The 69,580-nt window shown below is 54.4% G+C and overlaps 4 protein-coding genes across 4 annotated transcripts; all 4 read left to right on the top strand.

The window, feature by feature from the left end:
• Window positions 1-20,608: 20,608 nt before the first annotated feature.
• LOC139829065 (maestro heat-like repeat-containing protein family member 7) lies at window positions 20,609-25,092 on the top strand. Its single transcript, XM_071814412.1, has 9 exons — window positions 20,609-21,837; window positions 22,330-22,409; window positions 22,607-22,732; window positions 22,874-22,953; window positions 23,068-23,188; window positions 23,500-23,589; window positions 23,981-24,085; window positions 24,339-24,507; window positions 24,878-25,092. Exons 1-9 carry the CDS (start codon window positions 21,681-21,683, stop codon window positions 25,090-25,092), a joined length of 1,143 nt encoding a protein of 380 aa, XP_071670513.1. The 5' UTR covers window positions 20,609-21,680.
• Window positions 24,618-28,951, top strand: LOC139829056 (uncharacterized). Its single transcript, XM_071814408.1, has 11 exons — window positions 24,618-25,047; window positions 25,469-25,618; window positions 25,802-25,956; window positions 26,271-26,415; window positions 26,513-26,650; window positions 26,842-27,018; window positions 27,447-27,602; window positions 27,769-27,870; window positions 28,236-28,338; window positions 28,594-28,653; window positions 28,741-28,951. The coding sequence occupies exons 2-11, from the start codon at window positions 25,508-25,510 to the stop codon at window positions 28,872-28,874; spliced, it is 1,281 nt and encodes a 426-aa protein (XP_071670509.1). The 5' UTR covers window positions 24,618-25,047; window positions 25,469-25,507; the 3' UTR covers window positions 28,875-28,951.
• A 10,550-nt stretch (window positions 28,952-39,501) lies between these two features.
• On the top strand, window positions 39,502-40,464 carry LOC139829066 (olfactory receptor 14A16-like). Its single transcript, XM_071814413.1, has one exon. The coding sequence runs from the start codon at window positions 39,502-39,504 to the stop codon at window positions 40,462-40,464; it is 963 nt and encodes a 320-aa protein (XP_071670514.1).
• A 15,061-nt stretch (window positions 40,465-55,525) lies between these two features.
• On the top strand, window positions 55,526-56,669 carry LOC136115627 (olfactory receptor 14J1-like). The gene has a single exon (XM_065861837.2). It carries the CDS (start codon window positions 55,526-55,528, stop codon window positions 56,456-56,458), a length of 933 nt encoding a protein of 310 aa, XP_065717909.2. The 3' UTR covers window positions 56,459-56,669.
• Window positions 56,670-69,580: the final 12,911 nt, after the last annotated feature.

A 69,580-nucleotide genomic window follows, 5' to 3' on the forward strand; every position in this document is an offset into this window, starting at 1 on the left:
GGTGCAGGGTTTGGGGTGTAGGATTTAGTGGAGCAGGGACTGGGGGTGCAGGTCTTGGGGAGGCAGAATTGGGGGTGCAGATTTTGGCTGTTCAGGACCTGGGGGTGCAGGATTTGGGGATGTAGGTTTCGGGGGGTAGATTTTGGGGTGCTGGGTTCGGCACATGGGTCTGGAGGATTTGGGGGTGCAGGGTTAAGGGGTTTAGGATTTTGGGGTGCACAGATTAGGGTGCACGTTCTGGGCATGTATGATTTGAGAGTGCAGGGCTTTGGGGTACAGGATTTGGGGTGCAGGGTTTTGGGGTCAGGATCTGGGGGTGCAGGGTGTTGGGGAGAAGGATTTGGGGGTGCAGCATTTTGAAGTGCAGGGTTTGGAGGAGGGAGGTTTTGGGGGTGAAAGATTTGGTGGTTCAGGTTTTGGGGGTGCAGTGTTAAGAGGGTGGAGGATTAGGGGTGCAGGATTTGGGGGTGCACTGTTTGGGGGTGCAGGGTTTAGAAGTCAGGTCTCAGAGTGCAGCGTTTGGGGTGCAGGGGCTTGGGGGGAAATTTAAGGTTGCAGAGTGTGGGGTGCACAGGACTGGGGCACAGGATTTGGGGGTGCGGGGTTTCAGGGTTCAGGATTTGGAGGTGTGGAGTTTTGGGGTGCAGGGGATGGGGGTGAAGGATTTGAGGCTGCAGGGTGGTGGGGGGAGGATTTGGGGGTGAGAGATTTGGGGTGCAGGATGTTGGGGTGCAGAGTTTTGGGAGGCAAGGATCTGGGGCTGCAGGATTTGGGGGTTCAGTGTTTAGGGCAGCACAACCTCGGGGTGCAGGGGTTTGCAGTGAAAGGTTTGGTAGGCAGGATTTGGGGTGCAGGATTCTGGGGTGCTGGGTTTGGGGTACAGGATTTGGTGTTGCAGGGATGGGGTTGAAGGGCTTGGGTTTCCAGGCCTTTGAGGTGCAGGATTTGGAGGTGCAAGGTTTGGGAGGGAATTCTTTGGGGTGCAGGGTTTAGGGTTCCAGGAGGTGGGGGAAGGACCTTGGGGTGTAGGGTTTGGGGGGGCAGGGTTTTGGGGGAAGGATTTAGGGGTGCAGGGTTTTGAAGTGCAGCGTTTCAGGGGGGCATGATTTTGGGGGTTTGGGGCACTCACCGCCGGGTCCTGGCGCAGCAGCTCCTGAGCCCCGCCCACAGCCCCTCCCAGCGCAGCCATTGGCTGCGGGCCAGCGCCAGCCCCGCCCATGCCTGGGGGTCACCAGAGGTCAGCGGGGTCACCCTGAGCCCCCAATGTCCCATTGACCCCATTGATCCCAATGTCCCCATTGACTCCCATTGATCCCCAATGTCCCCAATACCCTCAATGTTCCATTGACCCCCAATTTCCCCCCAATTTCGCATTGACCCCAATGTCCCATTCACCCCATTGACCCCAATGTCCCATTGACCCCCATTGCCCCCCAATGTCCCATTCACCCCATTGGCCCCAATGTTCCCCCATTGACCCCCATGTCCCCATTGATCCCAATGTCCCCCCATTGACCCCAATGTCCCCCCATTGACCCCCATTGCCCCCAATGTCCCATTCACCCCATTGGCCCCAATGTCCCCATTGACCCCAATGTCCCATTCATCCCATTGACCCCAATGTCCCCATTGCCCCCAATGTCCCCCATTCACCCCAATGTCCCCCCCATTGACCCCAATGTCCCATTGACCCCAATATCCCCATTGACCCCAATGTCCCATTGACCCCAATGTCCCCCCATTGACCCCATTACCCCAATATCCCCATTCACCCCAATGTCCCATTGACCCCAATGTCCCCCCATTGTCCCCATTGACCCCAATGTCCCCCCATTGTCCCCAATGTCCCATTGACCCCAATGTCCTATTCACCCCATTGACCCCAATGTCCCCCCATTGTCCCCATTGACCCCAATGTCCCATTCACCCCATTGACCCCAATGTCCCCCCATTGTCCCCAATGTCCCATTGACCCCAATATCCCATTCACCCCATTGACCCCAATGTCCCCCCATTGTCCCCATTGACCCCAATGCCCCCACTGACCCCAATTTTCCCCCAACATCCCCAATGTCCCCATTGTCCCAAATGTCCCCATTACCCCCATTGACCCCAATGTCCCATTGACCCCATTACCCCAATATCCCCATTCACCCCAATGTCACATTGACCCCAATGTCCCCCCATTGTCCCCATTGACCCCAATGTCCCATTCACCCCAATGTCCCATTCACCCCATTGACCCCAATGTCCCCACCACCCCCATTGTCCCCAATGTCCCATTGACCCCAATGTCCCATTCACCCCATTGCCCCCATTGGTCCCCATTGCCCCCCATTGGCCCCAATGTCCCATTCACCCCATTGTCCCCATTGACCCCAATGCCCCCATTGACCCCAATTTTCCCCAACATCCCCAATGTCCCCATTGTCCCAAATGTCCCCATTACCCCCATTGACCCCAATGTCCCATTGACCCCCATTGGCCCCATTGATCCCCATTGCCCCTCATTGACCCCATTGACCCCAATGTCCCCATCACCCCAATATCCCCATTCACCCCAATGTCCTCCCATTGTCCTCATTGACCTCAATGTCCCATTCACCCCATTGGCCCCAATGTCCCATTGACCCCATTGGCCCCCATTGTCCCATTCACCCCATTGGCCCCAATGTCCCCCCATTGACCCCAATATCCCCAATACCCCAATATCGCCATTTACCCCAATGTCCCCCCATTGCCCCCAATGTCCCCCCATTGTCCCCAATGTCCCATTGACCCCCATTGATCTCCATTCACCCCCAATGTCCCATTGACCTCAATGTCCTATTGAGCCCATTGACCCCAATGTCCCCATCACCCCCATTGACCCCAATGTCCCCCCATTGACCCCAATGTCCCATTCACCCCATTGGCCCCAATGTCCCCACTGACCCCAATGTCCCATTCACCCCATTGACCCCAATGTCCCCACCACCCCCATTGACCCCAATGTCCCATTCACCCCACTGACCCCATTGATCCCCATTACCCCCAATGTCCCATTCACCCCATTGACCCCAATATCTCCCCATTGTCCCCACTGACCCCAATGTCCCATTCACCCCATTGCCCCCAATGTCCCATTGACCCCAATGTCCCATTCACCCCATTGACCCCAGTGTCCCCCCATTGTCCCCATTCACCCCCATGTCCCATTCCCCCCAATGTCCCATTCACCCCCATGTCCCATTCACCCCATTGACCCCAATGTCCCATTGACCCCAATGTCCCATTGACCCCAATGTCCCATTCACCCCATTGACCCCAATGTCCCATTGACCCCATTGATCCCCATTACCCCCAATGTCCCATTCACCCCACTGACCCCAATGTCCCCACCACCCCCATTGTCCCCATTGTCCCCAATGCCCCCTTACCTGTCTCACCTCCCTCTCCAGCTCCGCTCCCACCCCCCCAATCCCCCTCAGCGGGGCCAGCCCGGGGTGCAGCTGCTGCAACGGCTCCTCCTCTGCATTCATTAACAATTAACACCCTCAGCAGCGCTAATTAACACCCCCCCCACCCCCCCATATCCCCGCTGCCCCCTAATTACCCCCTAATTCGCGCTAATCACCCCTAATTCCCCCTCATTACTCACCCAGCAGCCCCTCGATGTCCGCAACCGCCATCTTGCCCCGCCGGGAGGGCCACAAACCACCTCAAAATTGACCCAAAATAGCGCTTTTTCAACCCAAAACCCTCCCGCTGAGGCTCCCCGAGCTGTGTCCCCAAAGCCCCCGCTGTTGTCACCTCGGGAAAAGCGCGAAAAAAGCGGCCCCGGGGGTCCCCGCGCTTCGCTTCGCGCTCTGAGGGAAAGCGCGGGAAAACGAGCGGAGACGGAAAGAGCCGAGCGGAGCCGAATGGGCCCGAGCGGAGCCGAATGGGCCCGAGCGGAGCCGAACGGCGCACGAGCGGAGCCGAACGGCGCCCGAGCGGAGCCGAACGGCGCCCGAGCGGAGCCGAACGGCGCCCGAGCGGAGCCGAGCGGCGCCCGAGCGGAGCCGAGCGGCGCCCGAGTCCCGGCCGGGGCCGAACGCACCCGAAGGGACCCGAAGTCTTCCCGAAGGGGTCCGAGTGGAGCCGAACGCACCCGAACGCACCCGAAGGGGCCGAACGCACCCGAAGGGACCCGAAGTCTTCCCGAAGGGGTCCGAGTGGAGCTGAACGCACCCGAAGGGACCCGAACCCACCCGAAGGGGCCCGAGTGGAGTCGAACAAACCCGAAGGGACCCGAACCCACCCGAAGGGACCCGAACGCACCCGAAGGGACCCAAACGCACCCGAAGGGGTCCGAGTGGAGCCGAACGCACCCGAAGGGACCCGAACGCACCCGAAGGGACCCGAAGTCTCCCCGAAGGGGCCCGAACCCACCCGAAGGGGCCCGAAGTCTCCCCGAAGGGACCCGAAGTCTCCCCGAAGGGACCCGAACCCACCCGAAAGTGCCCCAAAAGGCACCAAACTCCCAAATCCCCCCCTTTTTACCCCAAAACCCGTGTTCCGCTCCCCCCCCGGCCCCTCCTCTTCCTCCCCCCGCCCCCTTTCTTCCCCTTTTCCCGCCTCACGATCGTTTCCCGCCGCGGCGGTGGCTGCGAGCGAGGCCACGCCCCCTTCCTCAGGCGGCGGCCAATGGGAAGCGGGGGGGGGGGTGCGTGGCCACGCCCACTGTGCGTGGCGTGCGCGGAGGCGGCTCCGAGAGGAGCCGAAGATACACGAAGGGAGCCGAAGGGACCCGAGGGGACCCGAAGGGACCCGAACGCACCCGAAGGGACCCGAACGCACCCGAAGGGACCCGAGTGGGGCCCGAACGCACCCGAGGGGACCCGAAGGCACCCGAAGGCACCCGAAGGGACCCGAACGCACCCGAAGGGACCCGAACGCACCCGAAGGGACCCGAGTGGGACCCGAACACACCCGAAGGGACCCGAAGGGACCCGAGTGGGGCCCGCACTCACCCGAAGGGACCCGAAGGGACCCGAACACACTTAGGGGGCTCCATGAGTCACTTATGGGTCACTATGGGGCACTCCTGGGTCCCTAAGGGGGAAATTATGGGGGTCTATGGGGAGTTCAGGAGGGACCCAGGAGTACCCCAAGGGACCCAGGAGTGCCCCAAAGGACCCAGGAGTTCAGGAGGGACCCAGGAGTGCCCCAAAGGACCCAGGAGTACCCAAATGTGTTGTGTTTTGTTTTTTCTCTCTTGTTTATGTCCTCTTTTACCTGAAATGGGACAATGGGGGCAATGGGGGGCAATGGGGTCAATGGGGGGCAATGGGGTCAGTGGGGGGCAATGGGGTCAGTGGGGGGCAATGGGGGACAATGGGGGACAATGGGGGCAGTGGGTACAATGGGGGCAATGGGGGGCAATGGGGGCAATGGGGGGCAATGGGGGGCAATGGGGGCAGTGGGGGGCAATGGGGGGCAATGGGGTCAATGGGAGTCAATGCGGTCAATGGGTCAATGGGGTCAATGGGGGCAATGGGAGTCAATGGGGGGCAATGGGGATCAATGGGTCAACGGGGTCAATGGGGGTCAATGGGTCAATGGGGGCAATGGGGGCAATGGGGATCAATGGGGGGCAATGGGGGGCAATGGGGATCAATGGTGATCAATGGGGGGCAATGGGGGTCAATGGGGGGTCAATGAACTCAATGACTCAATGACTCAATGGGGGTCAATGGGGATCAATGGGTCAATGGGGTCAGTGGGGTCAATGGGTCAATGGGAATCAATGGGGTCAATGGGGGTCAATGGGGTCAATGGGGTCAATGGGGATCAATGGGGTCAATGGGTCAATGGGGTCAATGGGGATCAATGGGTCAATGGGGGTCAATCGGTCAATGGGGATCAATGGGGGTCAATGGGGTCAGTCAATGGGGTCAATGGGGTCAATGGGAGTCAATGGGGTCAATGGGTCCCAGGGTCGCATTCCCGCTGTCCCTGTCCCCGCTGTCCCAGGGCTCAGTGCTCACTCCTCATTGGTTCCTGGCCTTTTGCATTCATTAATATTCGGTTAATTATTCGTTAAGGTTTTCTTGCCATAGTTGAGCCCAGCAGGAACCCCCGGGGTCCTAAAACCCTCCCTCTCTATGGGTCCCTATGGGGCTCTATGGGTCCCTATGGAGCTCTATGGGTCCCTATGGGTCCCTATGGAGCTCTCTAGGTCCCTATGGGGTTCCATGGGGCTCTGTGGTTTCCTATGGGCCTCTATGGGGCTCTATGGGTCCCTATGGGTCCCTATGGGTCCTTATGGGTCTTAATGGGTCTCTATGGGGCTCCTTGGGTCTCTATGGGTCCCTATGGGTCTCTATGGGTCTCTATGGGTCTCTACGGGTCCCTATGGGTCTCTATGGGTCTCTACAGGCTCTATGGGTCCCTATGGGGCTCCTTGATGCTCTATGGGTCTCTATGGAACCCCCAGGGTCCTAAAACCCTCCCTCTCTATGGGTCCCTTTGGGTCTCTATGGGTCCCTATGGGTCTCTATGGGGTTCCATGGGGCTCTGTGGCTCCCTATGGGCCTCTATGGTCTCTATGGGTCCCTATGGGGTCCTACGGAGCTCTATGGGTCCCTATGGGTCTCTACAGGCTCTACGGTCCCTATGGGTCTCTATGGTGTTTTGTGACACCATGGGGACCCCGCCTTGTCCCCAGAGCCCATTGTGACATCCTGGGGACCCCCTTTGTCCCCAGGGCCCATTGGACGTCCCATGACTCCCCCTTGTCCCCAGGGCCCATTGTGACATCCAGAGGACCCCGCTTTCTCCCCTGGGCGCATTGTGACTTCCTAGGACCCCCCATTGTCCCCAGGGATCATTGGGACACCGTGGGGACCCCCTTTGTCCCCAGGGCCCATTGTGATATTCGGGGGACCCCCTTGTCCCCAGGGCCCATTGTGACATCCCAGGACCCCCCATTGTCCCCAGAGCCCATTGTGACATCCTAGGGACCCCCTTTGTCCCCAGGGCCCATTTTCCCACCATGGGGACCCCCTTTGTTACTGGGTCCCATTGTGACATTCCAGGACCTTACTTTGTCCCCAGGGCCCATTGTGACACCATCGGGACCCCCATTTGTCCCCAGGGCCCATTGTGACATTCAGAGGACCCCTCTTTGTCCCCAGGGCCCATTGTGAATTCCCAGGGCACCATGTTGTCCCCAGGGCCCATTGTGACATCCTGGGGACCCCCTTTGTCCCTGTCGAGGGTTAAGATTCCTAACCCCAACTCCTAACCCAGACCATAACGCTAATCCTAATCCTAAACCTAAGCCTAATTCCTAACCCTAAACCCAATCCTAACCCAATCCCTTAACCCTAACCCAATCTCTTAACCCTTATCCCAATCCCTTAACCCTAACCCAAACTCCTAACTCTAAGCCTAAGCCCAACCCAGACGCCTAAGCCCAACCCAGACGCCTAAGCCCAACCCAGACGCCTAAGCCCAACCCAGACGCCTAAGCCAAACTCCTAACACTAAGCCTAACCCTAACGGAAACTCCTAACCCTAACCCAAACTCCTAGCCTTAAGACTAACCCTAAATCCTAACTCAAACTCCTAACCCTAAGTCTAAGCCTAAACCAAACTCCTAAGCTTAAGACTAAGCCTAACCCAAACTCCTAAGCCTAACCCTAACCCAAACTCCAAAACCTAAGCCTAACCCTAACCCAAACCCAAACTCAGTGGCCACTAAGCAGGCCTGGAGCTGTCAGGAGAAAGGACTCCCTGGAGCTCACCCAGCTCTAAACTCAGCCCCAACCTGCTGCTGCCTCGGCAGCCGGCACTGCGAGCGGCGCAGAGATGGAGCAGTTGGCAAAGAGCTTTGCAAGGCAGAGCCCTCTGGGGCACAGCACTGAGCTGGACCCACTTCCCCTCTGCGTGACCGAGCGTCAGCCAAGAAAGCAGCAAGCTAAATTTCACAGGAACGGAAAATTAACATGGAAACGCTCATTTGTTCCCAGGTCGTACCTGTGGGATTGCCCCGAGGCTCACGGACACACTCAGGTGAAGCAGTCAAGGAGCCGCTGCCTACAGGGACGGCTGGAATCGAGCAGAAAGGAAAAGCGTTTCCATTTCACGTTGTGAAATGACCTGCAGCGCCTGGACGGGGGTCAGGCAACAACACGGGACCCAGACGCATGCTGAAATTGCCAAAGCTGCAGAGGGGCTGCAGACCCCTTGTCTGGGACCTGGCAGCTTCCAAACTACTGTGTCCAGGCCACATGCAACACCCCTCAAGGACCAGATGGACCAACACGGGGCCTCTCAGGGCCTTCTGACCAGGAGACCTCTCACACACACAAAAGGAAACCCACACTAACGTGGGAGCATGGAGCACCAGGGCAAAAAATGATCATCCATGTTTCTCCTAAATCAGAGCCTGCTGGCTACTGCAAGGCTCAACTATTGCAAGAAAACGTTCACAAATAATAAACCAAATACTAACAAACGCAAAAGGCCAGTAACCAATGAACACTGAACACTGGGCACTGGAGACAGTGGGGGGTCCTGGGATGTCACAATGGGCCCTGGGGACAAAGTAAGGTCCTCGGCTGTCACAATGAGCCCTGAGGACAAGGGGGGTCCCCAGAATTTCACAATGAGCACTGGGGACAAAGTGGGGTCCTGGGATGTCAAAATGGGCCCTGGGGACAAAGGGGGTCCCTTAATTGTCACAATGGGCCCTGGGGACAAGGGGGGTCCCCACGGTGTCACAATGGGCCCTGGGGACAAAGTGGGGTCCTGGAATGTCACAATGGGCCCAGAGGACAAAGGGGGTCCCCATGGTGCCACAATGGGCCCTGGGGACAAAGGGGGTCCTGAGACGTCACAATGGGCCCTGGGGAAAAGGCGGGGTCCCCACGGTGTCACAATGGGCCCTGGGGACAATGGGGGGTCCTGGGATGTCACAATGGGCCCCAGTGACAAAGGGGGTCCCCATGGTGCAACAACGAGCTCTGGGGATAAAGGGGGTCTCCAGGATGTCACAATGGGCCCTGGGGACAAAGGAAGTCCCCAGAATGCCACAATGGGTCCTGGAAAGAAGTGGGGTCCCCACGGTGTCACAATGGGCCTTGGGGACAAAGGGGGGTCCCCAGGATGTCACAATGGGCCCCGGGGACAAAGGGGTCCCCAGGATGTCACAATGGGTACTGGGGACAAAGGCGGGGTCCCCATGGTGTCACAATGGACCCAAGTGACAGGACGAGTCCCCACGGTACCACTATGGGCCCTGGAGACCAGGGGGTTCCCCGGATTTCACAATGGGCCCTGGGGAAAAGGGGGGGTCCCCAGGATGTCACAATGGGCACTGGGGACAAAGGGGGGTCCCCACGGTGCCATGATGGGCCCTGGCGACAAGGGGGTCCCCAGGATGTCACAATGGGCCCATGGGACAAAGGGGGTACCCATGGTGTCACAATGGGCCCTGGGGACAACTTGGGGTCCTGGGATGTCACAATGGGCCCCGGTGACAAAGGGGGTCCCCGTGGTGCCACAATGTGCCCCTGGGACAAAGGGGGTCCCCAGAATGTCATAATGGGCACTGGGGACAACGGGGGTCCCCAGGATGTCACAAGTGGCCCTGGGGATAAAGGGGGTCCCCATGGTGCCACAATGGGTCGTGTGGACAAGGGGGTCCCCAGGATGTTCACAACGGGCCCTGAGGACAAAGGGGGTCCCCACGGTGTCACAATGGTCCCTGGGGACAACTTGGGGTCCTGGGATGTCACAATGGGCCCTGGGGACAAAGGCGGTCCCCAGGATGTCACAATAAGCCCTGGGGACAAGGGGGGTCCCCAGGATGTCACAATGGGCACTGGGGACAAAGGGGGTACCCACGGTGTCACTATAGGCCCTGGGGACAACGGGGGGTCCCCACGGTGCCACGATGGGCCCTGGGGACAAGGGGGTCCCCAGGATGTTCACAATGGGCCCTGGAGACAATGGGGTGTCCCCAGGATGTCACAATGGGCCCTGGGGACAAAGAGGGTCCCCAGGATGTCACAATCGGCCCTGGGCACAAAGGGGGGTGCACATGGTGTCAAAATGGGCCCTGGGGACAAAGGGCGTCCCCAGGATGTCACAGTGGGCCCTGGGGACAAAGTGGTCCCCATGGTATCAGAATGGGCCCTGGGGACAAAGAGGGGTGCCCTGAATGTCACAATGGGCCCTGAGGACAAAGGGGGGTCCCCAGGATGTCGCAATGGGCCTTGGGGACAATGGGGGGTCCTAGGATGTCACAATGGGCCCGAGTGACAAATGGGGTCTCCATGGTGTCACAATGGGCCCTGAAGACAAAGGGGGTCCCCTGAATGTCACAATGGGCCCTGGAGACAATTGGGGGTTTTGGGATGTCACGATGGGCTCTGACAACAAGGGGAGGTGCCCATGGTGTCACAATGGGTCCTCAGTGACAAGGGGGGTCCCTATAGTGTCACAATGGGCTCTGCAGACAATGGGGGGTCCTGGGATGTCACAATGGGCACCAGTGACAAAGGGGGTCCTCATGGTGCCACAATGGGCCCTGGGGAGTAAGTGGGGTCCTGGGATGTCACAATGGGTCCTGGGGACAAAGGGTGATCCTTTGATGTCACAAGGGGCCCTGGAGGCAAGGGGGTCCCCAGGATGTTACAATGGGCCCTGGGCACAAAGGGGGGTCCCCATAGTGTCACAATGGGTCCCCAGTGACAAGGGGGTCCCCACGGTGCCACGATGGGCCCTGGGGACAAGAGGGGGTCCCCATGGTGTCACAATGGACCCTGGGGTCAAAGGGGGTTCCCAGGACATCACAATGGGCTCTGGGGACAATGGGGATCCTGGGACATCACAATGAGCCCTGGGGACAAGGGGGGGGTCCTGGGACGTCACAATGGGTCCTGGGGACAAAGCGGTTCCCCAGGATGTCACAATGGGCCCCAGGGACAAAGCAGGGTCCTGGGACGTCACAATGGGCCCTGGAGACAAAGGGATTCCCCAGGATGTCACAATGGGCCCTGGGGACAAAGGGGGTCCCCACAGTGTCACAATGGTCCCTGGGGACAAAGGAGATCCCCACAGTGTCACAATGGGCCCAGGGGACAATGGGGGGTCCTGGGACGTTATAATGGGCCCTCGGGAAAAAGGGGGTCCACATGGTGCCACAATGGGCCCTGGGGACAACGGGGGTCCCAGGATGCCACAATGGACACTGGGGACAAGGGGGTCCCCAGGATGTCACAATGGGCCCTGGGGACAACGGTGGCTCCTGGGATGTCACAATGGGCCCTGGGGACAAAGTGGGGTCCTAAGATGTCACAATGGGCACTGGGGACAAAGGGGGTCCCCATGGTGCCACAATGGGCCTTGGGGACAATGGGGTCTCCCCAGGATGTCACAATGGGCCTTGGGGACAAAGGGGTGTCCCCTGAATGTGCATAATGGGCCTGGGGACAAAGGGTGGTCGCCGGGATGTCTCAGTGGGCCCTGGGGACAATGGGGGGTCCTGGGATGTCACAATGGGCCCCAGTGACAAATGGGGTCTCCACGGTGTCACAATGGGCCCTGGGGATAAAGGGGGGTCTCCAGGATGTCACAATGGGCCCAAGTGATGAGTCCCCACAGTGCCACTATGGGCCCTGGAGACAAGGGGGGTCCCCAGGATGTCACGATGGGGCCTGGGGACAACGAGGGGTCCTGGGACGTCACAATGAGCCCTGGGGAAAAAGGGTGGTCCCCATGATGTCACAATGGGCACTGGAGACAGTGGGGGGTCCTGGGATGTCACAATGGGCCCTGGGGACAAAGTAAGGTCCTCGGCTGTCACAATGAGCCCTGAGGACAAGGGGGGTCCCCAGAATTTCACAATGAGCACTGGGGACAAAGTGGGGTCCTGGGATGTCAAAATGGGCCCTGGGGACAAAGGGGGTCCCTTAATTGTCACAATGGGCCCTGGGGACAAGGGGGGTCCCCACGGTGTCACAATGGGCCCTGGGGACAAAGTGGGGTCCTGGAATGTCACAATGGGCCCAGAGGACAAAGGGGGTCCCCATGGTGCCACAGTGGGCCCTGGGGACAAAGGGGGTCCTGAGACGTCACAATGGGCCCTGGGGAAAAGGCGGGGTCCCCACGGTGTCACAATGGGCCCTGGGGACAATGGGGGGTCCTGGGATGTCACAATGGGCCCCAGTGACAAAGGGGGTCCCCATGGTGCGACAACGAGCTCTGGGGATAAAGGGGGTCTCCAGGATGTCACAATGGGCCCTGGGGACAAAGGAAGTCCCCAGAATGCCACAATGGGTCCTGGAAAGAAGTGGGGTCCCCACGGTGTCACAATGGGCCTTGGGGACAAAGGGGGGTCCCCAGGATGTCACAATGGGCCCCGGGGACAAAGGGGTCCCCAGGATGTCACAATGGGTACTGGGGACAAAGGCGGGGTCCCCATGGTGTCACAATGGACCCAAGTGACAGGACGAGTCCCCACGGTACCACTATGGGCCCTGGAGACCAGGGGGTTCCCCGGATTTCACAATGGGCCCTGGGGACAAGGGGGGTCCCCAGGATGTCACAATGGGCACTGGGGACAACGAGGGGTCCTGGGACGTCACAATGAGCCCTGGGGAGAAAGGGGGGTCCCCACCCTGTCAGAAGGGACCCTGGGGACAAGGTGGGGTCCTGGGATGTCACAATGGGCCCTGGGGACAAAGGGGGTGTCCATGGTGCCACAATGGGCCCTGGGGACTAGGGGGGGGGGGGGGGTCCCCTCGGTGCCACGATGGGCCCTGGGGACAAGGGGGTCCCCAGGATGTCACAATGGGCCCTGAGGACAAATTGGGGTTCTGGGATGTCACAATGGGCCCTGGGGACAAAGGGGGTCCCCAGAATGTCACAATGGGCCCTGGGGACATTTGGGGTCCCCAGAATGTCACAATGGGCCCTGGGGACAATGGGGGATCCTGAGACGTCACAATGGGCCCTGGGGACAAAGTGGGTCCCCATGGTGTCACAACACCCTGGGGACAATGCAGGGTCCCCAGGATGTCACAATGGCCCCTGGGGACATTAGGGGTCCCCACAGTTTCACGATCTTAACCCTTGACACCCCCCAACTACTGGGTCCTTAGGGTTACTCCCGGGTCCCTCCTGAACTGAATCCCCGCCCGAACTCCTGGGTCTGATAGAGGGCACGAACATTTTAAGGGTTAACAAAACATAATTGGGTGCCCACTAACGAGCCAACACTTTAGGGCTGAGCCACACGAGCCCTTAGTTCAGAGCTTTAGGTGAACTCATGGTAAGGAAACCAGAACCCAGCAGTGCCAGGATCAGGAGTTTTACGGCACCAGCTGTGAACTCGAGGGGACGAGAGAACCGAGATTTACAGCAAAAAGGGGGTGCCAGGCTGGGTTCAACCGACCTGGAGCTTGGGTCCCAGTCCATTCAACACAAGGAGCCAAACCTGAGGAAGCTGAAGGAGCCTTCATCCAAAGACCCCTCCTCCAGAGCACCAGGTGGCGCCGCGCAGGCGAACAGGGGGCGTCCAGGCGGAGACTACGGCAGTGATGAGCGGGAAAGGTTCTGGATGTGTGCGGGCGCTCCGGGGTCGTTGGGACACGAGCTCCTCGCTGTATTTAAACGCAGCTCCTGCCGCTCGGAGCGGCGCACGAGGGGTGGAACCATCGCTCCCCTTGCGCCCGACGGCGAAACGAACGCAGCTGCTCTGGAGCCCTGCGGGGTGTGGAGGTTCATGGCTCCGGAGGCTGTAAAGTTGTTTCTGCGCCTCCGTTCCCCTCATGGCCCCCCCATTCCCTTCACACCGACCCTCAATCCACCCCCCACCCGACCCCCAGCTCCCCCCAAACCCCGACCCCCAGCTCCCCCCCACCGACCCCCAAATGCCCCCCCGACCCCCAATTCCTCCCCAGACTGACCCCCAATGCCCCCTCACACCGACCCCCAAGGCCGCCCCCGCACACCAACCCCCCAGTTCCCCCCTCAAACACCGACCCCCAATCCCCCCCCGGACCCTAATTCCCCCTCGCACTGACCCCCAACGCCCCCCACACCAACCCCTAATGCCCCTCACATCGACCCCCAAATCCTCCCCAGACTGACCCCTCAAATCCTCCCCAGACCAACCCCCAACTTCCCCCCCACACCGACCCCCAATTCCCCCTCACACCGACCCCCAATGTCCCCCCCCCCACACCAGACCCCAATTCCCCCCCACACCGACCCCCAATTCCCCCCACACTGATCCCCAATGCCCCCCCCCACACCGACCCCCAATTCCTCCCCAGACTGACCCCCAATGCCCCCTCACACCGACCCCCAAGGCCCCCCCTGCACTGACCCCCCCACACCGACCCCCCAATTCCCCCCTCAAACACCGACCCCCAGTGCCCCCCCACTGGACCCTAATTCCCCCTCGCACCGACCCCCAATGCCCCCCCACACACTGACCCCCAGTTCCTGCCCCCCACACCAACCCCTAATGCCCCTCACATCGACCCCCAAATCCTCCCCACACTGACCCCTCAAATCCTCCCCAGACCAACCCCCAACTTCCCCCACACCGACCCCCAATTCCCCCTCACACCGACCCCCCAAGCCCCCCCCACCGATCCTCAATTCCTCCCCACACCGACCCCCAATGTCCTGCTCACACCGACCCTCAGTTCCTCCCCCACACCGCCCCCCAATTCCCCCCTCACACCGACCCCAAATCCCCACCCCCACACTGCCCCCCAAATCCCCCCCTCACACCGACCCCCAATGCCCCTGACGCCGACCCCAATTCCTCCCCCCACACCGACCCCCAATGCCCCTCACGCCGACCCCCAGTTCCCCTCACAACCTCCACCAAAACGGCGGCGCCTCCCTCTCCTCCCTCCCGCCTTTTCCCGCCACACACTCCCGGACGTGACGCCGGCGAGGGGGCGTGGCCGGCGGCGAGGGGGCGTGGCCGCGGCGCCGGCGGGCGGGAAGCGCCGGGGCGGGAAACGCCGGGTGAGGAGATCGCGTCCCCTCGGGTCCCTCGTGTCTCTTCATGTCCCATCGCGTCCCTCGGGTCCCTCGTGTCCCTTCATGTCCCATCGTGTCCCCTCATGTCCCATCGTGTCCCCTCGCGTCCCTCGGGTCCCTTCATCGTCCCCTCGTGTCCCTCGGGTCCCCTCGTGTCCCCTCATCTCCTCAGCACCCCCGCTGGAGCCCGCCCGTCCCTCCCCTCCAGGAGAGACCCCGGGGCTGGGGCAGATCCGCCATCAATCCCCCCACAGACTTTTTCCCTCTTTCCTCCCCCTCTTCCCTCTTTTGCCCCCTTTTCCCCCTTTATCCCTCTTTCCCCCCTTTTTCCCTTTCCCCCCCTTTTTCCCTCTTTTTCCTCTTTCCCCCCCTTTCTCCTCTTTCCCCTCTTGCCCCCCTTTTCTCTCTTCCCCCTTTATCCCTCTTCCCCTCTTTTTCCCTCTTTCCCCTCTTTTCCCCCCTTTTTCCTCTTTCCCCTCTTTCCCTTTTTCCCTCTTTCCCCTCTTTTCCCCCCTTTATCCCTCTTTCCCCTCTTTTTCCCTTCCCCCCTTTCACCCCCTTTTCCGTCTTTTCCCCCTTTTCCCTCTTTCCCCCCTTTTTCCATATTTTTCCTCTTTCCCCCTTTATCCCTGTTTCCCCCTTTTTCCCTCTTTCCCCCTTTTTTCCTTCTTCCCCTCTTTCCCCCCTTTTCCCTCTTTTTCCTCTTTCCCCCCTTTTCCCCCCTCTTCCCCTCTTCCCCCCTTTTCCCTCTTTCCTCCCCTTTTCCCTCTTCCCCTCTTCCCCCCCTTTTCCCTCTTTTTCCTCTTCTCCCCCTTTCCCCCCCTTTTCCCTCTTTTTCCTCTTCCCCCCTTTCCCCCCCTTTTTCCCTCTTCCCCCTTTTCCCCCTTTTTTCCTTCTTTCCCTCCTTTTCCCTCTTCCCCTCTTTCCCCCCTTTCCCCCTCTTTTTCCTCTTTCCCCCTTTCCCCCCTCTTCCCCTTTTCCCCCCTTTTTCCCTCTTTCCCCCCTTTCCCCCTCTTCCCCTCTTTCCTCCCTTTTCCCCCCTTTTCCCTCTTTCTCCCTTTTCCCTTTTCCCCCCTTTTCCCTCTTCCCCCGTTTCCCTCTCCCGTTTTCCCGTCCCTCCTCCCATTCCCGTGCAGCCCAACCCCTTCCCCCCTTTTCCCCAGAGCAGTTTTCATACAGATCCCCCCTTTCCCCCCAGCCCCGAACCCCCGGGGGTTTCTCAGCATCAGCAGCCACTTCACTCCCCCCCAATTTAACTCTTTGTGTCCCTTTTCCAGGCTCTTTGGGAGCCCGGGTGTCCTGGGGCCGCTCTGGTTTTTGCTCCGGGGTGTTTGGAGCCCGGTGACCATGGACCTGTTTCCCTTGGGCGACGAGCTGCGTGGCTTTGCCCAGAGCCCCGGGCTGCTCTGCGGGGAAGCGCTGGACCTGAGCCTGGAGCCCAGTCTGAGCCTGGAGCCCAGTCAGAGCCTGGAGCCCAACCTGAGCCTGGAGCCCGACCTGAGCCTGGAGCCCGACCTGGAGCCCAACCTGACCCTGGAGCCCGACCTGGAGCCCAACGTGAGCCTGGAGCCTGACCTGGAGCCCAACCTGAGCCTGGAGCCTGACCTGGAGCCCAACCTGAGCCTGGAGCCTGACCTGGAGCCCAACCTGAGCCTGGAGCCTGACCTGGAGCCCGACCTGAGCCTGGAGCCTGACCTGGAGCCCAACCTGAGCCTGGAGCCCGACCTGAGCCTGGAGCCCGACCTGGAGCCCAACCTGACCCTGGAGCCCGACCTGGAGCCCAACGTGAGCCTGGAGCCTGACCTGGAGCCCAACCTGAGCCTGGAGCCTGACCTGGAGCCCAACCTGAGCCTGGAGCCTGACCTGGAGCCCGACCTGAGCCTGGAGCCTGACCTGGAGCCCAACCTGAGCCTTGAGCTCAGTATTTACTAATGATCAGTATTTACTAATGATGGTCAGTATTATTAATGATGATCAGTATTTATTAATGGTGATCAGTAATTATTAATAACGGTCAGTATTTATTAATGACGATCAGTATTTATTAATGATGGTCAGTATTTATTAAGGACAATCAGCATTTATTAATGATGGTCAGTATTTATTAATGACGATCAGTATTTATTAATGATGGTCAGTATTTATTAAGGACAATCAGCATTTATTAATGATGGTCAGTATTTATTAATGATGATCAGCATTATTAATAAGGATCAATATTTATTAATGGTGATCAGTAATTATTAATAACGGTCACTATTTGTTAATGACGATCAGTATTTATTAATGATGGTCAGTATTTATTAAGGACAATCAGCATTTATTAATGATGGTCAGTATTTATTCATGACAATCAGCATTATTAATAAGGATTGATATTTATTAATGGTGATCAGCATTTATTAATAACGATCAGTATTTATTAGTGATGGTCAGTATTTATTAATGGCGATCAGTATGTATTAATGGTGGTCAGTATTTATTAGTAACGATCAGTATTTATTAATGACAATCAGTATTTATTAATGACGGTCAGTATTTATTAATAACGATTGGTATTTATTAATGATGATCAGTATTTATTAATGATGGCAAGTATTTATTAATGATGATCAGCATTATGAATAAGGATCAATATTTATTAATGGTGATCAGCATTTATTAATAACGATCAGTATTTATTAATGATGGCCAGTATTTATTAATGGCTGGAAGGACCATTCAGCCAGCCAGCCACAGTCCAGGAGGTTCCTCCAGCGCATTGATGATAACTTCCTCATGCAGATGGTGGAGGAGCCGACCAGGAGAGGTGCACTGCTGGATCTCATCCTCACTAACAAAGAGGGTCTGGTCGAAGCAGTAAAGGTCGAGGGCTGCCTGGGTTGCAGTGACCACGAGATGGTGGAGTTCAGCATCTCGTGTGGCAGGAACAGAATAGCAAGTAGAATTGCAACCCTGGACTTTGGCAGGGCTAATTTCGGCCTTTCCAAGCAATTGCTGGGGGAAATCCCATGGGCAAGACTGCTTGAAGGAAAAGGGGCCCAAGAGAGCTGGATTGCATTCAGAGATTGCTTCTTCCATGCTCAGGATCAGAGCATCCCCACACGCAGGAAGTCGAGGAAGGGAGCCAGGAGGCCTGCGTGGTTGAATAGGGGTCTGTTGGGTATGCTCAAGCAGAAGAGGCGAGTTTACAGGTCATGGAAGCAGGGGCTGGCCACTTGGGAGGAATATAAGGCTGCTGTTAGAGGATGCAGGAGGGCAGCTAGGGTAGCCAAGGCCTCCTTAGAATTACAGCTGGCGAGAGGGGTCAAGGACAGCAAGAAGAACTTTTTCAAATACATAGCAGATAAAACTAATACCAGAGGCAATGTAGGCCCACTGATGAATGAGGTGGGTGCCCTGGTGGCAGAAGACACAGAGAAGGCAGAATTGCTGAATGCCGCCTTTGTCTCTGTCTACTCCGCTGGAGGCTGTCCTGGGGAACCCTGTACCCCTGAGACCCCGGATGAAGCCAGGTTAATGGAGGAGTTTGCTTTAGTCGATGAGGACTGGGTTAGGGAACAATTAAATAGTCTGGACGTCCATAAATCCATGGGCCCAGATGGGATGCATCCGCGGGTGCTGAGGGAGCTGGCTGAAGTCATTGCTGGACCGCTCTCCATCATTTTTGCCAAGTCTTGGGAAACGGGAGAGGTGCCCGAGGATTGGAGGAAAGCAAATGTCACTGCAGGCTTCAAAAAGGGCAAGAAGGAGGACCCGGGTAATTATAGACCGGTCAGCCTCACCTCCATCCCTGGGAAAGTAATGGAACAGCTTATCCTTGGTGTCATCTCAAGGCACATCAGGGATAAGAGGGTCATTAGGGGCAGTCAGCACGGCTTTACCAAGGGGAAGTCATGCTTGACCAACCTCATAGCCTTTAATGAGAATGTACCAAGGTGGATGGATGATGGCAGAGCGGTGGATGTGGTCTACCTTGACTTCAGTAAAGCCTTTGACACAGTCTCCCACAGCATCCTCACAGCTAAATTGAGGAGGTGTGGTCTGGACAATAGAGTAGTGAGGTGGGTTGCAAACTGGCTTAAAGAGAGAAGCCAGAGAGTGGCGGTCAATGGTGCGGAGTCCAGTTGGAGGCCAGTATCTAGCGGAGTGCCTCAGGGGTCAGTACTGGGGCCAATATTATTCAATATATTCATTAACGATTTAGATGAGGGAATTGAGTGTACTATCAGCAAGTTTGCTGATGACACCAAGCTGGGAGGAGTGGCTGACACTGGAAGCTGTGCTGCCATCCAGAGACCTGGACAGGCTGGAGAGTTGGGCGGGGGATAACCTGATGGAATTTAACAAGGGAAAGTGTAGAGTCCTGCACCTGGGCAGGAACAACCCCAGGTTCCAGTATAGGTTGGGGAATGACCTATTAGAGAGCAGTGTAGGGGAAAGGGACCTGGGGGTCCTGGTGGACAACAGGATGACCATGAGCCAGCACTGGGCCCTTGTGGCCAGGAAGGCCAATGGTACCTGGGGTGTATTAGAGGAGGGGTGGTCAGTAGGTCAGAGAGGTCCTCCATCCTCTCTACTCCACCCTGGTTAGACCACACCTGGAATATTGTGTCCAGTTGTGGTCCCTCAGTTCCAGAAGGACAGGGAACTGCTGGAGAGAGTCCAGCGTAGGGCAACAAAGATGCTGAAGGGAGTGGAGCACCTCCCTTATGAAGAAAGGCTGAGGGAGCTGGGGCTCTTTAGTTTGGAGAAGAGGAGACTGAGGGGTGACCTTATTAATGTTTATAAATATATAAAGGGTGAGTGCCACGAGGATGGAGCCGGGCTCTTCTCAGTGGCAAACAATGATAGGACAAGGGGCAATGGGATCAAGCTGGAACACAAGAGGTTCCACTTAAATTTGAGAAAGAACTTCTTCCCAGTGAGGGTGACAGAGCACTGGAACAGGCTGCCCAGGGAGGTTGTGGAGTCTCCTTCCCTGCAGACATTCAAACCCGCCTGGACATGTTCCTGTGCGACCTCTCCTAGGCGTTCCTGCTCCAGCAGGGGGATTGGACTGGATGATCTTTTGAGGTCCCTTCCAATCCCAAACATACTGTGATACTGTGATACTGTGAATTCCGTGGCAGGTTCACTCTATCGTTCACTGAATGGGGGAAATACGCCAAGCCCAGTGCTGCTGACCTTCTCTGCAGGTGCCTGTACCCGTTCACGGAGCACACGGTCAGGATTCTTCTCTCCCTGATAACCGTTCGCCCTGCAGTCCCTGTTTAAAGCTCCAGTGGCAAACTTCTCTGATTCCACGTGGGCTTTGCTGTGTTGAGCTGTAGACGTTGTTTATTGTCCATAGCCTTGCAGGTGCTGTTTTGCCTGGACGCAAATTCCTTTCTTCTCGGCGAAGTGCAATACGGGCCTTGTCTTGTAAGTGATCAGTGTAGTTTGGAGTTGCTTTTGGTAGATATGAGCAGAACTTCGCAGCCTAAAATTTTAGCAAATCCAGCTTACCAAGTAACAAAAGCAAAGAGTATATTAAAAATCATACCAGCTTATGTCCTAAAAGAATTGATTATATTTAGTGTGCATCTACTTAAGGTAAATGATTAATATTAAACTTATCTCTGAGTAGCAAAACCATTGCCACACAGCTCACTTATTTAGCAGGGAGAGCTCACAGTGGGCTCATCCAGGCTGTCGTATTTATGGAGTGAAGTGATAGGCTCGCAGTCACGTTGCGCACAGTAAGAAAAGTGTGTCTGAGACTCATGCGCTCACAAATTACCAGCGTTCATCTGCTCTTCTGCTTCCCCGTGGGTCTCCTGGCAGGAGTTCTTGGCCTGGTTACGGCTCAGCCCCTTCCCTCCTCTGGAGCCTGGACCAAACTGCTCTGGTTTGGCTGGGGGTGACTGGGGGATCGAGTGCATCTGCCACCCCTGGCAGCCCAGAGAGAACAGAGCCAGATAGCGGGATCCTTTCCGCAACATCCCCATAGGCGCCTGGAGCAAGGAGCGTGGCATTGAGTGTGTCTGTGACACCCCCATCATGCACCAGTCGCTGGGAACATGGAGCGGTGCAGCAGACTGTTCAAGACTTTGCTCAGAGCAATGGGTGCTGGAGCTTTTAGAAACTGGGATGGAAACTCAGCAGCCAGGTGCCCAGGGCTGAGCTGGCCTGTGCCTCCCAAGGGACATCCTGACCCTCCCTGCCCAGGCACAGGGTCACAGTGGGGCCCTTTGTGACGTCACTTGGTGACACCCACTGCCCCGCATGTGCTCAGCGCCGCTGCGGGCCCAGCCCACACTGTCCGACAGGACAGTGACGGGACAGGGTGCGAGCACGGAGCTGGCGAGAGCCCCGAGCGTAGCCCACGTCTCTCAGAGAATCAGAGAATCTTCTTGGTTGGAAGCGACCCTTAAGATCATCGAGCCCAACCACAACCCAGCTCTAGCTGCCCCGGCAGACTCTGCTGCCCCTGGCAGACTTGGAGCAGGGAGCTCCTGAGCTCAGCTCCCGTCTTTCCCCGACGAGGAGCACACGGGCGCATCCCACACCTTTCACCGCTGCCTCTGGCAGAGCTGCAGCACCGAGGCGTTTGCCGAAGCGTCCGCCTTCTTCATCCGTAGTCCTTCCCCATTGACTGAAAAATGGCGGAGAGACCCCCCATCCGACCTAGGCTGGCCTGGCAGGAGAGACCCCCCAGCCGCCCCCGGGTGGCCTGGCAGGAGGAGGTTGGGGGTCCCCAGGAGGTCAGATCTCCACCGCAGCCCAACCAGGTGGATGCGGTCCAGCCACTGCAGATCGGTGAGTGAGGGGCCCTGATTGTCTGGGCAGGGTGGGGCCCCGCGATCGCTCCCCGCTCCACACCAAAATCACGTTTCCCCACACGCTGGCAGGGGTTCCCATGGGTGGTGATGATGCTGCCTGAAGCCCAGGGCTGCTCCGAGCTTGGCGCCGGCCCCAGCACAGCCTCTGCGGGCAGAGGGGACCCAGCTCCTGCTGCAGGGCACGGGCAGCGAGAGGCAGCTGGGCGGGCAGGAGGCACCGTGCTGCGGGACGGGGACCTTTCCTGCCTGTCTGAAGCGAGTTCCTCACCCGCTGCACTGGGGGCTTTCCCCATCCTGCCTGGCTCCAGCATCGCAGCCCCTCTGCTGGGCACCCTCCAGCCCCCACACGCACAGGGAGGCTGTGCCGGGGCAGCGGGCACTGGGATGGACATGGGGCAGAGCTCCTTCCTCTGCTCTCTCTTGCCTGCAAACCCTCTGTGCAGCCCTCCCTGCTCTCCTCCTTTATTAGATGCCGATTCGTTACCCGCATATGAGGTGGAACCAGAACATGTGGACTCCATCGTGTCCCTTTTCAGCAGCCCAGACAAGGTAACCGCGGCCCTTTGGAAGGCGGCTGTGCCGGCGTCTGCTGGCAGGGGCTCTGCTGCGGGGTGCTGGAGGGCGCTGGCTGGGCAGAGCTGCTGCTCCCAGGTCTCTAATGGGCACTGCACCCCATGCTGCGGTGCCGCTGGCCGCGAGTCCTCATCTCATGCTTCCTGTTTGTCTCTCTGTCCCCTGGCTGCCAGGACGAGGAACAGAAGATGGAGTTCCTTAAATGCATTGCCATGATCTTCAGAGATGCAACATACAACGACTTGTCCCAGGGCCTAGACCTCTTCTGCCAGAGATACGAGCTGGTAGAGAATATCGAGGTGAGGGGATACCCGGCAGCGCTGGGGAAGTGAGCAATGCCCCCGGCACCGGCACCTGTGAGGACAGTGCTGGGCAGGGCCGGGGGCTGGTGGCACTGGGTGCTGGCAGCTGCCAGGTCCCATCCCGGCTGTGCTCTGCAGGTGCTGCTGGAAGAGGAGCCCAGGGACCAACTGCCCACAGTGGTGCAGCGGATTGCCGCATTTGCCATGGCCGACATGAGGTACCTGTCCATCCTTCCTGGGGACTCCTGCCCCAGAGCCCCGTGTCCACCTGTACGAGACCTCCAGGCACTGCTCCCAGCACCCATGTCCTACTGGCCCCTCTCTCTTTGTAGCTTCGTGGAGGAGGTACTGGAAGGCAAAGATAGGAGCCACATCCAGGCCTGCTTCTCCAGCGTCTTCATGCTTCCTCCAAAAGAGGAAATGAGGGACCTGAAACCTTACCTCTACTTCATGGTAAGTGCTGGGGGAGCTACAGGAGCCCCAGTCCCTCTGGGCTGCTCTCTGGTCACCCCGTGCTGCGCTATGACCAGAGATCCCAGACAGGCTTTGCTTTCCCACTGTTGTCCCTTCCCCCGTTCCCGTGGGCCTGGCCTCATCCAGTGCCATGGGCTGCTCTGACAGCAGCAGATTATTTGCCCCTGGGTCTCTCCCAGGCACCGTGAAGCAGCGCACGAGTCCTCCCTTGGTGCTGGGACTTCAGATCAGTCTCTTGGGGTGAGGGGGATGGCAGGAAACGTGGCCATAACTCGTTGTCTTCCTTGCAGACCATGAAGGCTGTGGACAGCATGCTTGTGGCGTTGGTGCTCAACTCTCCTGCCTCTCAAGTCAGTGAGAAGATGCAGGATATCTTCCAGGTCTGGCGTGTGCAAAGAGTGGGCTTCACCAGGGCTGTTCCTCACCCTGGGGGATGGGGTGTCCACTCTGGAGGTGACAGTCCCACCCGTGCCGTGCAGAGAGCGCTGCCGGGAGGGTGCCCACCTCCTTGGGGAGCCAGGGGCTGCCCACCAGGCTCTTCCGCAGCACAGTGGCCGCAGAGGGTGGCATCCGCCTTCCTGCCTGGCCGCAGGGCTGGCCCGGGGCGTTTGTCCCAAGCCTGCCAGAGGACAGGAAGCCCATTACAGGCTTTGTTCCAGATCATAGGAAGCCTTAATAGACTAGGCCAGTCCAAGCCTGGACTTGAGCAGTGCTGCTTCTGCTGGAGCGGTGGCTGCTCCCAGGGCTCACCAGCAGCTTCTCTCTTCCCAGATGCTCTTGACTTTCAGCACCTCTGAGAGGGCATCTGTGCGGGAGAGGGCTGTGGGCAGGATGAGGCTGCTGAGCTTCTTGCTGACCAACTACTCCTCACTGAAGGTAAGGACCAGGCACTCCCTGCTCTGCCAGGACCCAGCTCTGCCCCAGTCCTGTGTTGGCCGGGACTGCCCAAGGAGCACCGAGGGAACCCAGGTCTGGCAGCTCTGCCTGCATGGGGCTGTTCTGGGATTGGGGTCTGCAGGGCCCTGCAAAGCTCTGACCACCCTCGATCCAGCCCTGGGCACATTCCTGGATTCAGGGCTTTGGCCCCACATACCCTCAGCCCTTCTGCACTTCCTTTGCCCTTGTCCAGGCTGATCCGAATGAGGACAGAGATGATTCCGGTGCTGAGATCCAGATGCCAATCCTCGGACAGCTGCTAGGACATCTCCTCCTATTCCTGTCATTCAAGGAAGAAGAGACCAGCTGCTTGGCTTTGGACACTCTCTGTTTCCTCTTCCAATTCAAGCGTCAGCAACACTGTAAGAGAAGCTGTGGTGGGATACATCCCTCTGCACAGCCACATCAGCCAGCACCTCTGCTTGTCTTCCTGGGTGTTGTGATGGACTCTTCTGCTGCTTCCTGGAGACAACACCATGTTACCAGCACTGTCCCTCCTCTGCTCCTGACCCGCAGCACTGCAGCCATGCGAGACGTCCCCCACATCACTGCTATTCCAGCCATGGGGGACTGAACTGTGGCACTGCATGCAGAGCTCTAGGGCCTTGGAGTTTCCAGGGCCAGGAGCATTCGCACATGTGCACTGGAGGAGGGTCAGCCTTTCCGTGGCACTGCTCTCCACCACCTCCTCCCCTGACTGTTGGTCATAACCTCCCTGCTTGGGCATTCCAGGTTCAAAGCTCTGTCCGGTACTGGCGAAGCTGCTGTGTCTTACCAGCTCTTCTGTATTTCCCTGCTTTTTAGGTGTGACGGTGCCAGAGGAGAATGCACAGCTCCAGGAGGACTGGGAAGCCGAGGTCGCCTCCTTGACCTCTTCGTCCAGCGCTCCTCACATTACCAAGGTAATGAGCTCCCCCCTTGCTGTGGCACCAGCAGGGGTCTTGTGAGAGCAAAGGCCTCCAAACTCAGGGGGCTGCTGTGGCCTCCCTATCCCTGCTGAGAGGGTTCCTGCTGTCCCCGAGCAGGGACCATGCGAGGGCTGCTCTCCAGTGTCCCAGCAGCAGCCCCAGTCCTGCTGGCCACCAGCAAGCCCTGGTTCACGGCAGGACCAGCACCCTCTGCCCATGACTCCAACTCTCCCCCCTCACCCCGGGCCTCTCTCCTCCTCCTCCCCAGCAGTCCCTGCCGCCCCTGCTGCCAGCTTTGCCGCAGCACCCACAGCACCACCGGGCGTCTCTGCAGGGCTGCTGGCACCGCCCGGCGAAGCAGCAGCACCAGGGCACTCGGTGTGACTTGGCTTCGCTGCCTCCCTTCCTCCCTTAGCTCTTTGCAGAACATCTCCAGCCTTCCGAGAGAACAGACATGGTCCTGGTGTTCATCGAGGCACTGACCGACTCCAGCACCTTTGACAAGAAGGCGGCCAGAAACATGCTGGACATGGTCAAGAGAGACTGCGATTTCTGGCTGGTGGATGTAAGTGGTCTTTGGCTGGATTGCCCTTCGGCCCTGTCCGACCTTGTTCTCCCTCCATCCATCTCTTCCTCTCAAATCCCAGTAAAGTGAAGCCACATGAAGGCGACAGAGAGGGATGGGAAGGGCAGTGAGGAAATGGCTGCACTCCAGTGGCAGCACCATCCTCACCTGTGTCTCCTCCAGGTGCCAAAGATCACGAGCTGCATCCACAAAACCCTGGGGTGCATCAACACGGCCCCAGCCTGGCAGAGAGTGGTGTCCCTAATTGTCTGGATGGCTGACAAGTGCCCTGGGGAGGTGGTGTCCACGCTGCTGACAATCGCACCACCAGCAGACAGGTACTGGCCCCAAAAGCCATGAGGGCTTGTTCCCTGTGGGGAGAGGGACACAGAGCCAACAAATCCTGCAGGACACCCCCAAGGAGCAGGACCCTCCATCCCACCACGCTTCCCAGTGCTGGGGGTCAGCCAGGCCTGCAGCAGCCACAGCTGAGCAAGGCAGCCCAGAGCCCCCCACTGTGCTCCTGCCAGCCCCACGGGAGCACCAGCTCAGCCTCTGCTGCTGCCCAGGGCATCCCCACCGTCCTGCAGCGCTGAGCCCGGCCACGCTGCTGTGGCCCAGGCTGCCCTGCTGACAGAGCGCTCTCCCGCAGCACTGCCCTGGCACTGTGGGAGGTGATGTTCTCCGTGCCTCAGACCCTGCAGAACGTGTTGAAGGAGCTGCACATCCAACTCCAGGACCGGCACCGTAGGGTCTTACATACATGCTGGGAGGACACATCCATCCTTCGCTTGGCTGTGAGTTACTGGATAAAGCTCCTGGTGCCCCAGGAGCTGCACGGTGCAAGGAACCCCACCAGCTCTGCCGGTCGCTCACTGCTGGCTTTGCTTTCAGATCCTGGCCAGCAATGACCTGCAAGATGAGGAGTTTGCTCCAATGTACCTCATCATGAGGTTTCTGAGGCAGCGAAGACCAAAGGTGCTCTCCCTGGTGCTCAGGGGCTTGATGACGCTGTCAGAGAGAGAAGAGATGGTGAGTAGGGTCATGCCAAGGGAGCCGTGGTGGCAGCCAAGGGTGCAGTGGGTTCGGGCTTGGCCTGGGCTGGCAGTGGCTGGGGTGCCTGCTCCAAGGGCCCTCCCTGCCATGGTGGGACCTGCTGGCTGCCTGGGGAGCTCTCCAGACATGGACCTGGTCCCAAGAGGGAAACTCTCTTCTTCATACAGGCCAGAAAAATGAAGGTCATGCTGCCAGACCTGTCGTGGGTCCTGCAGTACGGCAATAACGTCATCAAGACCAAGGCTCTGGTGGTCTTCAGAAACGTGATGGCTCAGCTGGAGAGGGAGGAGGCCAGCCCCATCGCCGTGGTGCTGGCAAAGCTTCTCCTGCCCTTCTTTGATGACGTAAGGCTGGTGTATAACCCTGAGCCTAGTGGATGAGAACTGGGCAATGACATCTGCCCTTCAGCCCGGCCACGCGGAGCAGGGGCTTCTCCTCCGCTTTCTCCCCGGGGCTCTTGTGGGATGGTTTCTGGTTCTGCAGCCCAGCCCAGCTGCTCCCTGCCAGCTGCTCCAACAGCTCCTCCCCACCATGGCTGCTGAAGCTGGTGGGGGATGCTGGGTGGTTGGGAGAGCACTTTGACGCACAGGCACTGCTTAACAAGTCTCTTGAGTGGCCTTTCGTGGACCCAGGGCCACAGATCTGGCCACAACTGCAGTGTGCACAACGCCGCCCTGGAGCATCTCCCCTCACATCAGCCGTGCAGGAGCTTCTGCTCCCCGTGGGCAGAGAGCTGCTGGTGCTCAGGTCCTACTGTGCTTCTCCCTCCCAGGAGCTGAGCCAGCTGAGAAAGATCTCCATCAGCCTCTTCAGGGACCTGATGAAGATGGTGGTGGAGAACGACAAGAGAAAGATGAAGAACACGGTGCGACTTGGCCTGCTCCCTCTCTTCTTCCACATGAGTGACCAAGTGCAGAGCGTGGCCAAGGTGCGGATTTCAAAGCTGAGCGGTGATGCAGGGAAGAGACCCCTGGACGTTTGGGACCCCTGCTCCCTAAGGGCAGAATCACCCCGGGAACAAAGCCCAGAGGAGGGGGACACCAGGTCTCCTTCCCCAACCGTGGTGCCATCTCCCAGCTTCTGCTGTTCTGTAGGTGGCCAGGGAAGCCCTCCTGGATGCAGCAGAGCTCCTCAAGTGGAAACAGCTCAGACATCTCGTGCAGACTCAGCAGACATGGAGGACTGGAGAGAGCTTGGTGAGGACAACCCCAGGGCCCAGGGCCCAGGCTGGACGGGGCTGCCCCACATGTCTGTGCTGTGGGCTCTGCAGATGTGCCTCGCCTGTCCTGCTGCAGCCCTGAGCTGCATCCTTGTTCCCTGAACTCAAGAACAGAGCCCCCAAGGGCTCTTCCCTCTGCCCCGCAGCCAGCGGGAGGGAGGGCACTCAGCACCCCTGGGACCCCTCGGCCTGTGTCTGTCTTCAGCCTCAGCCCCACAGGGCTCCTGGCTGGGACACGGGAATGGTCGGAGGGGAAGGGGAATGTGGGTTCCTGGGAGGAGGGACTGGTCCGGCCAGCTGGGGAGGGACAGTGAGGTGCTCACACCCGTGTGCTCTCTCCAGCTGGAGCGGGACAGGAGCAGGGCTCAGGAGCTCTTGAGGCAGAGCCTGCCGTACCTGAGGGACCCTCAGACCAGCTTGCAAGAGGCCGCCTTGAGGTTCATTGGTGAGTCACAGCCCCCAGGTCCCCCTTTTGGCAGCCCGGCCCCAGTCCCCGCCACTGCCCTGGCACAAGGAGCAGCCCTGTGGCTGCCAGAGCCCCGGCTGCCCCGTGCAGGCCCTTGGCCTCCCCTCCCAGCCCTGCCCACGCAGGTGGCCCTGGTGGCCGCCTCGCTCGGTCCCACCAGCTCGGCTCCTGCTCTCCCCTGGGGTGGGCGCTGCGGAGGGGAGGGAGCAGGGGCTGATGGAGCTCTGTGCCCAGGGCTGGCTGTGCGGCACCTGAGGGACCCAAGCAAGGAGAGTCTGGCTGAGATCTGCAGAGGTGAGCAGGGAGCGTGGTCGGGAGGAGACGCCTGGGGGTCTCTGCAGACATGGGAGCTCATTTGGGCTCTGCTTCTTTCCCTTGCAGCCATTCAGCCCTTGGAGGAGGAGACTGACCCCTCCATCAGCTCCCTGGCAACCCAGACCATTGTCACCGTGTGCTCTTCATGGAAGCGGCCAAGATCTCGATGGAGCCTGAGAGCCCTGTGCTGCTGGCGCTAAACCAGCTGGAGGAGCAGCTCTTCTTGAGGAAAACGGCTGGATTTTAATAAAGAGCCCTTCTTGAAGTTGGGTTGGATGTGTGCCTTTTCCAAGGACGCCAGAACCTCTCTGAGTGCTCTGGTACTTTTGAGAGCACAACCCTGGATCAGGAGCAAGGGTGATGGAGCAGACAGGAGCACTTGCAATGAGCCATTCCAGCAACTGAGATGAATCTCACTGAGCCACTGAGGTTTGTTCCTGGAGTCACACACAGAAATGTCAGGGTCTGTCAGGCGTCCATGTCTGAGCTGGCCTCGTGAACTCCTTCTGCACCCAGGAGTGTTCAGAGACAGAGTCCGTCCCTTTTAAACACAGAGGCAGGAGTCACATTTTCCCTCTGGCCTCCCGTTGCCACTCCCAATGGACGGGAGGCACCTCAGCCCTGCGCTGCGTCACCTGCTCTGCACCCATCTGAGATGTCCCATGGCAGAAAGAATGGACACAAGGACCTTGGGTGAAGGAATCACATCCCAGTGCTGCATGCAGGCAGTGAACAATGGGATGCTTCTTCCAACATGAAGTGACCTCAAGACCTGGTCTGTGCCACAGGCCTTCATGGAACCCCAAGGAATAGTTGATGGTGTTTGTGCTCACTTGGGTTCATGTCACCTCACGTACACGGTGTGCATGCTCTCATCTCAGCTGTACAAAGCAAACACAGACTGCTGAATACTCATTCAGTGTCCATGCATGGAGGGAAGAACAGCTTCTCTGGGTGAGAGGCCAGGGCTGGAAATGGTGGATTTGAGGGGACAGTGCACGGTGATTGACCTGAGGCTCCTTCCGTGGGGTGTCCAGTGCACAGGGGCACAGCCCAGCCCCTGCTCTGCTGGTCCTGCAGGTCTCTGGCAGGAGGCCTGGCTGTGAGAGGACACTGCTGTACCAGCCCTGCACACACACACTGTTCAGCTGTACAATGATGTTGCACCTGTGGCCACTTGTGTGGCCGTGTTCTTGGGAGAATCTCTGTACGAAGACCGAAATCTTCCCATCCTGCCCATAGGAGATCACCTTTCTCTCCGGAAAGGCTGTTGTGAGGCCAGCTCTGTCACAGCAGTGCCCATTGCCTGTCCCTGCCTGCGCTCACAGCACTGACACACAGCAGGACGGGGACCAAGCTGCCAGAGCACTCAGGCCTTGCACCAACACAAGGGGTGAGAAGGAGAGTGGGGGAGTGGAACCAGAACAGCTCTGGAAGAACAAGCAGCAGCAGAGGGTGTGAGGTCACTGTCAGTGTAACCAATGAGCACACAGCAGTGGCAGTAGAGGGTGTGAGGTCACTGTCAGTGTAACCAATGAGCACACAGCGGTGGCAGCAGAGGGTGTGAGGTCACTGTCAGTGTAACCAATGAGCACACAGCGGTGGCAGTAGAGGGTGTGAGGTCACTGTCAGTGTAACCAATGAGCACACAGCAGTGGCAGTAGAGGGTGTGAGGTCACTGTCAGTGTAACCAATGAGCACACAGCGGTGGCAGTAGAGGGTGTGAGGTCACTGTCAGTGTAACCAATGAGCACACAGCGGTGGCAGTAGAGGGTGCGAGGTCACTGTCAGTGTAACCAATGAGCACACAGCAGTGGCAGTAGAGGGTGTGAGGTCACTGTCAGTGTAACCAATGAGCACACAGCGGTGGCAGTAGAGGGTGTGAGGTCACTGTCAGTGTAACCAATGAGCACACAGCAGTGGCAGCAGAGGGTGTGAGGTCACTGTCAGTGTAACCAATGAGCACACAGCAGTGGCAGTAGAGGGTGTGAGGTCACTGCCAGTGTAACCAATGAGCACACAGCGGTGGCAGTAGAGGGTGTGAGGTCACTGTCAGTGTAACCAATGAGCACACAGCGGTGGCAGTAGAGGGTGTGAGGTCACTGTCAGTGTAACCAATGAGCACACAGCGGTGGCAGTAGAGGGTGTGAGGTCACTGTCAGTGTAACCAATGAGCACACAGCAGTGGCAGTAGAGGGTGTGAGGTCACTGTCAGTGTAACCAACGAGCACACAGCAGTGGCAGTAGGAGGAGCAGTGCTCTCGTCACCAGTGACACCCCATGGCCATGGAGCTCTTGGGGGTCACTAACAGGCACTTAGGGGGCACTTGTGGGTCGCTAAGAGTCACTTATGGGGCTCATGAGTCATTTGTGGGGCACTTATGGGGCTCTATGGGGCAGTAATGGGGCTCCATGGGTCACTTGTGGGGCACTATGGGGCAGTGCGGAGACACTACGGGGCACTTATGGGTCTCTGTGGGGCACTGATGGGGCACTATGGGTCACCTATGGGTGAGGCACTGATGGGGCACTGATGGGGCTCTCTGGGGCACTTATGGGATTCTATGGGGCACTGAGGGGGCTCTATGGGTCACTTATGGGGCACTATGGGTCACTTATGGGGCTCTATGGGGCACTCTATGTCTCCCCCAGCCCACTGGAGAACCCCAACACCCTTCTGTTCATCCACACGCATGACTCCTTGGTCCCTCCCGAACTCCTGGGTTCCTCCCCGAACTCCTGGGTCCCTTGGGGCACTCCTGGGTCCCTCGGGGCACTCCTGGGTCCCTCCCAAACTCCTGGGTCCCTCCCCGAACTCCTGGGTCCCTCCTGAACTCCTGAGTCCCATGGGGCACTCCTGGGTCCATTCCGAAATCCTGGGTCTCTTGGGGGCACTCCTGGGTCCCTTCCAAACTCCTGGGTCCCTCCTGAACTCCTGAGTCCCTTGGGGCACTCCTGGGTCCCTCCCGTACTCCTGGGTCCCTCCTGAACTCCTGGGTCCCTTGGTGCACTCCTGGGTGCCTCCCGAACTCCTGGGTCCCTCCCGAACTCCGGGACAACTCCCGAAACAATCAATTATTGGGGTCACTGTCGCTTTAAGAGCCGGGAGGGGGCGGGGCCTCGCGGAGGGGGCGGAGTCACGCTCTTTATCGCTCAGCCAATCAGCGGCCGGTGGGCGGGGCGCCCTCAGGCCTAGCCCCGAACGCCTGGGTGCCCTCTGGGGGTCAATGGGTTAATTACCCCCACCCCACCAATTAGCGGCTCCCGCTCTTTAGGAATTGCGCTTATTGGTTCCTACGTTAATTAAGCGTTGGCCCTTAACGAGCCACGGGGTTCATTAATGAACAGATTCCCCCACTCATTAATTCAGCCCTTAACGAGCGGCTTTTCTCTAGGTGTTCATTAATTGGGTTCCGTAATGAGCTGCTTCTCCAGATGTTCATTAATTGCTTTCCGACCTCATTAACCTCAATCCAGCTCCTCAATCAGCCCCATCCCCTCATTAGCGCTAATTAGCTCATTAACGACCTCCAGCTCCGTGACGGCCAAGATGGCGCCGTTGTCCCCGCCTCCTCTTCGGCGCCGTTCGGAAGCGCTCGGGTGTCCCCGCCTCCTCTTAGGTGCCGTTCGGAAGCGCTCGGGTGTCCCCGCCTCCTCTTAGGTGCCGTTCGGAAGCGCTCGGGTGTCCCCGCCTCCTCTTAGGTGCCGTTCGAAGCGCTCGGGTGTCCTCGCACGCTCCTCGGCGCCGTTCGGAAGCGCTCGGGTGTCCCCGCCTCCTTTTAGGTGCCGTTCGGAAGTGCTCGGGTGTCCTCACACGCTCTTTGGGGCCGTTCGGAAACGCTCGGGTGTCCCCGCCCGTCTTCGGCGCCGTTCGGAAGCGCTCGGGTGTCCCCGCCCGTCTTCGATGCCGTTCGGAAGCGCTCGGCTCTCCCCGCCTCCTCTTCGGCTCGCCCCGGCAACGCTCGGGTGGTGCCGCCCCTGCTCGTTACCCTTCGGCTCTTTCCGCCACCTTCGGCTCTTTCCGTACGCGCTTCGTCTCTCTTCGCCCTGCGCCTTCGGCTCTTTCCGTCCTTGCTTCGGCTCTTTCCGTCCCCTCTTCATCTCTCTCCGCCTTGCTCCTTCGGCTCTTTCCGTCCCCTCTTCGGCTCTTTCCGCCTCCTCTTCGTCTCTCTCCGCCCTGCGCCTTCGGCTCTTTCCGTACCCGCTTCGGCTCTTTCCGGCCTCGCCGCCTTCGTCTCTTTCCGTCCCCGCTTCATCTCTCTCTGCCCTGCGCCTTCGGCTTCGGCTCTTTCCGTCCCCGCTTCGTCTCTCTCCGCGCTGCGCCTTCGGCTCTTTCCGTCCTTACTTCGGCTCTTTCCGTCCCCGCTTCGCTGTCCCCAAGCCCATGCCCAGATCCCTGGAGGGATCTCTAGGGTGTCTATGGGGCAGCCTGGGGGTTTTGGGGCGCTAACGTGCTGCAGCCGCGCTCTCGGTGTTTCCTGCAGGGGTGGGGATGGGTTTTGTCCGAGCGCCGGATCCCAAAAGCCGCGGTGTGGGAACCCCAGTGATAGTAATCGACCTTACAAGATGTTTTTTCCATGGAACAGGACAGGATGGGTCTTCCCTGAATATCGCTGGATCTGTTACAGTTGAATTAATATTAGGATGGCAACCAGCCCTGTAGCCATAGAACTCTTGTAATCAGTAACCAAACTCTGTTCTTAAAGCTGACATAGATTTATGGTATATTCTTATAAGGCAAGTAACTGTAACCGAGCCTTATTCTTAAGGTGGACATAGATTTACGATATATTCTTTTAAAATTGGTACCGTAGAAAATAACTGATAATTATAGCATCTTTTAGATAGAAAGTTTGTGCTAGAATAGGTGTGGGATATGCTAATGGTTGTCAGGGGTGTAATGAATATGTATGTGACCAACTTGTATAATAAGGTATGGTCTGAATCAGCTGTTTGAAACCAGCTTTGGGTGCGAACCCCTGGTTTCCCAGCGCTGAAATAAAGCACCGCATAGAACTACGTCCGTGGTTATGTGTCCTGATTGCTGACATTTTGGCGACCCAGATGGGACCTCGTGAGCATTGCTGAGATGGATCGCGTCTCGATCCTGCTCCGGCCGGCACCGAGGTATTCTTGGGGAGTGCATCGGACGCGACCGGCTCTCCGCTGCTCACGACGGACCTCTGATTGGTAAGAAGGTGCTTTATCTGTTGTTTTACCTGGATTATTGGGTACCCATCTGGTCTGGTTCTGTTCTGGTCCTGTAGCCTGCTGGTCAGGCATTTGGTAGCCTGCCGGTCAGACGCGGCGAAAGCCACGCTCGGTTGGGCAGGGAGCTCCCGGGGTATTGCCCAGGCCGCCGTCCGTTAGACAGAGGGAAACCTCTGCAGGTTCGGCATCTGGTTCTGGTTCTGGTTATTTACGCCGCAGGCTCGGCACCTGGTTTGGTCTGGTTATTTGCGCTCACCTGATCTGGTTATCTGTGCTGTTCAGGACCTGGTCTACAGTTTTAGCAATTTGATCTGTATTTGCTGTTGAAACTGGTGGTTTGATCCGTCTTTACTGCTGTTCTGGTAAAGTTATCTGTGTGTTACCTTTCTGTGTTAATCGTCTGTGTGTTACCCTTTTGTGTTGATATGAGCGATACAAAGATGTCACCATTGGACTGTTTGTTGAAACATTGGAAGGAGGGTGGATTTGGACAATCAATGAGTAAAAAGAAATTAATTGAATATTGTACTCACTGCTGGCCTGAGTATGACTTGCCTAATGAAGTGCGGTGGCCACCGGAGGGTACTTTAGAACCTGGAACTATTAGTGAATTCATGAGGTTTTGTCAAAGGGAAGGTAAATGGGATGAGGTACAGTACGTGGATCTCTTTTTCTATCTTGTACGAAAACAGGACTGGAGGAAGGAATGTGGGTTAATGTTAGTGCGGAGGAGCGGTACTAATGATAAATGTATGGGCTGTACGGCAGAACAGAAATGCATGACGTGTTTGGCTGTAGAGAACAGTAGCGGTAACGCTTTAAAATTAGATCTGCCGGGTCTCGATGTTGCGCCTTCAGAAACTGAACCTTCTGCACCTAAACCCCTTAAACCCTCGGCACCTGTGCGTCTTACTGAAAGTGATATCGATTCCAGTGGGGATGTGGGGGCAGCAACTGGTGCAAAAGGAGTAACAACCACACCAATATCCCACGGAACTAGGAACAGAGGAAAGGAAGCCCAAAAGGGGGGTGGACTGCCAAATGTAATAGCACCCCTGCGACAAGCAGTAGGAGTGGGGGGAAAGCCGTTTTATGTAAAAGTCCCATTTTCACCAGGAGATTTAATGATCTGGAAACAATCAGCTGGTCCTTACCAGGAAAACCCAGACAAGGTTGCAAGGGTAATTAAAATGATAATTAAAACGCAGAATCCTGATTGGGATGATTTGCAAGTGATTCTTGACACTTCGATGTATTCTACAGAAAAGGATATGGTTATACGGGTAGCAAGAGATAGAGTAAGGGAGGATATTCGGAATGGAACAGTGGGCGGTAATGTTGATGAAAATTTCCCAAAAGAGGATCCCCGATGGGATTATAATACTGGGGGTGGTCAGCTTCTCCTCCGGAGATATCAGGACTGGTTATTGATCGGTGTTCAGACTGCTATGCCGAAACAAATGAATTGGTCAAAATTGTATAATGTGAGGCAGGAAAAGAATGAATCCCCTTCAACCTTTTTAGAAAGGTTAAAAGAAACTGCAAAGAAGTATACGGATTTAGATATTGAAACGGAACAAGCAAGGGTTCAGTTGGCTTTAGTCTTTTTGGGACAGTCTCAGGATGACATTCGGAAGAAATTACAGAAACTGGAGGGGGCACAACTACGAGATCTGGATGTTATGTTAGAAACAGCCTGGAAAGTTTATAATAATAGAGAAAAGGAACAGTCGAGGCGTTCTCAGCAAGACTTGTTGGCCCTGGTCCAAGGGCAAGGTAGGGGAATAGGAATGGAAGCCCGCAGCAGGGGAACCAGAGGCGGCCGAGGGCGCGGTTTTCGGAATGTTCAGGGAACTCCTTTAAGACCTGTTGTAAAGCTTGGTATAAATCAATGTGCTTATTGTAAGGAGGAAGGACACTGGAAAAATGAATGCCCGAACCGTCCGGGCTCCACGAGTCAGGTACCAAGTGCAGCAGGGAATGCAATACAAACTATGGTGTTGGGGGAGTATAATAATAATAACAGCTGCTCTGCCCACATCCAAACCCTGTCCTTTCCTCACAGAAAACAAAGAGGATGGACAGGCACAACCTGCCCTGGGTAAACCCCGTCACCTTCTCTTCCAGACACGCAGAAATGGGGTCCCAGTGGACATGCTCTGGGGCACAGCCCTTAGTTCCCCTGCTCACCCATTGGCCATTCTGAAAAGTGCACACACTGTGTGAGAGCTGCCAGTGGTCAGGGAGTCCCCCCAGTGTCCATGAGCTTTCCAAGATGGTGGAGAGTGGCCTCCCTGTGACACCGTCCTGCTGTCTCAGCTCCTGGGATGCTGCCCCTGCTGTCCCATAGGCTGGAAAGGGTTGTGTTAGATCCAGTGGCCCGTGACTTGATCCCATCCACTGCTGGTTGTTCTGCCTCCAGTCACAGAGGCCTGGTAGACCTTGCTGGTGAAGCGGAAGAACAAGAGGACACAGGGATTCTTCCCTCCTACTCTTCTTATATTCATCAGTGGCCACACAGTGTCTTTGTTTCTCCTTTAACTGTTCCTGCAGTAGTAACAGCTCATTATGGGCCCTTGAATTGCCTTAGAGGTCCAGACTGAGTTCTGATCTGGGCTGTCCTGTGCTTGGAGGCTGCTGTCCTTGCAGACCAGATGAACTCACTTCTGCCACCCTGCCTGGCAGTTCATTCCACCCGTGTCACAGCTCTGTCTGCAGCACTGACAGCTCCAGCTCCCCAGTCAGGTCCCTGGCTGAGGCCATTGCCTCACATCTGGGCTGGACCACCCCAGCTGTGGCACCAGCCCAGCTCTGACCTGCCACAGGAAACCTGGTACCAAGTGTCCAAGAGCCCATGTGTGCAAAGGCTTTGCTTCAGAGCTCAGACATGGCATGGCCAAAGATTGATGAATGTCTCTCTAGACCTAGGAGTATAAAACCAGAATATAATGCTTAAACTCATTCAAATGAAGAAATTCCCATCCACAGTTTACAGAAATTTGATAATTTGCTGTAACATTCCTTGTGTCCTGCCTAATGATGGGACAAAAAAACATGATTCTCATACTGATTTATTTTTTAATACAGAGAACACAATGTTGGCAAGAAGTGTCTGTTCAGAGGAGAGAGAATCACTGATCACTTGAGGCTGTTTGAAAGGATGTGCCTCTTGAGCCCCAGGGGTACGTGGAGGGAGCCCAGAGGGGACAGAGAAAGGGACATCATGGGCTGCTCCTGTGCTGCTGAGCTGGGCTGGGCTCCTGGGACAGAGGGAGCTCCTGGCAAGCGGCAGCGCTGCAGAGAGACAGCTCTGCCCAGGAGCAGCTCCTCTGCACAGCGCAGCAGGGCTGAGGGCTCTGCCTGCAGCACCGAGGGCACAGGAGCCAGGCAGAGAGAGGGGAAAGGCAATGTAGGTGGTTCGTTGCTGAGGGCTCACTGAGAGACAAATCTTCACAGTCCTAACACGGTAAGTCTCTGTGCATCATGCATTTCCTGGAGGGATCTCCTAAAGCTGGTACATGACTCAGTTTGCAGGATCTGTCAGGTCTCTCTCACAGTATCTCTGTTGTAGAGAAGAACACACTCTAGAGCAGGGCTTCCCTGCGGCACTGTCAGTGGGGAAGGGCATCATGGCACCTTCTGCTGATGGATACTGCAGGGGGAGCTCCCAGGGGTGCCCAGGGCTGTGCTACAGAGCAGGGTCCCTGCACCCCAGGGCTGTGCCAGGACAGGGACTCTGCCGCCTGCCAGGGTCAGCGCTCAGCCTGCCCAGGGTGATCCCAACAACACTGAGAGGAGAAGCTGTCGCATGAAGGAGCAAACCCTATAGGGCAGGAATGTGTTTCTGCTGTGGAGAGGGTGCTGTGTGGGTCAGCACTGCTCACAGCTCCAGATCACCCCCAGCATTTTTCCAAGAGGATGCCTCAAGGACAAGATCAGTGCAAGGATTACCACACAGATAAGGAGCTTTCCTGAGCCTGTCTTTTCAGTTTCCTCTCCCAAGGGGTGGGGGAGCAGGAAAAGATAAAATGAAAATGAGCTCTAATGCTTAAACAAGTCACTGAGACTCCTGAACTGCAGCTCTGAGTGATCAGCACATCTGCCAGAAGGCTCATAACATCCCTTCACCACCCCTCTGCCTGTGCACAGCACCTGCATCACCTTTGCTGGACCCCTCAGCCTAGTCTGACCTGTCCTGTTTTCCAGCCTACAAACAGGAAGATGCCCCCAGGCAGTGCCCTGGGAACAGGCAGGATCTGTAGGGCCAGGGGGAGGGCACAGAGGGTGGGATGGGGTTTGTGAGCACTGGCAGGGAAGAGACATGGACAGGGAAACACCTCCCAGGGGGAGAATCTCCAGGCAGCAGGGAAATGATCAGAAATGAGAGGAAACTAAACCCGGAATTGTTATGGGAGGGAGAACAGAGAAAAGTCCCTGTGATCCCCTGCAGTGCAGATCCCTCCTGTGAGCAGCCCCCTGGCCTCCTCTCCCACCCAGCAAAGCCTCTGCCCTCAGGGCCGGGGGCTCCAAGGCATGAAGCAGCTCCTGTGCAGCCAGAGCTCCAGTTCCTCTGCAGAGCACAGGGGCTGAGAGCAGCTGCCCGGCAATGTTGGTGTCTGGGAGGTGGCTGCACAGCTGGGGAAGGGTGACGCTGTCTGAGTGCCCGGCTGCCTCTGCCCTGGCCTCTCTCACACCCACCCTCACCGCATTGTCCTTCTTGCTCCCCTGCTCTGGGTCACTGCTGTTGGGATCTTGTTCTTGCTGTCAGGCTCTCTGGGGATGGCAGTTTCAGCTGCAGAGTCACAGCCTGATCTTGTGGGTCCTTTCCTGCAGGTGTGTCCATGGGAACACGTGTCCCAGCTTTGCTCTGACCTGTGGGGTGTGGGCAATGCAGTCTGTAGGGCTGGGGACTGAGCCGTGTGTGTCTTGGGCTAAACGTGGGGTGCTGAGACCTTGGGAAAGGTTGGACATGTTGTTCTCTGAGGTGGATCCCTGTGCTCTCAGCAGTGCCTGGTGGCTTTTCAGGGTAACATGGGAGTGTGATGAGTCCCCATGTCAGAAAGGTGCCAGCCCAGGGCAGCTGGAGCAGGACAGAGGGACAGAGCAGCTGCCCTCACTCTGCACTGACCCACAGGCATCCTCTGGTCTCACAGGACTCACTCTGTTCTCCCTGAGTGCAGAAGAAATGCGGAGGGTTTCTGACACCCAACAACACTCCCCAGGGTGGGAGGGCAGAAGCAGATGTAGAAACACCAAACCTCTCCAACTCAGTTTCTCAGGCCTGGGGGTACAGATGCTGACAGTCCCTTCTGCACCAGGAGCGGTTCCAGCTGACAAAGCTGAACCCCAGGACTGGCCCCTGCCCACCCAATCACACAGGGTCAGGCTGACTGCTCAAGAGCCCCTGGGCAGAGACCCTGGTCTTCATTGCACACTCATCCAGCACCCAGGAGGCCTCCAGCCAGGACGTTCTCTTGGAAAACAAAAATGAGTCTCTGTATGTGATGGGGTGGGAGGTTCTGTGGGAAATGGCTTTAGGTTTTTCCCAGAGACGTCTCGTCAAAACCATCACTGTCTTTTCCGCCTTGCACAGGACCTCATGTCCACAGGCAGCAAATGTCCAACAGCAGCTCTACCACCCAGTTCCTCCTCCTGGCGTTCACAGACACACGGGAGCTGCAGCTCTTGCACTTCTGGCTCTTCCTGGGCATCTACCTGGCTGCCCTCCTGGGCAACGGCCTCATCATCACCACCATAGCCTGGGACCAGCACCTCCACACCCCCATGTACTTCTTCCTGCTCAACCTCGCCCTCCTTGACCTGGGCTCCATCTCTGCTATTCTCCCCAAGTCCTTGGTCAACTCCCTCTGGAATACCAAAGCCATTTCGGTTTTGGGATGTGCTGCACAAGTCTTTAAGTTTCTCCTTTTTATTGCAGCAGAGTATTTTCTTCTCACCATCATGTCCTACGACCGCTACGTTGCCATCTGCAAACCCCTGCACTATGGGACCCTCCTGGGCAGCAGAGCTTGTGTCCACATGGCAGCAGCTGCCTGGGCCACTGGGTTTCTCAATGCTCTGCTGCACACGGCCAATACATTTTCACTGCCACTGTGCAAGGGCAATGCCCTGGGCCAGTTCTTCTGTGAAATCCCCCAGATCCTCAAGCTCTCCTGCTCGGGCACCTACCTCAGGGAACTTGGGCTTCTTGTGGTCAGTGTCTTTTTGGACCTATGCTGTTTTGTGTTCATTGTGCTGTCGTATGTGCAGATTTTCAGGGCCGTGCTGAGGATCCCCTCTGAGCAGGGACGGCACAAAGCCTTTTCCACCTGCCTCCCTCACCTGGCTGTGGTCTCCCTGTTGGTCAGCACTGCCATGTTTGCCTACCTGAAGCCCCCCTCCATCTCCTTCCCATCCCTGGATCTGGTGGTGTCTGTTCTCTACTCGGTGGTGCCTCCAGCAGTGAACCCCCTCATCTACAGCATGAGGAACCAGGAGCTCAAGGATGCCCTGAAGAAACTGATCACTGGATTCTTTTCAAAGGCATTAAACATTCCATCTTCTGCATATCACTTATGACAAAACCATGACAGATCCAACCTGTCTTTTTTATAGTTTGTAGTTGTAGATGATTGTTTGGAGTTTGAACAAGGATTGATTGGTTTGCTTTTTAAACTGTGATAATATTGCCCACAAAGAGATGTCATTAATCATCCCACTTCTAATTCTCTGTCCACATTTATAGTTCAAGTCATAGACCTTGTAAATAAGAAGTCTTGCTCTCTGTGTATTTAATCAAAATAAATGTCCCTGCGTTGAAATGTTTGTCTGAGATCTTTCCTCTGTGTGGAAAGATGGAGCAAACAGTCCCAGCAGAGCAGCTCTGCCAGGAAGCACCAGCCTTGTTCTTTCCAGAATCCTTCTCTTTCCACTCCCACACTCTCCTTCTCAGCCCTTGTGTTGGTGCAAGGCCTGAGCGCTCCCAAGGCTTGGTCACCGTCCTGCTGTGTGTCAGTGCTGTGACCAGGACAGGCAATGGGCACTGCTGTGACAGAGCTGGCCTCAGAACAGCATCTCCATCAGCAAGGGGATCTCCTTAGTACAGTGCCTGAAGGCTATAGATCTTTGAGAGCTGTTTCAAAGAACATGCCTAAGGAATAGACTCTGAAGATGCTCGTTGCTTTGCTTGTTTCTCTGTGGACTCAGTGTGATGGGATCAGGGTCCCAGTGTGGCTTTTGCGGGACTTCAGGTTGGTTGTTCAGGTGTTGCTTGTTGGTGGCCAGCACCCACACAGATGGTGAATAAGGCAGGGTCCCTCTGAGCACCCTCCATGGCCACCCAAGAGTTTGTGTGGGAGGTTGTTAGTGGCAGTGACCACCATCAGCGGGGGCTGCCTCCCCGCCTGACCAGTATGGCCCTGCAGAGTCACCACAGCCCAGGCACCACCGCCCACTTGATCTACAGAGCAAAACCCCCAGCTCGGGGCTGTGGGAAGTGTGGGGACAGGGGGCAGGAATGGCAGCCAGGCCAGTGCAGGTGTGCTCTCCTTGGGCAAAGGCTTTGTGGGAGATGGGATGTCCCAGGAGAAGAGCAGGACACAGTGTGTGTGCAAGAGAGACCTGGAAACAGTCTGTCATGCTGCCAGGTGCCAGCCTGGGGCTGTTGCCTCTTGCAGCCACCATTTTGATCGTTGTCCTCTCAACACAGCTCAGAGAGGTTGGTCTTCCCCCCATGGAAGGACACCAGATGACTAGGTCAGAAGTCCAGGTATGCACTGAGGGGACATGTGAGCATCCACATCCTGTGTGGGGAGAAATGAACCCAAATGAGCACAAATGCCATCAGCTATTCATGTGGGGGCCATGGAGGCCTGTGGGGTGGTGTATCAAGGTCACTTCATGTTGAAAGTGACTTCCCCAAGAAACCACCTGAATGCAGCACTGGGATGTGCTTCCTTAACCGAGGTCAGTGTGACCTCCCTGGAGACCCGATACAGCTCCACCACCCGGACCCAGCTGCTGCCCAGTTTTGTGACTGACAGCGGCACCATCTCTGCTCACAGACGTGTTAGGATTATTTCCTGCAACTCTCGCATGCACTGTTTGCATTTTAGAGCCATTTGCCCCCTCCATGTTCACATGGGCATCGCATGAATGCACCACTGCTCTCCACCCCAGTGTAGACAGGCAGAAGGCCTTCTCCACCATCTCCTCTCACCTCACCAGTGCCACTGTTTTCTACAGTACCCTCATCCTTGACTGTGGGATGCCCAGAACAGCCCTCCTGAGACAGTTTGACACAGGTTTTTTTCTACACCATCCCCACATCCCTGCTCAATCCCCTTATCCACAGCATAAGGACCAGAAAGGTTGGGTACAAGTGAGGCATTGAGAAAAATGGTCAGGAAAGCTTTGATGTGCACAGTGAGCCCATCAACATGTTGTCCTGCTGCTCTCTTCTGAACAGGCCCAGAGGACCTGGACAGCATTTGCTGTGTCCCAGAAACTCGCCTGGAAGGTTGAAATATAGAGAAAACTTTTGGTGCAGGAAGGAACAGACAGGTGCTGGTGGAACTGGCTGGTGTGACCGTGAGACATCTCTCCAACACCTCAGAAAAGTCCTGGCTCTCAGGGAGGTTGCATGGTCCTCTGAGAAAGAAAATATCAAAAACGACTTATCATAGAATCATAGAATAATAGTGGTTGGAAGAGATCCTCAAGATCATTGAGTCCAACCATAACCTAAATCTGGCATTAAACCATGTCCCTAAGAACCTCATCTATCTGTCTTTTAGACACGTTCAGTGATGGTGACTCCACCACCTCTCTGAGTAGTCTGTTCCATTGCTTCAAAACCTCTCGGTGAAGAAATGTTTCCCACTATCCAATCTGAACCTCCTCTGGCACAACCTGAGGCCATTTCCTCTTGTCCTGTCACTTGATACTTGGCAGAAGAGACCAACACCCTCCATGTTCCAACCTCCTTTCAGATAGCTGTAGAGAGTGATAAGGTCTCTCCTCAGCCTTCTTTTCTCCAGACTCAATCCCCCAAGGTCCCTCAGCTGCTCCCCATCACACTTGTGCTCCAGCCCCTTTACCAGTGTTGTCACCCTCCTCTGATCTCTCTCCTGCACATCGATGTCTTCCTTGTCCTTTAAGGTGCGACCTCACCAGTGCCGAGTACGAGGCAATGATCACTCCTCTAGTTCTGCTGGCAACACTATTCCTGAAAGAAGCCAGGAGGCTGGTGGCCACCTGAGCACACACTGGTTAATGTTCAGCTGCTGTCAATCAACACCCCAGGTCCCTCGCTTCCAGGCAGCTTTCTAACCACTCTCCCTGAGACTGTAACGTTGCCTGTGGTTGTTCAGATCCAAGTGCAGGATGCGGCACTTGGCCTTGTTGAACCTCATACAAGTGGCCTCAGCCCAACCCTCCAGCCAGTCGGATCCCTCTGCAGAGCCTTCCTACCGTCCAGCAGATCAACACTCCCACCCAATTTTGTGTCATTTGCAAACTTACTGAGGGTGCACTCGATCCTCTCATCCAGACCATTGATAAAGAGATTAAACACAACTGACCCCAATACTGATTCCTAAGGACAGCACTCTATAATCGGTCACCAACTGGATTTGACTTCATTCAACACAACTCTTTGGGCCCAGCTAAAGCATCCCTGTAGTCCCCTTGAGTCTCCTGTCACTTATTCCAAAGGTTATATATTCTCCTTTTATTTTCAAGTTCCAGCCACAGCTCTGTTCAGCCAGGCTGGAACTTCCTCCCTGAGAGCTCGCCTTCTGGCACAAGGGCACAGCTGCTCCTGCACCTCTGAGATCACCTTCCTGAAGAGAGAACAGCCTTCCTGGAGTCCGTTGGCTTTCTGGACTGCCTCCCAAGGGACTCTGCCAAACAGCCTTCTGAACAAATCAAAGTCTGTTTTTCAGAGGGCCAAAGTAGCAATTCTGCTGACCACCCTCATGGAGTCCAACTCCTGTCCCTGCACAGGACACCCCAGAGTTCACCCTGTGTGTCTGAGGACGTTGTCCAGTATCTTCTTGAACACTGTCAGGTTGGGGCTGTGACAACTGCCTGGGGAGCCTGTTCAGTGTCCAGCACCTCTGGGTGAAGAACCTTTTCCTCATGTCCAACCTGACCCTCCCCTAGCACACCTTCTGCCATTCCCTTGGGTTCTGTCATTGGTCACTAAAGACAAGAGTTCAATGTCTGCCCTTCTTCCTCCCCTTGTGATGAAGCTGTAGAGCGTGATGCGGTCTCCTCTCAGTCTCCTCCAAGCTGAACAAAAAAAGTGACTTCAGCTGCTCCTCATACAGCTTCTCCTCCAAACCCTTCATTAACTTCATAGCCTCTTCTGGACACTCTCTAGCAGCTTAGTATCTTTTTAATACTGTGGCACCCAGCCCTGCAAACAGTGCTCCAGGTAAGGCTGCAGGAGAAGACTCTAGAACATAGGAGAGATGCTACATCAGCATCTATGAGATGATGCTGCAATCACCTCTTCTCCACACTAAAAAATAATAATAAACTATATCCTTTAATCAAAAAAAGGCATTTTATTACAAGATTTTTGAAATCTTTCTCCAGAACTACACTAGGACACTTCCCTAATTGGCAGTACAAGACTAGAAGTAAATTACAAGAAGAGACATGGCTTGTTAGAGCTTTCTTCAGTGTAATGAGCCCCATGGTGCATTTGGTGCTGAGTCCTTGAACATTACTCAGGTGCTGAGAGGTGATTGCACAAACCTTTCCAGAAGTCAAAGCCAGAAGAAAAAAGTACTAAGTACCTTGAAGTATTAATGAGTTCCACTGAGGGCAAGTACCAGCAGAGCCTCCCCAGGGACTCGTTAGAGCAGAGGATTGGAGGCCATGGTGGCAGATAAACAAAGGGAAATGTGCAGGCAGCTGAGGTGCTGAGAAAAGCCTGGTTTTGTTGGGTGAAGCAGAGAGGCCAAGTCCTGACCCCCAGGCCCTGGGAAGGCAGATCCTGTCCCTCACACATTGCTCAGGGCTCTTCCTGGGGCTCGGGGATGTGGGCTGTGTGATGCTGAGTGAAGGACAATGGTGTGACAGCTCCCAGCCTTACTGGGGATGCACAAGGAGGCCATGAGGTGTCAGCCCCTTACCTGTGCCTGGGAAGATGATGGCACAGATCCTCCAAGAAGCTGTGCTAAGGCACAAGGAGGACAGGGAGGTGATTTGAGACAGGCAGCATGGCTCCAGCATGGGCAAGTCCTGCCTTGGGTAACCCAGTAGCCTTCTCCGATGGAGTAACTACATCAGTGGACAAAGGGCGGGCTATGGATGTCATCTATCTGGACTTCTGTAAAGCCTTTGACATGGTCCCTCACAACATCCTTCTCTCTGCATTGGAGAGATATGGATTTGATGACTGTACTGTTTTGTGGGTGAGGAACTGTCCTAGTGGTCGCACCCAGAGAGTGGTGGTCAATGGCACAATGTCTGGATGGACACTGGTGACAAGTGGTGTCCTTCAGGGGTCCATACTGGGATCAGTACCATTTCTTATCTTCATCAGTGGCATAGTGGGATCAAGTGCATCCTCAGCAAGTTTGCAGATGACACCAAACAGAGTGGCGTTGCTGATACACCTGAGGGACAGTAGGGCATTCAGAGGGACCTGCATAAGCTGGAGAAGTGGGTTCATGTGAGTCTCCTGAGCTTCAGCAAGACCAAACGCAAGGTCCTGCATCTCCTGGGGCAACCCTGGGTATCAGTACAGGCTGGGGATGAAGGGATGGAGAGCAGCCTTGACAAGAAAGATTTGGGGAAATTGGTGGGTGAAAGACTGGACTGGAGCCATCAATGTGTGCTTGCAGCCCAGAAGGTCAAACGTATCTTGGGCGGCATCCAAAGGAGCATGACCAGCAGGTCAAGGGAGGGGATTCTGCTCCACTCTGGTGAGACCCCACCTGGAGTCCTGCATCCAGCTCTGGAGCTCTCAGTACAGGAAAGACATGGAACTGTTGGAGAGGGTCCAGAGCAGGGTCACCAAGATGATCAGAGGGATGGAACAGCTCTGCTGGCAGGACAGGCTGGGAGAGTTGGGGTTGTTAAGCCTGGAAAAGAGAAGGCTCCTGCGAGACCTTATTCCCATGTTTCTGTACTTAAAACATGTCGATAAGAATGATGGGGACAGACTTTTTAGCGGGGCTTGTTGTGATAGGACAAGGGGTGATGGTTTTGAACTAGAAGAGGGGAGATTGAGGCCAGACATGTGGAAGACATTTTTCACAATGCGGGTGATGAAACACAACCACTGGTTGCCCAGAGAGGTGGTGGATGCCCCATCCCTGAAGAATTCCCAGGCCAGGCTGGATGGGACTCTGAGCAGCCTGATCTGCTTGAAGATGTCCCTGCCCATGGCAGGGGAGTTGGACTAGATGACCTTTGAAGCTCCCTTCCAACACTCTCTATGCTTGTATGATTCCTATCTCCAAGGAAAGCTCCACCATCTGGGAAATAACCCTTCAAGCATAGAATCACAGGATCCTAGAACCAGAAAATCATTTGATTTAGAGGAGACCATGGAGTCCAACCATAACCTAACTCTAGCACTAAACCATTTCCCAGAGAATCTTCTCTATACATCTTTTAGACACCGCCAGGAATGATGACTCAGCCACTTCCCTGGGAACCCTGGTCACTGCTTCACAACCTTTTCCATGAAGAAGTGTTTCCTAATGTCCAATCTAAGCCTCCCCAGGCACAACTTAAGGCCATTCCGTCTTGTCCTATCCCTCGGTACTTGGGAGAAGAGATCAACATCCTCCATGTTTCAAACTCTTTTCAGGTAGTTGTGGACACTCATAAGGTCTCCCCTCAGCCTCCTGTTCTCCAGGTTAAACATCTCCTGTTCCCTCAACTGCTCCTCATCACACTTGCTCGTCAGCCCCTCACCAACTCCGTTCCCTTCTCTGCACTTGCTCCAGAACCTCAAGGTCTTTTTTGTCATAAGGGGCTCAAAGCTGACCCCAGGACTCGAGGTGCAGACTCACCAGTCCTCACTACATGAGAACAATCACTGCCCTAGTCCTGCTGGCCACACTATTGCTGATCCAACCAGGATACCACTGGCCCTATTTGGCCACCTGGGCACATGCTGGCTTAGGTTCAACCGCTGTCAACAACAGCCCCAGGTCCTTTCCGTCCTGGCAAATTCCTAGCCGTTCTTCCCTCAGCCTGTAGCGCTGCCTGGGGTTGTTGTGACCCAAGTGCAGGACCCAGCATTTGGCCGTGTTGAACCTCATACAATTGGCCTCAGCCCATCGATCCACCTGATCCAGATCTCTCTGTAGAGACTTCCTACCCTCTAGCAGGTCAACACTCCCAACAAACTTGGTGTCATCTGCAAACTTATTGAGGGTGCACGTGATCCTCTTGTCTAAATACTTGATAAAGAAATTAAACAGAACTGGCACCAATACTGAGCCCTGGGGACACCACTCATGACCGGCCACCAACTGGATTTGGCTCCGTTCACCACAACTCCTTGGGCCCGGCCCTCCAGCCGGTTCTTTATCCATCGCAGATACACCACCCAGTCCATGAGCTGCAGCTTCTCCAGGAGATGCTGTGGGAAAAAGTGTCAAAGGCTTACTAAAGCTTCCCTCATCCCCTATATAGGGTGCCTTGTCATGGAGGAGATCAGGTTTGTCAAGCAGGACCTGCCTTTCTTAAACCCATGCTGCCTAGGACTGATCACCTGGTTGTCCTGTGTCTGCCACATAATGGCACTCAGGATGATATGATCCATACTATTCCCTGGGACTGAGGTCAGGTTGACAGGACTGTAGTTGCCTAGATCCTTCTTATGTCCCGTCTTGTAGATGGGTGTCACATTCACCAACTTTCAGTCAACTGGGACCACCTCATTTAGCCATGATTGCTGGTAGATAATGGAAAGAGGATCAGGGATCACCTCTGCCTGCTCCCTCAGCACCCGTGGGTGTATCTGGCCACACAGACCTGTGGGTGTCCAAGTGGTGTAGCAGGTCACCAACCATTTCCCCTTGGATTGTTTGGACTTCATTCTGCTCCTCATCCCTGTCTTCTGCCTCAGGGTGCTGGATACCTGGAGCACAACTGTTCTGACTATTAAAGACTGAGTCAAAGGAGGCTTCTAGTACCTCAACCTTTCCCTGTTCTTTTGTCAAAATATTTCCTTGTGCATCCAATGAAGGATGAAGTTTCTCCTTAGCCCTCCTTTTTTTGCTGAAGTATTTATAGTTTGTTTATTTCCTTTTGACGGCACTGCCCGGATTCAGCTCCAGTTGGGCTTTGGCTTTTCTGATTTCTCCCTGAACAGCTTCATGACGTCCTTGTAGTGATGCAGGGAATTGACAATTAACTAATTAACACTGAAAAACTAACACTTGACACTTAAGGAACTAACCCTACCCCACATCACTAAAGACACTTAGAGAGCTGACCCTTTAACCCACATCACTCTTGCCCTGCCTTGCTTAACTCCGTGTAACTTATTGTACGAAAAACAGGAGTTCACTGACGCCTCACAAAGATAATAGTCCTTGATGCATCCTTGGGTGAACCAGATTACAGAAACTTGGGCACAGGACAGGAGATACGCCAGTTTTAACCAACTCAGCAGTCTGAGACCAAACCAACTCATCACACTGGACCAAAGGTGACCATGTACAGAGAAAGAGGACCCGGGTTCACGATCACTGCACAGCTGCAACCAGGAGGAGCCGGAGGTGGAGACTCTGGAAATGGTCTCCTGAATTCGTTGTAATAAGAACCGCCCTCTTGGGGACAGGTTATGAATATGTATAGGTGTTCCATTTAACCAAGTTCAAGGCTACTGTAATTTTACTCACGCATTAGGTGAAATGATTCCCCGTGTGTCCGGCGTTGTAAATAAATGCATACCCTCTTTATAACCTCAAGGGTTGTAAGGTCATTCTGTGCCTCACAAGCAAATTTGGGACTGGGACACTGAGGTGACTGGTGACCATTGCCAGGTGAATGAAAGAAGCTGGATGAGTTGTGAGGAACTCACAGACATTTCCAACTCCACAGAAAACCAGACCCTTGCAGTTAAAGCAACAGCACTTGACATAAAACCCACCCCCAAAAAACAAAACACTCACACTGACCACAGGAAAAGCCTTGAAAAACATTGGAGAAAAGTCTACCAGGTCCCAGGGATCAGGGCTCAGCCATTCTGGTGATCAACAAGCATCAAGGGCTGACATGGCATCAGAACACCTCCACATGGCCCTCACCACCTGTAACCAGTGTCTCCAAGTCTTTCCTTCACCAGCCTCCAGGGACAGGGACCTGCACTGGTTGTTTCCTTCACAGCTGTGTCAGTGATGGCCCTTCATGGGGTCCCACACACCCTCAGAAACTTGGGGTTTGCTTCTGCCTTTTAATTTACTAGAGGTTTGTTCATTGTTTCAGTAGCTGCAGTTCAGGATCATGGCAGCAGAGGGCTCATGAACATCGAAAATGCTCTTACAAGCCAAGGCTCTGTGCAGCATTTTCCTAAAGGCTTCAAGTCTGGTGTGGATGATTAGGGAGGTTTCAGGAATAGTCAAATGAAAAGCATTTCCATAATAAATAGCAACGAAGCCAAATTTCTTCTATTTCCTTCCCTGCTTGCCCTTCCCTCCCTTTCCAGAACAGGTGGTATCAGCAGCCTCCAGTTCATATTGATGTGGAGCATCTCCTGATAAACACTGAATATGTTGCAAAAGTGGGTGCCTAAATCACCATGTGAGCGAGGAGACAGGCCAGGGCACCTCAAGAGGAAACACAATCCTCCTCCACTCCTCTGGATCAAAAGGTGGTTGTACCTGTGAATCTCAGGTGCTGTGTACAGTGATACTTGTGTTCAGGGAGCTGGTCAAGTGACCCATCTCCTGTTCTGTATTGTGTCTGAGTTTGCTCAGGTCACACCTGACTTGAGCCCATCCACTGCTGGGTGTTCTCCAGACTCCTGCCTTCAGGAACAAAGTCCCAGAGCCTGAGAAACATTTGACTGAAAGGGTCTCCTTTGTCTGGTCCTGGGGTCAGGGTTTGGCCATTCTGATGATGAATCAACATCAACAGCTGACGGGGCACCAGAGCCACCTCCACATCGTCTTTACCACCTCTGACCATTGTCTCCAGGGACAGGGACTGCTTGTGGCAGCAATGGCCCTTCCTGGGGTCCCAAACACCCTCAGAAACTTGGGGTTTGTTTCTGCCCTTCAGTTCATGACAGGTTTGTTCATTCTTCCAGTACCTGCAGTTCAGGATCGCGGCAGCAGAGGGCTCAGTAACATCCAAAATGCCTTTACAAGACAAGGCTCTGTGCAGCACTTTCCTAAAGGCTTGAAGTCTGGTGTGGATGATTTCAGAGATTTCAGAACTGTAGCCAAACAGTGAGCGTTTCCATAATAAACAGTAATAAAGCCAAATATCTAATATTTCTGTCCCCCTCCCAAAACCCTCATTTCCAGAACAGCTGGTATCAACAATCTCCAATGAATATTGATCTAGAGAATCTCCTGATAACAACTGAATGTGTCAGAGTGGGTGCCTAAAGCATCACTTGACGGATGAGACAGGCCAGGACACCTCAAGAGGAATCACACAACTCTGGACCAAAGGTGGGTGTTCCTGGGAATCTCAGGTGCCACAGCACAGTGATACTTGTGTTCAGGGAGCTGGTCAAGTGACCCATCTCCTGTTCTGTAATGGTGTCTGAGTTTGCTCAGGTCACCCCTGACTTGAGCCCCATCCACTGCTGGGTGTTCTCCAGACTCCTGCCTTCAGGAACAAAGTCCCAGGAGAACTTGCTGGTGAAGATGGAGGCAAAGAAGCCATGAAGAACCTCAGTCCTGCCTGATTCTACTCTTAGGAAGTTCAGCAGCAGGCCCAAAATCACCCTATTCTTTTACTGCAAATGAAGCAATGTCAGCTCATCTTGCTGCCCTCAGCCTCCCCTGTAGGTATCAAGTCCAGGGCAGCTTTGGCATCATCCCCACATCCATGGACAAGGTTCTAAATTCCTCCTTTGCAGCTTCCCCTGCTTCCACCTCCTGTGTGCTGCCTTTTTGCCCTGGAGCTCCATCAGGTCAGAGGAGCAGCCTCATGAGATAAATGCTTGCTTTCATGGCTACTTGAAGAGATCATTCTTGTGCTTGGAGCAGGCTGTCCTGTAACGCTGATCAGATATCCTGAGCTCCTTCACCCTTCTGAGCTGCTTCCCATGGCACCACCTGTATCAGCCCCCCAGTACGTCAAAGTCTTCTCCTCTGGAGCCCACCAGCCTGTGCTCTGCTGCTGGCCTTCCTCCCTCCCCTCTGCTGCCTGGGACCCCACTGTTTCCTGGTCACAACAGCCAAGGTGGACACTGATGTTCACATCCCGCACCAGCTCTTCCTTGTGTCCCTGTTCCAGATCCAGGTGAGCATCACCCTTGTTGGCCCATCAGATAGTTGTGTTAAGCAGTTGGCCGAAGATCCTTTGGACTTGCAGCTTTGCCTGGCCAGGTCATGTCAGGGGAATTACAGTTCCCTATAGGAACCTGCTCATTGACTGAAGACTTCAAAAGGTTGCTGACAGAAGATCTTTTCCATGATTCAGTAGTTTACAAAACCCAATGTGCTGTCACCCTGTGCTGGTTTACATGACTAAGTCTTGGAACTGGGGGTGAGTGTGGCTGTGCTACAGTTGTCACTTCTCTGAGAAGACAACAGGAGTTTGACCAACGTCAGACAGAGCCGATTTCAGCTGCTCCAAGATGGACCCACTCTCTGCCAAATCTGAGCCACTCAGTGATGCTGGCAGCACCTCTGGGATATTGTAGTTGAGAAAGGGTAAAAAACGCTGCACAACAGCAGGTGGGAGAGAGGAGGGAGGAAATGTGAGAGAAAAGCACTGCAGACACCAAGGTCATATCCCATAGGACCCAAGCAGGTCCCTCAGCAGGCCAAAGCTTGCTCTCCTGAAATCCTGCTCTTGGCCTTGTGATCATCTCCCAGGAGCCTCAGCTCCACTTTCCCATCCCTGACTGTTCCATCCTGACCAACTCTTTGTGGTTTTAAGTGTGAAGTCCCACAGGGCACCTCACCTCACTGACTCATCAGTCACCCGTGTCAGGAAGATGTTGTCAATGAGCTCCAACCCCTCCTGGATGGCTGGTACCTTGCAGATATTGGGATATCTCAGGTCTGACACAAGGACACCGCCCCGACAACATGATGCTTCTTTCATTTGTCTTGAAGGAGGCCTCATATAATTTATCTTCCTCATCAGTGAGTCAGTAGCTGATGTCCAGTCACCACAACACTGCCCATGTTGTTCTGCCTTTTCCTGATGACTCCTCAACCTTCAGCTGACATTTTCTGTTCCCAGGCTGAATTTCATGCATTCCTGCTGTTCTCTCACAAGAGGGAAATCTACCCCTGTGAGTCCAGACCTCTGACAGTATGAGTAGCATACCCCCAAGACCCCACGGTTTCTCCAGGAGATGGTATTTGTAGTGTCCTGTAACTCCTTATCCTGTTATCTTGGGAGAGAAACCCTTATCAGGATAAATCATCTGCATGAAAACATTAACAGCTGAGCAAATGGACCTTCAGTCCAGGGAGAGTCCAGACCTTGTGAATATCTGGTATTCGACCAGCAGAGAGTTCTAAAGTTGTACAAAGAGACGTGACCAGTGCTGTATCAGGGTGGGACAATAACCCCATCCATCAGGACAGAGCAGGACCTGACTCGCTGAGCAGTGACCCTGAGGAGAAGGGCCTGGGCACTCCAAGGTCCCCACACCAGCCCGTGGTGCACGCTCACCATGAACAAGGCAGCTGCACACGGGGCTGCATGAGGAGGAGCGTGGGGACCCAGACACCTGGAGTTCTCATCCCATTCGGTTCAGCACTGGTGTGACCCCACACACACGGGGGTGTGCCAGTGTGCGGCTTCCCAGTTTGGAGAAGCAGAGGGGAACTGGAGAGTGCAGGGCTCTGCCAAGGCAGGTTCAGCACCTTGTGCACATGGTGTGGGATGCTGAGGGACCTGGGCTGCTTTGGCCCAGCAGCGCTGGGGAGGCTGCAGCAGTGCAGGAGTAGCCTGAGAGTGCTTGAAGGGTGGTTTCAGAGGTGGTGGAGGTTTTCTTCCTAGTGGGAAAGAGCATGGGAAAGAAATAATGGCACAAAGTGCAGCTGGGGAGGTCCAGGCTGGAGATGAGCAGAAAGGAATGTGACTGGAAGGGCAGTGCTGTGGTGGAGCAGGTCAGCAGAGGGAGTCTGCATCAGCCCAAGGCTTTGTGCTTCAAGGAACAGCTGGGGAGGATGCAGAGAGCTCAGCAAAGGGAGGAAGATGCTCAGACAAGAGCAAGGTGGGGCAGCAGGGGGGATGTCTGCAGCCTGCAGGGAAAGAGGTGCAGGGGATGCCACAGCACAGGACAGGCTGTGGTGGAGATGATCAAGGGATGTAAAGGGGCTGAAAGCCCCACCAGACATGAGCTCCTTCTCCCCTTGGCTATGGCTGTTGTCTGCACCTCTGATGCCTGTGAGGAGAGACCTTGTCCTTCCAGCACAGGGGCCTCATGGCCTCCTTGTCCCCAGCCAGGAACCTGGGAGGTGTGGGACCGTAGTCCTGCCCTTGGCCTTGCACAGCCCCACATCACACTGTCCAGGAAGGGAACTGGGCAACATTGATGGACAGGATCTGCCTTCCCAGGACTGGGGGTCAGGGCTTGTCCCTTTGACTAATGAAACACAACCAGGTTTACTCAGCATTTAAGAGAACTTCACCTTGCTTTTCCTGACCTGTTGTCACTGCATTCAATTTTCTTCTCTAACCAGACCCTGGGGTCTGTTCCTCAGTAGTGTCCCTCAGTGGGACTCATTAACATTGCAAGAAACTTTGGAGTTTGAATCTGACTTCTTGAGAGGTTTCATCAGCTTCCCCTCAGGGTCTGAGGTTCATGGACTCAGCACCAAACCCACCAGAAGGGTCGTTAAAGTGTCTTGGGCTTCTCCTGTGCTGCTGAGCTGGGCTGGGCTCCTGGGACAGAGGGAGCTCCTGGCAAGCGGCAGCGCTGCAGAGAGACAGCTCTGCCCAGGAGCAGCTCCTCTGCACACGCAGCAGGGCTGAGGGCTCTGCCTGGGGATCTCAGGGAGACGAGCAAGGCAGAGAGAGATTAAAGGTGGTCAGGATTGGGAGGATGACTGAGAGCTCCCTGGAGGAGAAACCTTTGCAGCCCTTGCCATGGTAAGTCTCTGGGTGCAGGGCAATGCAGCTGTAGCTCCTGGAGGCATCTCCTAAAACTGGCACAGGCACAGCTCGTGGCATCTGTAAGGACGGGGATCTTTTTCAGCAACTTAAAAAATCTGAGAAGCAAGTTGTGCACCCAGGGGTGCCCAGGGCTGTCCTGCAGAGCAGGGTCCCTGCACCCCAGGGCTGTGCTGGGGCAGGGACTCTGCCGCCTGCCAGGGTCAGCGCTCAGCCTGCCCGGGGAGATCCCATGGCAGCAGCTGTGGGTGGAAGGAGCAACCCCCAGCAGGGCAGGCAGGGACCTTGTGGGGTTGAAGGGTGCTGTGTGGGTCAGGGCTGCTCAGAGCTCCAGATCAACCGCACAGACATGGCAGAGGGTCCTTCTGAACAACGACATCAAGACAGCAACAGCTGCAAGGGAAGGAGTCTGTGCTTTCAGTTTTCCACTCTTGGTTGGCCGGGTGTGCTGTGGGAGGTGGGGATTTATTTCTCTGCTTTGGAGAGGACACTGAGACCCCAGTTCTCGTTAGGACTTCTCTGATCTGCTCCTGAGCCCCTGCACACACAGAGCTGACCCTGGGCAGTGCCAGGAGGTGTGAGCAGGACAGAGCTGAGCACACAGCACGTGAGACGGGCTCTGTGGCACTGACAGGGAGCAGACCCAGGGACAGAGACACAGCTGCAGGCAGCACAGACACGGGCAGGAAGAGTTAACTGCTACCAGAAATGCTGGGGACAGGATTTAGGAACTTCTGTCACATCCTCTCGAGTGCAGACACATTTCCCAGTGCAACCCCTGGTCTCCTCTCCTCCCCAGCAGAGCTTCTGCCCCAAAGCCATGGGGTCCAGGTCACGAGTCTCCACCTCAGCAGCTGGACCTCCAGGTGAAGGGTTCCTGGAACGTGGTACACAAAAAAGGTCCTAAACCTACTTGCTCTATAGTGTCATTATGTGAGTGGCAGCAGCACAGCCAGGTAAGGAGAAGGTTCCACAGCATGCTCATCTGCCTTTCTGTCCTTGCTTTATTTTCTGGTAGCACTCCAGTGTCCTTCCCTGTTTCTACAGGTGTCCCTGATGCTCTTGCTCTCTGGGGTTGGCGTGGGAGTGTGGGTCAGTTTTTGTTCTGACACCAACTCAGGCGGTTTTGCCCCAGAGCTGTATCCATGGAAACTGCATGCCCAACTGCATTTTAAACTGTGATGAACTGTTTTTCTCACTTGGTAGAAAGAGAGAATGAGCAGAAATATCCCTCCATTGTGGAGGGGGTTTTCCATGAGAAACAGCCCATTTATTTTCTTCAGAGAAGTCCCCTAACTTGTCACAGTCTTTTCCTCCTTGCACAGGTCCTCATGCCCACAGGTACCTAATGTCCAACAGCAGCTCCATCACCCAGTTCCTCCTCCTGGCGTTCACAGACACACGGGAGCTGCAGCTCTTGCACTTCTGGCTCTTCCTGGGCATCTACCTGGCTGCCCTCCTGGGCAATGGCCTCATCATCACCACCATAGCCTGGGACCAGCACCTCCACACCCCCATGTACTTCTTCCTGCTCAACCTCGCCCTCCTTGACCTCGGCTCCATCTCCACCACTCTCCCCAAGTCCATGGCCAACTCTCTGTGGGATACCAGGGTCATTTCCTATGCAGGGTGTGCTGCACAACTCTTTCTGTTTGTCTTTTTAGCTTCAGCGGAGATTTATCTTCTCACCATCATGTCCTACGACCGCTACGTTGCCATCTGCAAACCCCTGCACTACAGGACCCTCCTGGGCAGCAGAGCTTGTGTCCACATGGCAGCAGCTGCCTGGGCCACTGGGTTTCTCAGTGCTCTGCTGCACACGGCCAATACATTTTCACTGCCACTGTGCAAGGGCAATGCCCTGGGCCAGTTCTTCTGTGAAATCCCCCAGATCCTCAAGCTCTCCTGCTCACACTCCTATCTTAGGGAAGTTTGGCTTCTAGTAGTCAGTGTCTGTTTAACTTTCGGCTGTTTTGTGTTCATCGTGGTGTCCTATGTGCAGATCTTCAGGGCCGTGCTGAGGATCCCCTCTGAGCAGGGACGGCACAAAGCCTTTTCCACCTGCCTCCCTCACCTGGCCGTGGTCTCCCTGTTTGTCAGCACTGCCATGTTTGCCTACCTGAAGCCCCCATCGATCTCCTCGCCATCCCTGGATCTGGTGGTGTCTGTTCTGTACTCGGTGGTGCCTCCAGCAGTGAACCCCCTCATCTACAGCATGAGGAACCGGGAGCTCAAGGATGCCCTGTGGAAACTGATGACTGGATTTCTTCTGAACCTATAAACTGTCTCTGTGTTCTTCCACATAAGAAGACATTCTCATTGCAGGTTCATCTTGTGTAGTATTTTTTGTCTCTAGTTGTGATTTTTTTTTTAATGATAATATTTTTATTCCCTTTGTAATTCACTGCCTGCTTTTCACTTCTCAGTGAGTGGCTGTGTCAATGTGGAATCGTGTTATCTGTGTTTAAGCAAAATAAAGGGTCCTTCACCAATATTGGTACTTGTTCTTCCAGAGCTGTTATGGTTCCAGTCCCACACTCTCCTTCTCATTCCTTGTGTTGGTGCAAAGCCTGAGTGCTCTGGCAGCTTGGTCCCCGTCCTGCTGTGTGTCAGTGCTGTGAGCGCAGGCAGGGACAGGCAATGGGCACTGCTGTGGCAGAGCTGGCCTCACAACAGCCTTTCCGGATAGAAAGGTGATCTCCTCAGGGCAGGGCCTGAATGTTTAGGTCTTCTTCCAAACCTTCTCTCAAGGATATGTCCTAGAAAGCGACCCACAGATGAAGCACCGTAGTACAGCTGAACAGTGTGTATGTGCAAGGCTGGCACACAGCAGCGTCCTCTCACAGCCAGGCCTCCTGCCAGAGACCTGCAGGACCAGCAGAGCAGGGGCTGGGCTGTGCCCTTGTGCACTGGACATCCCTTCATAAGGAGCTTCAAGTCAATCATCATGGACTGGCCCCTCACAACCACCATTTCCAGCCCTGTGCTCTCACCCACAGAGGTTGTTCTTCCCTCCATGGATGGACACTCAATGAATAGTTCATCAGTCCATGTTTACTTTGTACAGATGAGATGTGAGCATGCACATCATGTACATGAGGTGACATGAATGTGAGTGAGCACAAACACCATCAACTATTCCTTTCCATTCTTTGAAGGTCTGTAGCACAGATGAGGTCTTGAGGTGACTTCATTTTGGCAGAAACATCCTATGGGAAACTGCCTGAATGCAGCACTGGGTTGTTGTTCCTTTAACTCAGGTCCCTGTATCCATTCCTCATGACGTGGGACATCTCAGATAAGTACAGAGAAGTGTGACATGCTAAAGGGATGAGATGCTTCCCATCCTTTAAGAGTGGCAACAGGAGGCCAGAGGGACACTGTGACTCCTGCCTCTGTCTGTAAAAGGGACAGACTCTGTCTCTGAGCATCCCTGGGTGCATAAGGAGTCCATGAGGCCAGCTCAGATGTGGACACCTGACAGAACCCTGATATTTATGTCAAAAGTGCCATAGAAACCAGAATGGTTCTTCTTGGGTCCTTAGAAAACGCAGACCTCAAACCCGTCTTCAAGAAGAGCAGGAATAGAAACTGGGAGAATAACAGGCTGGCCACCCTACCTCCCTCCCTGGGAAGGGGATGGGACACGTCCTCCTGCAGCCGTTTCCAGGAATGTGAAGGACAAGGAAGGGACTGCTGAACCTAAAAGGATAGGGAAAGAAAGGCATGTTGTGCACAGGGCGTTTGCAAGGCTAAGCCATGGTCTCCTTCTGACCAGAGTGGTGCTGATGGGGCTCAAGAAGTGGATGCTGGGTGGGAAGTTGGCTGAATCATCAAGCCCAAATATCACCAGTGTTACAAAGTCCTCCGTGCAGCCAGTTACTGGTGTCATCTCTCAGTGACCAGCACTTGGGCAACACTGTTGAACATCTTTATTCTCCCCTCCTATGATGTAACGGAGTGAACTCCCAGTGCCTTTGAGGATGATGCAAACCTGGGTGGAGGCCTTGAGCAACCTGACGTGGTTCACCTGCCCTGTTCAGGAGAGTGAGACAAGATGAGTGAGACAAGGGCTCTCTGCAAACCTGAGTTATTCTGTGATTTGAAAGATTTTTTGCCTTGGAGAGGTTTCAGGAGAGAGAATAGGTGGAAATATAGAAAAAAAATAAGAAAGGGGAGAAGAAGAGATACAGAAGATGTTACCGGAAGTACAGGAGTTCCAGTGAAGAGTGCTTTTCACTCACAGTGTTAGTAGGAAATATATTTGACAAATTTGAACAAGGTGAGGAAGCGAGATGGGTGTCTGCAGCCTGTGAGAAAGAGGAGTAGGTGTAGGACTGTGTAGAATACGCTTCAGTCTTGGTCAGGTCCTGAGCCATAAGGCAGGGAATGGATGAGTGTGGTATTTTGTGGTCAGTTGTGTCTCAGACACTCATAATCCAGTCAGAATCCTGTGGCTGTGAAGGGGCAGTGAGGTCAGTTCTGTCTCTGGAGGTGACAGCCAGGCAGCAGGGACATGGCTGGGAAAGAACCTCTGCCTAAGTGCTCACAGGCCCTACCCAGGAAGAGGCCTTGCAGATGGGTTGTCACGTCCATCCCACCTGAGAACATGAGGGGACAGCAGCAGGGACATGTGCAACTTGGAAGGTGAGGACTGGATATCCGGAGGAAGAAATGTCAGTGGAAGGGCAGTGCTGTGGTGCAAGAGGTCACCCAGAGGGAGCTGGATCAGCCCATGGTTTGTGTTCCAAAGAGCAGCCAGTGAGGGTGCAGACACAGCAGTGAAGGTGCAGAAATGCTGGGGTGAGAGCAGGTGGGGAAGCGAGATGGGTGTCTGCAGCCTGCAGGGAAAGAGGGGCAGGGGTAGGACCGTGTAGAACAGCCTGTGGTGGAGATGGCAAAGGGCGCTGGCAAGGCTGGAAGGGACCCACAGAACCCAGGTCTCTGTCCCCTTGGCCATGGCAGTTGTCTCTGCCACTGAGGCCCAGGAGAAGCCATGTTGTCCTCATGGCTCTGGGGCCTCGGTGGCTGCTTGCAGCCCCATGGGGAAACTGGAAGTTGTTGTCCCAGTGTTGTCCTTCCCTGGGCCTTGCACACCCACATCCCACGGTCCCAGGAAGAGCCCTGAGCCGTGTGTGAGGGGCAGAATCCCCCTTCCCATTGCCTGAAGGTCATGGCTTCTCCTTTCTGCTTCAGAAAGAAAACCAGGGGTTTCTCAGCATCAGAGCTGAAGAAAAGATTCAAAGGAGACCTCATGGTGGCTACAGCTTCCTCACAAGGGGAGGAAGAAAGGGAGGCACCAAACTCCTATCTCTAGTGGCCAATGACAGAACCCAAGGGAATGGCAGAAGATGAGCCAGGGGAGGTTCCGCTTGGACATGAAGAAAAGGTTCTTCACCCAGAGGTGATGGACACTGAACAGGCTCCCCAGGGAGGTGTCACGGCCCCAAACTGACAGTGTTCAAGAAGAGACTGGACAACGTCCTCAGACACACAGTGTGAACTGTGGGGTGTCCTGTGCAGGGACAGGAGTTGGACTCCATGATCCTTGTGGATCCTTCCAGCTCAGGACATACTATGACTCTATGAAATACTAGGACAAAAGTCCATGTTTTCATTGTACAGATGAGTTGTAACCATACACATCATGTGCATGTCCACTGTGTGCATGTGGTGAGATGAACCCAAGGGAGCACAAATGCTGTCAGCTATTCCTTGGGGTGCCATAAAGGTCGGTGGGACAGAGATGGTGTTCAGGGGTCTCTTCCAATCTGTGCTATTGTAGGATTCCATGAATCTTTTCCTTGGAGAGCTCTTTCAAGTCAGAACAGACAAAGGAAGAAGAGAAAAATAATAAGAGTCAGAAGCAAAGATGTAAAATGTCCCAGAGTAAATACAGCAGCTCCTCTGAGGAACGTTTCTCCACTCAAACCCTTGATAGGAAATCTATTGGCTAAATTTGATGAAAGCAGCTAAAGTCTACCTGCTCACACACTGGAGCACAAGGAGGGTGATGGCTGGGTACGATGCCATGTGGTCACTTGTGTCTCAGGAACTCATAGTCCAGTAGAAGCCAATGGCTGTGGAGGGGACGGTGAGGTCACTTCTGCCTCTGCAGGGGATAGGCCAACAGCAGGAACATGGCTGGGAAAGGACTGTGAGGTCACCCATACCAGACGAGCAATCGGGCCCAATCAGCTTGGCTTTGTGAAAGGCAGGTCCTGCTGACCACCCTGATCTCCTTCTATGACAAGGTGACCGGCTGAGCAGATGAGGGAAAGTCTGTCGTGGGGAGTGAATGCGCCACCCAGGCTGTGGGTGTTGTGTCCTTAGACTGCAGTAAAGCCTTTGACACTGTATCCCACAGCATCTCCTGGAGAAGCTGCAGCTCATGGCCTGGATGGTGTATCTGCGATGGGTAAAGAACTGGATGGAGGGCCGGGCCCAAAGGGTTCTGGTGAACGGAGCCAAATCCAGTTGGCGGTTGGTCTGGAGTGGTGTTCCCAAGGGTTCAGTACTTGGACCAGTTCTCTTTTATCTCTTTATGAATAATCTGTATGAGGGAATCGAGTACACCCTCAGTAAGTTCGCAGATGACACCAAGTTGGGTGGGAGTGTTGATCTGCTGAAGGGTAGGAAGGCTCTACAGAGGGATCTGGAGCTGCTGGTTCATTAGGCTGAGGCCATTTGTCTGAGGTTTAACACGGCCATGTGCCAGTTCCTGGACTGGGGTCATAACAACTCCCTGTAACACTACAGGCTTGGAGGAGAGTGGCTCGAAAACTGCCTGGTGGAAAAAGACCTGGGGGTGTTGATCGAAAATGACTGAACATGAACCAGCGTGTACCCAGGTGGCCAAAAAGGCCATTGGCCTCCTGGCTTACATCAAGAATAGTGTAGTAAGCAGAACCATGGCAGTAATCATCCCCTTGTACTCGACGATGGTGCGGCCACAACTCGAATCCTCGGTTCAGTTTTGGGCCCGTTGCTACAGGAAAGACCTTGAGGTGCTGCAGTGAGTGCAGGGGAGAGGGACAAGGCTATTGAGGGTCTGGAGCACAAGTCTGGTGAGGAGCAGCTTAGGTACCCAGGCTTGTTATAGCGTGGAGAAAAGGAGACTGAGGGGAGACATTTCTGATCTCTACAACTATCTGAAAAGAGGTTGTAGCACGGAGGGTGTTGTTTTTCTCCTGTGTAGCAAGTGACGGGATGAGATGAAATAGCCTCAGGTTGTGTCAGAGAAGGTTCAGAATTGATATTAGGAAGCATTTCTTCATGGAAAGGGTTGTGAAGCAGTGGAACAGGCTGCCCAAGGAAATGGTTGAGTCACCATTCTTTGTGCCTTAGCACAGCTTCTAGGAGGATCTGTGCCATGATCTTCCCAGGCCCAGGTAAGAGGCTGACAGGTCAGTACTTTTCAGGGTCCTCCTTTCTACAGCAGAGAAACACTGCCACACAGCACAGCTTGGAACATGGAGAATGGACATAAGGAGGAAGAAATGTGACTCAAAGGGTATTACTGTGGCACGAGAAATCATCCAGAAGGAGCATGAGATCAGTCCATGTCCTTGTGTTTCAAGGAACAGAGCATGAGAGTGGAGACACATCAGTCAACGTATGGAAATACCAGGGTGAGAGCAAGGGGAGGAAGCGAGATGGGTGTCTACAGCCTGCAGGAAAACAGAAGCAGCTGTGGGACAGTGTAGGACAACCTGTGGTGGAGATGGCAAAGGGCACTGGCAAGGCTGGATGTCACCAAGATAACCCAAGACTTTGTCCCCTTGGCTGTGGCCATCGCCTCTGCCACCAAGGCCTGTGAGGAGACATGTTGTCCTGAGGCACTGGGGCACCTCATGGCCTCCTTGCACACCCCCAGGAAGGCTGGGAGCTGTCACACCATTGTCCTTCACTCAGCATCACACAGCCCACAGCCCCCTGTCCCAGGAAGAGCCCTGAGCAATGTGTGAGGGACAGGATCTGCCTTCCCAGGGGCTGGGGGTCAGGACTTGGCCTCTCTGCTTCACCCAACAAAACCAGGTTTTTCTCAGCACCTCAGCTGCCTGCACATTTCCCTTTGTTTATCTGCCACCATGGCCTCCAATCCTCTGCTCTAACGAGTCCCTGGGGAGGCTCTGCTGGTACTTGCCCTCAGTGGAACTCATTAATACTTCAAGGTACTTAGTACTTTTTCTTCTGGCTTTGACTTCTGGAAAGGTTTGTGCAATCTCCTCTCAGCACCTGAGTAATGTTCAAGGACTCAGCACCAAATGCACCATGGGGCTGATTACACTGAAGAAAGCTCTAACAAGCCATGTCTCTTCTTGTAATTGTCTTCCAATCTTGTCTAGTTAATTAGAGAGTTTTCTTGGCGTAATTATGGAGAAAGATTTCAAAAAGCTTCTGACAACAATGTCTTTCTATTGTAAAGAGTGTATTTTATTACTTATCAGTTTGGAGAAGAGCTGATTGCAGCATTCTCTCATGTGGATCCAGGGTCTCTCCTAAGGTGGTCTGGACTGGCTGGAGAAGCTGTCCCTTGAGGTCTCACACTGTGTGCACAACCTTGCTCCTCACCTCCCCAACCCCATGGTTTCTCTCATGGCCCCCTGGGCCTTGCATCCCTTTTCCTTACACCAGACTTCTCCCCTGCAGTCTGCAGCTGGATGTGCCGGCTCCTTTGCACCAGCTCCCACCTGCTCTCCTTGGAGACCTGGCTGCACACAGCAAACAGGGGCTTTGCTTTACCTTTGAACAAACAAAATAACACTGATGAGAGTCATGATTAAAAGAAAACACACTCCTCAACTGCACGCCAAGGACAAACTGCCACCACTGAGGTTCACCCTCTCCAAGGCAGAACCATGCAAGAAATGTTGTAGAGAGAAAGGAAATTTAAAAATAAACACAATAAAAGAGTTGGCTAAAGACAGAATTAGACAGACTACTGAAAGACAAGGAAGCTTTTAACTCCTTGAAGGTGAAAGCAGCAACTGGGTTGTTGAGAAGTGTCTGAGTGATCAAACAGTAAGAAGGGAAACCCAGAGAGCAATCGCAAGTGCTTGTGTGCAGATCAGCTGCTGGAAATGGGACTTCAGACATGGTCAGTTTAGTTAGGGCAGGAGGAAATACCTGGAGGATGAGGGAGATCAGATGCACAGATAACAGAGAGAGTGCTGAGAAGGGAAATCTAGTGGAGGATCAGAAGTTGTCCTCTTGCTCTTAATGCACATCCTGAAAAATCTCATTTTGATGTCATGGGAAAACACTGATATTTAAAGGATTCAGAACAAAGAAAGGGGAATTACAACATCAACAGTGTTTGATGCTGAATGTTGCAAGAACATATTTCCAAACAATCCACTGCCATGTCCTGTCAGGGCCACTTTTTACTCTTGGCACAGAGTGAGTCCTGCTGGAAGCTGTTGGAGACTCTTGCTTGATGGAGGAAAGAAGGAGAAAAAGGTTAATTGAACTGTTCTCTGTTTAGATGGCCATGTTGACAGTGATCTCAACAGATCTCTCTATTCTGTCTTTCTACGTGATCATAAGGAAAAAAATACATTTATGTGTTGATAGATCTATAGTAAAATATATAATTGTGTCCAGTTACTCAGCAAAATACATTTCCTACCAGCACTCTCGAAGGAAGGATCTTTATTCTGAGAATTTGCTGTGCCCCAGGTCTCTATGACTTGAGACAGGAATGTGGAGAACAACCAGCAGTGGATGGGGATCAAGTCAGGGGTCAATGGAACTAACACAATCCTTTCCAGTCTATGGGACAGCAGGGGCAGCATCCCAGGAGCTGAGACAGCAGGACGGTGTCACAGGGAGGCCACTCTGCACCATCTTGGAAAGCTCATGGACACTGGGGGGACTCCCTGACCACTGGCAGCTCTCACACAGTGTGTGCACTTTTCAAAATGGCCAATGGGTGAGCAGGGGAACTAAGGGCTGTGCCCCAGAACATGTCCACTGGGACCCCATTTCTGGGTGTCTGGAAGAGAAGGTGACGGGGTTTACCCAGGGCAGGTTCTGCCTGTCCATCCTCTTTGCTTTCTGTGAGGAAAGGACAGGGTTGTGGATGTGGGGAGAACATTGATGGTCTGTTACCTGGAAGTCAGCAAGGCATTTGGCATCATCCCCCACAATATTCTTGTGCCCAAGGCAGTATATTATGGTCTGTGTTAGTGTGTAACAAGACAAGAAAAAGCAATCTGGATGTTTGGGCTTGAAAAGTTGCTATAGACAGTGAGAAACTTTCCAGTCATGAGGGGGTCAAGCACTGGAACCTGTGTCCTAGGAGTGTGCATCCACTCTACCCCAGAAAGTGACCAAGATGTGTCTGGATCAAGCCCTGAGTAATCTGGTCTGTTACCCTGCTTTGAGCAGGAGGTTGGTCAAGAAACCTGCTGAGATCCCTTCCAGCCTGAATGACGCTGTCCTTTTATCCTCTTCATGTTTTCAGTTTAGAGACAGCTTTCAGGTTCTCTCGACCACAGGAATAATTCAGAGAAGGTCCAGGGCTGCTTTACAAGTGCCCTCAAACAGCCCTGACCAAAACTTGTTCATCCCCTTTCATTTACCCCCACCCAGGTTCTTTTTTGCTGTCCTCATGCCCACCTTGTTCATCCTTTCAGAGCAGGTCGTTCAAGAGGTGTCAGCCTCCATGTACAGAGTCTGCACATCAGCCAGGCATCAAAGCCACCACTACAGAAATGTTGAAAAGGCACTTGACCAGCTCCTTGCACACAGGAATCCGAATGTCATGTCTGCTGAGATGGCAGCAAACACCCAAACTGTAAGTGAAGGATATGTGAGGATTTTTTGGGTATCCTGGCTTGTCTGCTGACCCGTGTGGTGCTTCAGGCTGTGAAGAGAATCAAAACCAGCCATTTGACTGGGGTAGTTCCATTTTACACGTGGCAGATGAAGGGAGCTCAGAACTCCAGACTCTGCTGCACAGCTGGGACTGCAGAGACTGGAAATGCAGGTGACAGTGTGTGTCAGTGCACACCACATAAAGATTCTGGCTTCCTTGGTGCCTTTGCACTGACCTGGGATCTGTTCCTTGGCCACCTTGCTCTCAAGAAGGCAATATTCTCCTATGCCACCTCCACCTCAAACACGGAAAAGCAAAAAAAAACCCAAAAGTTATGAAAGAAGCATGATTTGGGGCTAATTCTGTCCAGGAGGTGTATTTTTAAAATCATTTTTAAAAGGAAAAAAAGGGGAAAAAAAAAAGGAAAAAAAAAAGGAGAAAAGTTACGAAAGATGCGTGATTTTGTGTTATTTGTGCCCAAGAGGTGTAGTCTTTACATGATTAAAAAGAAAAATATGGGAGAGAAAAAGCATTGTTCTAAGAACTTCTTTCAAGACACAACTACTGAGGTGTAGTAGATTTTTAGAAAAGCAAGAATGACTGCTAGGAATGAACTTAAAGAGCTTCAGTTTATCATCATCATCAGTGAGAACAAGGAGTTCCCTGTTTCTGTTACTAGTGACAGTACCACTGTTCAAAAACATCCTTCAGAGCATCTCCATTTTTCCTGGGCTCCAAAGCTCAGCCTGCTCAGATTTTGAAAGGATTGCTTCAAACCCCTGTGACCCAAATCTCTACAACTGCCTCTCCTCAACAGCCTTTTACCCCAGGAAGGGGAAAACTGCCAATGCAGGCACCAAACCAGTGCCCAGCCTGCCTGGAGAGCCAGGACAGTTGTGCCACACAACAGCAGCCTCTGAGGGAAGCTGAAGGTGATGGAACTGAAATGGTTCCAACCCAAATCATAGAATCATAGCATCATTTATGCTGGAAAAGACCCTTAAGAACATGGCGTCCAATCGTACATCAAACACTGATAACTCCACCACTAAATCATATCCCTCAGTGCCACATCTCCATGTGTTTTAAACACCTCCAGCAATGGATGCTCCAGTCCTGAGCTGTCAGGACACCATTGGCTGCAGTTGGACATAAGATACTGGTCATGACTGAGAGTTCAGCCCTCGCTGGCAGAATGTCTCACACCCTCACTGAGGAGGGCAGGGGGCTGGGAGATAGGAGCACGTTTCAGTTTCCAGATCCCAGCACAGAGCCCAAACCATCCTGCCCTTGAACTCTGGCGTCCCATTTCCTGAGATGCAAAGCTGGTGGCCTTCTGTGGATAATCATGTCAAAAGGCATGAATAATCCTTCAAGTGTTTGTGTAATTTCTCTAGGAATGTCAGTTTTTAAAGTAAAATAAAACTTTAATATGCTTATATTTAAATATCTGTGAAATAGTAACCTGCATCTGTGGAAGTCCCTCTGGCAATATCAATTAAATAGGTATTGGCACTATAAGACTTCAAACCTCATCCACAAGCACACATCTAAGTGGTTCAGATGCAGGGTGGTCTGGCAAACGTCACCCTTTGTGTCCCCAGGTGCATGGACACTGCTCATGTGCCTCTGCAGAGAGTGACAGGAGCTGGATCCCCTTCTCGGGACAGACTCCTTCCAGGAGAGACACAGACACAGGGGGAACTCATCAGGTCGTTACGGCATTTCCCTCGGCATCAGTTTTGACACATTGGGTGCTGTCCTGTGACTGCCCTTTCTGCACAAATGATCATAAAAAGACAACCATTTAGTAAGACATGGTCATAAAGGGTCTGTTATGGACAAGAGAGCTCACCATGAACTCTGGAGAGAGTGAGGAAGTTTATAACAAGCACCATGAAGAACCAAGAAGCTCAAGGCCTCTTCTGAAGAGCGGGAGGCCCTGAGCAACCATGATAGGCCATGTGTAGGTGTGGGAGAGGGTCAGGGAATGTCAGGGAGAAGCAATGAGATGGCTGATGGCTTCAGTGAACTCTTCCAGCCATGTCTGAGCCCAGAAATGGAAAGCAGTTGATGTCTGCAGGTGGAGGAGGAACAGGAGGAAGAATTTCCTGGGAATATGGAAGGAAGAAAGGCCTCTCTTGGGTTAATCTTATATGGCAGTGACATTTCCATCCTGTGGGCATGGCTGTGCCTGGGAGGTGGGGAATGGCTGCTGCTGGGGTGTTTGTGCTCAGTCATGGCCCCTGAGCTGGCCCTGCTCTGCTCCTCTCTTACACTGCCCACACTTGGATGCTTCTCAGGAATCATTCATGAGCCTGGTGGATGCAAGAACCTTCTGGAGTGATGGGTATGGAACCAAACAGAGGATTCAAGCAAGTTTGGGACTGGGACATTGAGGTGATTGGTGACCATTGCCAGGCATATGAAAGAAGCTGGATGAGTTGTGAGGAACTCACAGGCACTTACAACTTCACAGAAAACCAGAGCCTTGCAGTTAAAGCAACAGCAATTGACATAAAACCCACCCACAAAATACAAAACACACTGACCACAGGAAAAGCCTTGAAAAACATTGGAGAAAAGTCTACCAGGTCCCAGGGATCAGGGCTCAGCCATTCTGGTGATCAACAAGCATCAAGGGCTGACATGGCATCAGAGCCACCTCCACATGGCCCTCACCACCTGTAACCAGTGTCTCCAAGTCTTTCCTTGACCAGCCTCCAGGGACAGGGACCTGCACTGGTTGTTTCCTTCACAGCTGTGTCAGTGATGGCCCTTCGTGGGGTCCCAAACACCCTCAGAAACTTGGGGTTTGCTTCTGCCTTTCAGTTCATGAAAGGTTTGTTCATTGTTTCAGTAGCTGCAGTTCAGGATCATGGCAGCAGAGGGCTCATGAACATCGAAAATGCTCTTACAAGGCAAGGCTCTGTGCAGCATTTTCCTAAAGGTTTCAAGTCTGGTGTGGATGATTAGAGAGATTTCAGGAATAGCCATACAGAGAGCATTAAAATAAAATAAAGCCACATTTCTCCTGTTTCCTTCCCTGCTCACCCTTCCCTCCCTTTCCAGAGCAGGTGGTCTCAGCAGTTTCATGTTCATATTGTTCTGGAGCGTCTCCTGATAAAGACTGAATATAATCAAAAAGTGGGTGCCTAAATCACCATGTGAGTGAGGAGACAGGCCAGGACACCTCAAGAGGAGTCACACTCCTCTGGACCAGAAGGTGTTCCTGGGAATCTCAGGTGACACAGCACAGTGATACTTGTGTTCAAGGACCTGGTCAAATGACCCATCTCCTGTTCTGTAATGGTGTCTGAGTTTGTTCAGGTCAGCCCTGACTTGAGCCCAATCCACTCCTGGGTGTTCTCCTTTAGGAATAAAGTCCCAGGAAACCTTGCTGAAAAAGATGGAGGCAAAGAAGCCATGAAGAACCTCAGTCCTGTCTGATTCTACTCTTACGAAGTTCAGTAGCAGACCCATGATCTAGACAGGGTGTCTGTTCTTTTACTGCAAATGAAGCAATGTCAGCTCGTCTTGCTGCCCTCAGACTCCCATTCAAGAATCAAGCCCAGGGAATCTTTGCCATTATTCCTACATCCATGATATAAATTTCTTCTTTTGCAGCTTCCCCTGTTCCCACCTCCTGTGTGCTGCCTTTTTGCCCTGGAGCTCCATCAATTCAGACAAGCACCCTCAATGACATAAATACTTCTTTTCATGAGCACTTGCAGAGAAAATTCTTTGCTTGGAGCAGGCTGCCCTGTAAGTCTGATCAGATTTCCTGAGCTCCTTCACCCTTCAGACCTACTTCCTACTTCCAGACCTACTTCCTACTTTGCCCACCATTCCCCAGTATGTCAAAGTCTTCTCCTCTGGAGCCCACCAGCCTGTGCTCTGCTGCTGGCCTTCCTCCCTCCTCTCTGGTGTCTGGGACCCCCTGTGTCCTGGTCACAACAGCCAAGGTGGACACTGATGTTGACATCCCTCACCAGCTCTTCCTTCTTCATTCCATACCAGATCTAGGCGAGCATCTCTCTTCTTGGCCCACCAGGCAGACATCTTCATATGTTGGCCCAAGATCGTTTGAACTGGTGGCACCTGCAGCTTTGCCTGGCCAGGTAATGTCAAGGAAACTAAAGTTCCCCATAGGAACCTGCTAATTGACTGGAGACATCCTAAGGCTGCTGACAGAAGATGTTTTCCATTTCTTCTCTATGATCAAGTAGTTTGTAACATCTAGCAGGATTTACATGGCGAAGTCTTAGAACTGGGGTGGGTGTGGATGTGCCACAGTTCCACCTCTCTGAGAAGATAACAGGAGTTTGACCAACGTCAGACAGAGCCCATTTCGGCTGGCTCCAAGATGGACCCACTCCTTGCCAAATCTGAGCCACTCAGTGATGCTGGCAGCACCGCTGGGATATTGTATTTGAGAAAGGGTAAAAAACGCTGCACAACAGCAGGTGGGATAGAGGAGGGAGGAAATGTGAGAGAAAAGCACTGCAGACACCAAGGTCATATCCCATAGGACCCAAGCAGGTCCCTCAGCAGGCCAAAGCTTGCTCTCCTGAAATCCTG

The sequence above is a fragment of the Patagioenas fasciata genome, chromosome 13 (genome assembly GCF_037038585.1).
Source record: "Patagioenas fasciata isolate bPatFas1 chromosome 13, bPatFas1.hap1, whole genome shotgun sequence".
Taxonomy (NCBI): domain Eukaryota; kingdom Metazoa; phylum Chordata; class Aves; order Columbiformes; family Columbidae; genus Patagioenas; species Patagioenas fasciata.

Coding starts and splice junctions, on each gene's coding strand:
- LOC139829065 (XM_071814412.1), top strand. CDS start 21,681: ATGGCGGAGAGACCCCCCATCCGACCTAGGCTGGCCTGGCAGGAGAGA. Junction 21,838..22,329: donor GGTCCAGCCACTGCAGATCG/GTGAGTGAGGGG, acceptor CTCCTTTATTAG/ATGCCGATTCGTTACCCGCA. Junction 22,733..22,873: donor AGCTGGTAGAGAATATCGAG/GTGAGGGGATAC, acceptor TGTGCTCTGCAG/GTGCTGCTGGAAGAGGAGCC.
- LOC139829056 (XM_071814408.1), top strand. CDS start 25,508: ATGGTCCTGGTGTTCATCGAGGCACTGACCGACTCCAGCACCTTTGAC. Junction 27,019..27,446: donor TCCTGCCCTTCTTTGATGAC/GTAAGGCTGGTG, acceptor TCTCCCTCCCAG/GAGCTGAGCCAGCTGAGAAA. Junction 27,603..27,768: donor AAGTGCAGAGCGTGGCCAAG/GTGCGGATTTCA, acceptor GCTGTTCTGTAG/GTGGCCAGGGAAGCCCTCCT.
- LOC139829066 (XM_071814413.1), top strand. CDS start 39,502: ATGTCCAACAGCAGCTCTACCACCCAGTTCCTCCTCCTGGCGTTCACA.
- LOC136115627 (XM_065861837.2), top strand. CDS start 55,526: ATGTCCAACAGCAGCTCCATCACCCAGTTCCTCCTCCTGGCGTTCACA.